Source organism: Canis lupus, chromosome 30 (assembly GCF_003254725.2).
Source record: "Canis lupus dingo isolate Sandy chromosome 30, ASM325472v2, whole genome shotgun sequence".
Taxonomy (NCBI): Eukaryota; Metazoa; Chordata; class Mammalia; order Carnivora; family Canidae; genus Canis; species Canis lupus.
Genome location: NC_064272.1, coordinates 609,222 through 681,310, shown reverse-complemented (window position 1 = coordinate 681,310; position 72,089 = coordinate 609,222). Strand labels below are relative to the sequence as shown.

The 72,089-nt window shown below is 37.6% G+C and overlaps 2 protein-coding genes, 1 long non-coding RNA gene and 1 pseudogene across 3 annotated transcripts; 3 read left to right on the top strand and 1 right to left on the bottom strand.

Annotated features, from left to right (window-relative positions):
• Nucleotides 1-26,248: 26,248 nt before the first annotated feature.
• LOC112675426 (olfactory receptor 4K15-like) lies at nucleotides 26,249-27,173 on the top strand. Its single transcript, XM_025472032.1, is given in 2 exon segments — nucleotides 26,249-26,955; nucleotides 26,957-27,173. Coding segments are annotated over 2 exon segments (924 nt in total).
• A 7,788-nt stretch (nucleotides 27,174-34,961) lies between these two features.
• On the bottom strand, nucleotides 34,962-39,887 carry LOC118352890 (uncharacterized). The gene is made up of 3 exons (XR_004810795.1): nucleotides 39,840-39,887; nucleotides 37,621-37,730; nucleotides 34,962-35,208 (listed from the first exon to the last, which is right to left on the bottom strand). It is a non-coding gene; the product is annotated as an uncharacterized LOC118352890 (long non-coding RNA).
• A 2,071-nt stretch (nucleotides 39,888-41,958) lies between these two features.
• On the top strand, nucleotides 41,959-42,894 carry LOC112675427 (olfactory receptor 4F21-like). The gene has a single exon (XM_025472033.3). The coding sequence runs from the start codon at nucleotides 41,959-41,961 to the stop codon at nucleotides 42,892-42,894; it is 936 nt and encodes a 311-aa protein (XP_025327818.1).
• Nucleotides 42,895-55,120: 12,226 nt separating this feature from the next.
• LOC112675428 (olfactory receptor 4F15-like) lies at nucleotides 55,121-57,553 on the top strand (annotated as a pseudogene).
• Nucleotides 57,554-72,089: the final 14,536 nt, after the last annotated feature.

Genomic DNA, 72,089 nt, shown 5'->3' with positions numbered 1-72,089 from the left:
TTCCATGTAAACTAGAAAAGTACATGTATTCTGTTATTGTTGGATGAAGTGGTCTATAAAATGTTAATTAGATCAAGCTGACTGTTCTTTTGAGAACAACTACTTGCTTACTAAATTTCCTTCTGGACATATTGGTTATTGAAAACAGAAAGTGAAGTCTCCAACTATAATGTGGATTTGTCTATTCTTCCTTGAACTTTAAAAACATTTTTTTAAAGATTTTATTTGTTTATTCATGAGGGACAGAGAGAGAGAGGGGCAGAGACATAGGCAGAGGGAGAAACAGGATCCATGCAGGGAGCCCGACATGGGACTCGATCCTCGGTCCCCAGGATCACTCCCTGGGCTGAAGGCAGAGCTAAACCACTGAGCCACCCAGGCTGCCCTCCTCGTTGGACTTATATCAGATTTTTCCTCATGTATTTTCATGCTTTATTAATAGGTGCATGCACACTAAGGAATGCTATGTCTTTTTGAAGAACTGATGCTCTCTCTCAGTTTTTTTCCTCTGAGAAAGGTTTTCTCCCCTTACATTTTTAGAGGATAATTTTGCTGAACCTTTAAGTCTAGGTTAGTTTTTTTTTTTCTGACATGGCAAATATTTCATTTCACTCTTTTTAACTCCATGGGTTATGACAAGAAGTCTGATATAATTTTTATCTTTGTTCCACTATAAATAATGCGTTTACCCTTCTTTGGATTCCTTCAAGATTTTCTCTTTTGTTTTCTATAGTTTGATTATACCTATGTATGGACTCTTTCCTCTTTCTTTTTTTCATATTGGCCATTACTTTTGGAAAATTCTCAAGCCATTACTATTACAGATATTTTTTCTGCTCCCCTTTCTCTTTCCTTTCCTCTGGAATCCCAATTACACATATCCTCTTCTATTATTGTCCCCCATTCTTGAATATTCTGTGTGATTATTATTTTTTGTCATTCTTAGTTTCTATCTCTCTGTTTACATTAACAATCTATTCTTGTATGTAGTCTACTTTTACCATTATAACCCTTTATGTGTTAATTATAGCTATTTTAAATTCCTTACCCAATATTTATAAAATATGCAATATCTGCCTCAGGTTCTGATCATTCCTTTGTTTCAAGGATGCATTTTCTCTTACTTTCTATTGTGCCTTGAAATAAAACTGATTTTAAAATATTCTTATTTCCTTGCCATCTCTAATATGTGTTTAATGAAAGTTCCTTTTGAAATTGTATCCAACTTTGTTAACCATACTTAGCAGGAAGAGATTTCTCCTAAAATGCCTTAGTTGGATATTTTTGCAAATACGTATCTATTCTATTTTAATGTTTTCTCACTAACCCTGTTCTGGAGCTATAATCTCATTTTCACATTAACAGGAAACCAACCTGGCTGGGTAAAACATAATATGCTACATGTTCTTCAAGTGATAATTTAACATTTATATATCTCTAGTTGACTAAAATCAGCACTTCAGAACTGATAAATATCAACTATTTCTTTTTCACTCTATAATATTTCACAAATATTTCATGTTTACACATATTCAGTCCTGTCTTGCTTGCCATTAAATTATATTAAATGATCTGTTTTAATGATTGTTAGAACTCTATGTTAGTCAGCTCAAGTTGCAATAAAAAAGTAACACAAACTAAAACATATATCAAATTATCTTGAGGATGTTCCTGAAGTCTACTTCACCCCTCAACATCCCAAATTAAGAAATATTGACAAAACCCATCAAATATACTGCATATACTTGATAAGCTGTGATTACCCAAGATATATTGCATAATCATTATGTTTATTAACTTCACAGATATTGATTACACATTGTACATTACTTTTTATTGTATAGGTAACTGGAGGTAAGTTAGAGAGCAAAATAAATACTAATGTCTTTGAGGATCTAGTAGAGAAAGACAGAAAATACTCAATATGCAAACTGAGTGGGAAAAAATTAAAGGCAAAGAACCCATGAGAGACTCCTAACTCTGGGAAGTGAACAAAGGGAGGAGAGTGGGAGGATGGGGTGACTGGGTGACAGGAACAAAGGAGGGCACTTGATGGGATGAACCCTAGGTGTTATACTATATGTTGGCAAACTGAATTTAAATAAAATATTTTAAAAAGCATAATAAATAACCATATATTTATGTTAGAAGCTAATCAGTGTAGGGGGCGTCAAAAAGGAAGTAGAACAGAGTACGAGTGAAAATGACTACCAGGGTCAGGATGATTGCAGTATTAACTTGAATGGTCAGCATAGGAAAGGCATCTTTGAGAGGATAATATATAAACAAAGACATAAAGAAATTGGAGGATTTATACATAAGGACAACTAAGAGACTCATGCATCAATTAGAAGGGCAACTACTGCAAAAGCCATAAAGTTAAAAAAAAAGGCATGATTAACATGTACTAGAAATAGCAAGGAATTTAAGGGAGATAGAGTAAATGAGGAATAGAATAGTAGGAAATCAATCCAAGGAATAAACAAGCACCTTGTAGAAATGTATGAGGACTTTGACTTTAAATGGATCTGTTACAGGTATCCTCAAACAGAATTTTTCAGTTTTCACTATAGTTGTTCATTGCATGAGCAGAACAAAGGCCAGTAAGAAATTATCAATGGCTCTTCTAGCATAATCCCTCACAATATTCTTGGTTTCACTGGTGTTTTCTGCCATTTTTTAACTTCATTCTTCACAGTATAGTGTCTAAGAGCACAGGTTCTCTGAGTCAGACTTCCTCAGTTTGAATTCTAGGTCTACCACTTAATAGCTTTGTGATCTTAAGCAAACTATTTACATTCATCCAAAAAATAAAAATAAAATAACTTTATATGATAAATAACATGTGAATACACAAAGACTATGTATATTAGTTACCTTCCTCTAAAATTATAGTTGTTTTCCATCTTTATGTGCTTAAGGAATATCTTGGATCTCACTTGCTATGTAGGCTTCTATCAATTGCAAATCCAAATTATTTCCTATTTTACCTAAAGAAACTGGAAAAATAAGAACAAAGTCCATGAAGTGCAAAAGAAAGAAAACAAAGGGATCCCTGGGTGGCGCAGCGGTTTGGCGCCTGCCTTTGGCCCAGGGCGCAATCCTGGAGACCCGGGATCAAATCCCACATCAGGCTCCCGGTGCATGGAGCCTGCTTCTCCCTCTGCCTGCATCTCTGCCTCTCTCTCTCTCCTCTCTGTGCATTCTCATGAATAAATAAATAAAATCTTTAAAAAAAATAAAAAAAATAAAAAAAGAAAGAAAACAAAGACAAGAGGTGAAATAAATGACATAGACACACACTTAAAAAAAGAAGAACAAGAAAAAAATTAGTGAAACCAAGAGCTGTTCTTTGAAAAGATGAACAAAATTGATGTCATTAACCAAATTCATCACAAAAATGACCCAAATAAACAAAACCAGATGTGAAAGTAAAGTAACAGCTGACACCACAGAAATACAAAGGATTATAAAATTAATATGCCAACAAACTAGACAATCTAGAAGAAGTGGATAAATTCCTAGAAACAATTTTCCAAAACTGAACCAGAAAGAAATAGAAAATATGAACAGAGCAATTATAAGTAACGAAATTAAATCAGAAAAAAAAACTACCCAAAAATAAAATTCCAGGACCATATGGATTCACAGATGAATTCTATCTAACATTTAAAGAAGAGTTAATACCTATTTTCCTTGAACTATTCCAAAAAAATTGAAGAGGAAGGAAAGCTTCCAAATATATTTGAGGCCAGAATTACCTTGATACCAAAACCAGAAAAAGATACCATAAAAAGAAAATTATAGGCAAATATCCCTGATGAATAAATCTTCAACAAAATATTAGCAAATTGCATGCAGCAATACATTAAAAGGTCATTGACCACAATCAAGTGGGATTTAATCAAGTGTGGTTCAATATTTATATACCAATCAATGTCATATACCACACCAACAACAAAAAGGATAAAAATCATATGACCACTGCAATAGATGCAAAAATAAAGTGTTTGACAAAATTTAACATCCATTCATGATAAAAACTCTCAACAAAATGAGGTTAGAGGAAACATACCTCAACATAATAAAGGCCATATATAAAAACTCATAGCTAACATCATATTCTTGTAAAAGATGGAGAGCTTTTCCTGTAAGATCAGGAACAAGACAAGTATGTCCTCTCTCACTACTTTCATTCCATATAGTACTGAAAGTCCTAGCCACAGCAATTAAACAAGAAAAAAATAAGAAGCATCCATATGGGTAAAGAAATAAACTGCCACTATTTGCAGAAGACATGACACTATACATAGAAAATCTTAAAGACGCCACCAAAAAACTACAACAAGTAATAACTGAATTCACTAAAGTGGCAGGATACAAAATTTATGTCCAGAAATTAGTAGTGTTTCTATACACCAATAATGAAGGAGAAAGAGAAATTTAAAAAAACACCACCATTTATAATTGCACCAAAAAGAATAAATTACCTAGGAATAAACTTAACCAAGGAGGTAAAAGACCTATACTTCAAAAACTATAAAACTGATTAAATAAGTTGAATATGACACAAATAAACGGGAAGATATTCCATGCTCAGGGATTAAGAATTAATATCTTAAAAATATTCATATTACCCAAGGAAATCTACAGATTCAATGCAATCGCTATCAAAATACCATCAGAAAGGGAGACAGAACATAAAGACTCCTAACTCTGGGAAATGAATTAGGGGTGGTGGAAGGGGAGGAGGGCAGGGGCTGGGGGTGAATGGGTGACGGGCACTGAGGGGGGTACTTGACGGGATGAGCACTGGGTGTTATTCTGTATGTTGGAAAATTGAACACCAATAAAAAATAAATTTATTATTAAAAGACAAAAAACCACTAGGACAAATAATACAAAAATTTTATAGATCACAGAAGACCCTGAATAGATAAGCAATACTGAGAAAGCTGGAAGTATCATAATCCCAGATTTCAAAATATACTACAAAGCTAAGTAATCAAAACAGTATGATATTGGCACAAAAACAGACACATTGATCAGTAGAACAGAACAAAGAGCCCAGAACAAACCCACACTCACATGGCCAAGTACTCTATGACAAAGAATACAAAGTAGGGAAAAGATAGTCTCTTCAATAAATCATGTTGGGAAAACCAGATGCTGTATGTAAAAAATAAGACTGAGGACCACTTTTTTACACCTTACACAAAAATAAACTCAACATGAATTAAAGACCTAAATATGAGACCTGAAACCATAACATTCTAGAGCACAGGCAATAATTTCTCTGACATCAGCCATAGCAACATTTTTCTAGATATGTCTCCTTAGGCAAGAAAAACAAAAGAAAAAAATACACTACTGGGACTACACCAAAATAAAAAAAACTTTTGCATAGTGGAAGAAATCATCAGCAAAAGAAGACAATCTACTGAATAGGAGAAGATAGTTACAAAGGATATATTCAGTGAGGTTTTAATATCCAAAATATATAAAGAACTCATAAAACTCAATACCAAAAAACCCCCAAATAATTCAATTTAAAAATGGACAATCTGAATAGATATTGTTCCAAAAAAGACATACAGATAGCCAAAAAACACATGAAAAGATGCTCCACAGGGGATCCCTGAGTGGCTCAGCGGATTTGGCGCCTGCCTTCAGCCCGGGGCGTGGTCCTGGAGTCCTGGGATCAAGTCCCACATCGGGCTCCCTGCATGGAGCCTACTTTTCCCTCTGCCTGTGTCTCTGCCTCTCACTCTCTCTCTGTGTCTCTCATAAATGGATAAATAAAATCTTAAAAAAGAAAAGATGCTCCACATCATCAATCATCAGGGAAATGCCAACCAAAACCACAATGAGATAGTATCTCATACCTATTGGAATAGCTAAAATAAAAAAGACTCTAAATAACAAGTGTTGGCAATGATATAGAGAAAAAGGAACCCTTGTACACTGTTGGTAGGAATGTAAATTGGCACAGCCACTGGGAAGGTTCCTCAAAAAATTAAAAATAGAAATATCATATGATTAAATAATTCCACTATTGGGCATTTATCACCCCAAAATGTAAACACCTAATCAAAAAAAAAAAAAAGAAATAGGCACTCCTAAATTTATTGCAGCAGTATTTTATAATAGCCAAGATATGGGAGTAACCTAAATGTTCATCAGTAGACAGATGGATAAGATATATACACACATTTACATACAATGGACTATTACTCAGCCATAAAAAAGAATGGAAATTTGCATTTATGACACCTTTGATGGACCTAGAGGGAATTATGCTATGTGAAATAAGCCTGACTGAGAAAGACAAATACCATATGATCTCACTTACAGGTGAAATCTGAAATAAAAAACAAACAAACAAAAACCAATATAAGCCTATAAATAAAGAGAACAAACTCATACTTACTAGGGAGGAGCAAAATGGTGAAGGGGAGTGGGAGATAGAGTCTTCCAGGTATGGAATGGATGTCGTGGGAATAAAAGTCAGAGCATAGGAAATGTAATCAATGATATTGTAATGATGTCGTGCTGTGACAGATGGTAGCTACACTTGTGATGAGTGTAAGATAATATAAAGAGAAATTGAATCACTATGTTGTACATATGAAACTAATGTAACAGTGTGTGTCAACTACACTCAAATAAAAAAAGTTTATTTTTTTAAAGATTTTATTTATTTTTTCACAAGAGACACACACAGAGAGAGGCAGAGACACAGGCAGAGGGAGAAGCAGGCTCCATGCAGGGAGCCTGATGTGGGACTCAATCCCGGGTCTCCAGGATCATGCCTTAGGCCAAAGGCAGATGCTTAACTGCTGAGCCACTCAGGCATCCCTAAAAAATTTTTTTAATAAAAAATCATTCCCTCGTTAACCTTCTGGCACATTGTGGGCACACTACATAACATTTGCTCTCCTCAGTGACCTCAAAAATGGACACTTATGTTGGCTTTCCCTCCCTCCCAGTCCCATCTCCTTGTTCTGTTACTCCTACCTCTAGAAATCCCCTTCTCACGTAGACTAGTTATAAGTCTTTTATTCAAGCTCTTCTTTGGGAGAAGGAAACTTAAACTAAGACAGAGTCCAGAGGTGGGAAGCCAAAGGTGAAGTGTTGGGAGGAGACAAAACAAGTCTTATCATGCATGAGAGAGACACACTCCTGCACAAGCAATCATATTGGGCCCTTGGTTGTGGGGCAGAAGCAAAGACAATCACTGTCATGGATACGTCAGCTAAGAAGCAAGGAAGGCAAAAGTGAAATACCTGCTGTGATGTATAAGCTAAATCTGTGCAAATATCACTATTTTACATATTGTGCACTTCTTTGATTACTTGAGCTACTTTGTATCTAGAAATACACACACACACACAATATTATGCTGATACAAGAATCTCATTTTAGATACAAAAATATGAACCTCAAAATTTGTAACTTGACTGAATTCCCATAGATCATAAGAGATAGAGCCCGGTTTCAGACTACGCTTGCCTGTCTTCAGAGCCTGGGGTCCCTGGTTTAGACTATCCACTATCCTCTCTCATGCACTGTTAATAGGATCCCCACTATTTGAAATTACATTCCTTACTCCCAATATCTTTGGAGAATCTGTATAACATTCAGTCAAATTTGGCATATTCCATAGTACATTTACCAACCTTTGCAGCCCTTGTTGATTTTTTAATCCTTTGAAATTTGTGGCCTTTAATTATATACTACTTTCTGCAGTTCAATGTTTCATTTATTACTCTTATGTTTATTATTCTAATAATACATTCTTTAAAGTAAAGGATCTGTGTTATATGTACTTACAGCCAGCAGTTTTTCTAAGACATAGTCTTAAGTTAGTCTCTTCCTTGGGTAGATTGCTAGAAGATGATGGGCTAGAAAATGTAGGCACCCAGCAGGTAGTATTCCACCAAAGAAAATTTTGCTTTGAAGACAGCAGGTTAAAGAAATCATAGCCTCATATGTCCCAGACTTCCAGAAGTGGAAGTTAGAGATAAGATAATTCTTAGCAACACAGAAAGTGTCCTCTCTAAAGGGCCTATGGCAAGATCATCAAACTAGGACTATTAAAAATTTGGGAAGTGGAACCCATCCATAACTACATCACTTAATTCTTCCCTCCTCATTACCCTTGCACAATTCTTGGATCATAGAGGTCTTGACCTGGTTTATAATTATAGTAAGCAGGTTGGGGTTTTCAGTATTTTCTCATTATAATTGAACAGGAGCCTCATTGCCTAGAAGCTGGAGAAATAAACAAGTACAAATTTAAAACCATTGAAATTCTTAATCTAGTTGGCTATCCAAACTACTTGAGATCAAAAATAAAAAACAAACAAACAAAAGATAGTATTTTTCCAATTTTGGTGAGAAAAACAACCTAGGCTCAGTTTTAGTTGCCTTAATAATTTCTAGTTTTCTTCCAAACAAGCAGTTGATATAAAATGCAATAAAGCCAGATAAAAGAACAAAGTTTTTCATTGCTTCCCTGTTACTTCATAGAGGCCCATCTGAATTTAGGTGTTCAGCACAAACAGATTTATGAGCAATCTGCTAATCAGGGACCCCGGTGCCACTACCCTATTGCTCTTCAGAGGCCAGAATTCAAGAAGTCTACCTACTATTATGTAAGTAAATTACTTTTTGTGCAATAATTACCTAAGTCCAAATTATATTTCTTGTGTCAGTGGTCTTAGAACACCCTTTTCTAACATAATCTAGCATTCTGATTTAAGACATGAATGTCTATGTCTTTTTCCTAGCATCTCCTATGATATATACATGTGGATGCCTTTTTAAGTTAGCAACAACTCATTTCCATATTATTTAAACTTCACCTCCTTCCTCCAACTTGAACATTAATGAAAAATATAAATCCAGTGGGCATTGTTTAAGTTTTTAATCTTTTTGAGTTGTGTGAATATACTTTTAAATCTCATACCAGAGCTTATGCTGTTATGGTTACTTGGCTTGCTCCCATTCAACTTTTCATCATTACTTTCATGCAGTGTGGCTGGTCCACTGGCCAAGAAGCATTTCAGCACCTCTCCAGCCAGCTGTGGATGTGACATGTGTCTCAGGATCATGATGTACTATTATAACATTGCCCTCAAAGTAGCTTTCTCATCTCCAGCATGAGCAGAATGATTATTCAGTTCCAATAAAAATATTTTGAGACATCTTTGGTAGTTGATTAAAATCCCTGTTAGAGGGGCATCTGCGTGGCTCAGTTGGCTAAGCGTCTGCCTTTGGCTCTGGTCATGATCTTAGAGTCCTGAGATCGAGTTGCAAATCGGACTCCCTGTTCAGCAGGGAGCCTGCTTCTCCTTCTCCCTTTGTGATCTCTCTCACTCAATGGCTCACGGTCTCAAATAAATAAACAAATAAATAAATAAATAAATAAATAATTTAAAAAATCCCTGTTACATGAACTTATTAATATGACCAAGAGGTATTACTCTCATCTTCTATCAAATTACATTTTGGTGAGTCCTTTGAAATTACTTTGATCTGACTGACTGGACTCAATTCAGCTAGATGATATATCCATGTATCCTTTTCTACATAAATGCCTATCTTCCAAGGTGAAAATCTCTGATACTTTCTAGTCTTTTAGCTTTACCTAGGGATAGGTGAGCAAGATCTAATGAAGTAACTAATCTCTTCTCCCTCAAAGAATAGCAATATGAAAACCTCTCTCAGTTGAACAGATTGACGCCCTCCTCTACTGTCGTCTCTTCTTACTTGGTGGAGCTGAAACACAAGATTCATTTACTCTCTAGGATACCTACATAGAATGCTCCAGATACAGGGACAGTGACTATGAAGTCTATACTTGGCAAATGCTTGGAACCTGTGTAGAGTCTCCCACTACTTAGGACTAATGAAATATCTAATCTAGCCAAAGTTCTCTATCCATTAGAAGAAAAGGAAATAAACAATAGGTATGCTATGTCATAGCTACCCTTGATGAGCTTGCGTGAGGTTGATGTGAAGGTATATGACTCATCTCCACTCCATATTTGCAGTTATTTAAGTGCAGTTGCCATCATTTTAAATGTTTATATTTTCCAGATTGTATAATGTTCTCACATTGCAACCTAAACACTCTATTTACTGGTTTATCTATGATTTCCATTCCTTAAACACAGCCAACTATATTTCAATGTAGAGATGTTTCTAGGCTATGTCTCAAGACATCACCTTCCTTTATTTGATCTTTATCCAAGTTGACCAGTGGATTCACATCACTGACACTATCCACATAGTTAATGTCAAGCCAATAATCCTACTTTGTGCCTCACTGTTTTTCTACATTTGTTTTCCAAACCCCAAGTATCCATCCTTAAACTATGAAGAGAATACTTTAAAAAACTATCCTTACTTTTGAACAAATGAGGCACCTGTTAATTTTTTTCTTAATTTCTCTTTATTTTTCTAGAAGCAATCATTACCATTGAATGAAAGATATCTAAACATAAATTGATTTTAAATAAATTTGAAGTTAATGAGCATTTCTGTATCTTATATATTCAAAAACAAGACAGACTCCTATTATATATGGATATATATACATATAATTATCTAATTGCATGAAAAGGACACTGAAACAACCCCCAACAAAATGTGAACAGATATTTTTGTACGTGGTTAAAAAGAGTAATAAGAAAACATAGATAGAGACAGACTATCATATTTCCTTCTCAAACCTCTAAAGTGTTGGATTCTTGATCAATAACGTGAATTTACATAATACTTTATAAATGAAAATAAAAAGGTAGGCTTCCATTATTGTCTTGTTATTTAAAAGAACATTATTGATGCTGACATTCACTCAGCGTTAAACTTAGAACATTGCTCATGTGACCACAAAAATTCTAGAGACTTCAAAATGTTTTATGCTCTCCAATAAAACCCCACAGAACCAGGAATTCAAGGCCAGCTGTTCTGTTACAGGTGCACAATTGGTGCACATCAGTAATCAGCTTGTTTCCCTTTGCTGATCTTCTCTGACCACTCACCCTAATCATCAGTCTTCTAAAGGGACTAGAAATGACAACTTAGTTCTAAAATAATAGTTTTATTTAAAAAAAAAAGGGTAGCCAAAGAAAAGTTTAAAACCATATTTAGATCTTCAGAGAGGCGGGGCAAGGTGGCGGAAGAGCAGGGTCCCCAAGTCACCTGTCCCCACCAACTTACCTAGATAACTTTCAAATCATCCTAAAAATCTATGAATTTGGCCTGAGATTTAAATACAGAACAGCTAAAATGCTACAGAGAGAAGAGTTCTCACTTCTATCAAGGTAGGAAGACGGAAAGAAAATAAAGAAATAAAAAAGCATCCGAGGGGGAGGGGCCCCCCAGGACCGGAAAGCCCAGGCGGGGAGAAGCAGGAACTCTACCAATCTTCTCGGATGGAAAGGCGCTCGCAGGGAACTCAGGCAGGATCCCAGGAGGGGCAGGGATGCTCTCAGGCTCCCAGAAGCACTAACAGAGGAACTGCACCCCAGGGAGAGGCCCCACACCCCGCAGGTGGAGCTCCCTAAAGGGCTGGAGCGCAGGACCGGAGGGGCCTCGGAGCAGCTCGGGCTGCAGCTTAGGCCCCGCTCCACCCGGAGGCTCCGGGGGGCTCCTGGAGCACGATTCTAGTGGCGCAGGCCCGCGAGCCCACGGTGCTGGGGGACACAGCCCAGGATCCAGCAATCCCCTTGGGACAGGCGGAGGCCAGGAGGACACAGGACAGCGAGGATGCTCCTGCCACCGGGAGCCCCCAGCTGTGCAGATCGGCGCCCCCCGCCCCTGAAGCAACCAGGACCCTGTGGACTGGGAGACTGTGGTAGTTATGCTCGAGCTGACTCCAGGGCTAGAGAGCAGCTGCCGCCACTGTTATTGTTCCTCCTGGTGTCACCTTGTGCCTGCGACTGAGTGGGGCCACCAAGGAGCAGGGGCCTCACAGGATAAACAGGTCCCACTGAGCCATGCACCTAGCAGCTCCCCCAGGTGCACACACCTGAGAATCAGCACAGCAGGCGCCTCCCCCAAAAGACCAGCTGGAAGGACAGAGGAAGAACAAGCTCTTCGCCAAGCACTGCTGGAAAGTTCCAGGGGAAGTCGAGGGACTTACAGTATATAGAATCAGAGGATACCCCTCCTTGTTTTTTGTTTTTGTTTGTTAGTTTCCCCCACATACCTTTTTTTCCTGCCTTTTTCTTCCTTTTTCCAGTACAACTTGTTTTTAGCCACTCTGCACTGAGAAAAATGACTAGAAGGAAGAACTCACCACAAAAGAAAGAATCAGAAAGAGTACTCTCTCCCACAAACTTTCGGAATTTGGATTACAATTTGAAGTCAGAAAGCCAATTCAGAAGCACAATTATAAAGCTACTGGTGGCTCTGGAAAAAAGCATAAAGGAATCAAGAGACTTCATGACTGCAGAATTTAGATATCATCAGGCTGAAATTAAAAACCAATTAAATGAGATGCAATCCAAACAGGAGGTCCTAACGATAAGGGTTAATGAGGTAGAAGAACGAGTGAGTGACATAGAAGACAAGTTGATGGCAAGAAAGGAAGCTGAGGAAAAAGAGAGAAACAAAGATCATGAGGAAAGGTTAAGGGAAATAAATGACAGCCTTGGAAGGAAAAATCTACATTTAATCGGGGTTCCCGAGAGTGCTGAAAGGGACAGAGGACAGAGGGACACTGTTCAAAGTGTATTGAACAAATCATAGCTGAGAACTAACCTAACTTGGGAAGGGAAACAGGAATTCAGATCCAGGAGATAGAGAAATCCCCCGCTAAAATCAATAAAAATTGCTCAACACCTCGACATTTAATAGTGAAACTTGCAAATTCCAAAGATAAAGAGAAGATCCTTAAAGCAGCAAGAGACAGGAAATCCCTAACCTTTATGGGGAGAAGTATTAGGTTAACAGCAGACCTCTCTACAGAGACCTGGCAGACCAGAAAGGGCTGGCAGGATATATTCAGGGTCCTAAGTGAGAAGAACATGCAGCCAAGAATACTTTATCCAGCAAGGCTCTCATTCAGAATAGAAGGAGAGATGCACTATTGGGACTTCATCAAGATAAAAAGCTTCTGCACAGCAAAAGAAACAGTCAACAAAACTAAAAGACAACCTACAGAATGGGAGAAGAGATTTGCAAATGACACATCAGATAAAGGGCTAGTATCCAAGATCTATAAAGAACTTATTAAACTCAACACCCAAGAAACAAACAATCCAATCATGAAATTGGCAAAAGACATGAACAGAAATTTCACCAAAGAAGACATACATATGGCCAACAAGCACATGAGAAAATGCTCCGCATCACTTGCCATCAGGGAAATACAAATCCAAACCACAATGAGATACCACCTCACACCAGTGAGAATGGGGAAAATTAACTAGACAGGAAACAACAAATGTTGGAGAGGATGTGGAGAAAGGGGAACCCTCTTGCACTGTTGGTGGGAATGTGAACTATTATAGCCACTCTGGAAAACTGTAGAGCTTCCTTAAAGAGTTAAAAATAGAGCTACCCTATGACCCAGCAATTGCACTGCTGGGGATTTACCCTAAAGATGGAGATGCAGTGAAATGCTGGAACACCTGCACCCCGATGTTCATAGCAGCAATGTCCACAATAGCCAAACTGTGGAAGGAGCCTCAGTGTCCAACAAAAGATGAATGGATAAAGAAGTTGTGGTCTATATATACAATGCAATATTATTCAGCCATTAGAAATGACGAATACCCACCATCTGCTTCGAAGTGGATGGAACTGGAGGGTATTATGTTGTGTGAAATAAGCCAATCAGAGAAGGACAATCATCACATGGTTTCATTCATATGGGGAATATAAGAAATCGTGAAAGGGATTATAGGGGGAAGGAAAGGAACTGAGTGGGAAAAATTAGAGAGGGAGACAAACCATGAGAGACTCCTAACTCTGGGAAATGAAGAAGGGGCAGTGGAAGAGGAGGTTGGTGGGGAATGGGGTGACTGGGTGATGGGCACTGAGGAGGGTACTTGATGGGATAAGCACTCAGTGTTATACTATATGTTGGCAAATCGAACTCCAATAAAAAATATACGAAAAATTTCACAATATTTCATTTATACTTATTTGGTTGTGTTATAAGTTAAAGAGGTATAAAATTTATTCTGAGCAATCTTTTATCCACAATCTAAAGGCCCTGTTGACTTCTCTTATTATTATAATATAGATTACTTAAAAATTTTTTTCGCATTTTTGCATTTACATAAAAATTTTTTTACTGATTCCATTTAATCTCCTCTCTTATCATATAAATTATACTTAAAAAATTCTTTAGCAGTTGCCCTAGACCTACTATATATTTGTAACTAATCTAAATGCACTTTCAAGTACTACTATACTGCTTCGCATGTACTACAGGTGCCCTATAGCCATTTTCTAGTTCTTCCCTTCGCTCATTTGTGATACTGCTATCATTCATTCACATGCATGTTATAACCAACCCCAATAAATTATTATAACTATTGCTTCAAACAACAGGTTATCTTTAAATCAGTTAACAAAGAGAAACACTTTATTCCGTCATTTATTCCTTCTCCAGTGCCCCTAGTTCATTATATAAATCAAGTTTCTGATATTTCCTACGCAATTCTTCTCCCTTCCGTTCTATTCCCTTTCACTATTATTTCAGAAAGGGAGACAGAACATAAAGACTCCTAACTCTGGGAAACGAACTAGGGGTGGTGGAAGGGGAGGAGGGCGGGGGGTGGGGGTGAATGGGTGACGGCACTGAGGGGGGCACTTGACGGGATGAGCACTGAGTGTTATTCTGTATGTTGGTAAATTGAACACCAATAAAAAATAAATTTATTATTAAAAAAAAAGTTGGCCTAGGAAAACCTTTCTTAACCAGCAGGGAAAGTTAAAATTGTGCTCTAACAAGGTCCTTTCACTTGCCCTTCATTATAGAAAAGACTCTGAGTAACTTCACAATGTTTACTTTGCCCTACCCATTCATAACCATGAGAAAAAGATCCTTCTTGAATCTTTATAGTGAGAACCTGGTAGGATTCTTGGATGTAAAGATCCCAAAAGTGTGCCACCACAAAAAGTGGCCCCCAAAAGTTCTCATGCTAGTCCATACTGAAGCCTACAACAAATCGACAAAATTATCAATCAAGTGTCCCTATGACTTCATAGTTCCAGTGACTTCTTCTCCAGATAATCAGACATCATTTTGGACTCTGTATATGCATCTGTCAAAAAGGTTTCAAAGGGGCAGTTTGCATTATGACATCAGTTATTACAGGGGTTAAAAAAAAAAAAAGCTGAGATATCCTGGGTGGCTCAGCAGTTGAGCATCTGCCTTTGGTCCAGGGTGTGATCCTGGAGTCCCAGGACCGAGTCCCACATCAGGCTCCCTGCTTCTCCCTCTGCCTGTGTCTCTGCCTCCTCTCTCTCTCTCTGTCTGTCTGTCTCAAATAAATAAATAAATAAATAAATAAATAAATAAATAAAGCCATGATTTTAGGTGTCTAGCCTTTTCTTGTATAAATGCAAAGAAAAACTTACAAGTCTTTACCTGTCAGAGAGAAACCAGAAGTCTCCTATACTGTGTTTTTATTGTATTTTTCAAATATGTCTGATGACTAATTACAAGGTAATTAATTCCTACTGCTTCATGACCTTGCAGTTCTTGACAAATCTCATATTGACACCCTTCTGACTGCTATTCATCCGGGAATGTGCCCATTAAGTGTGAGCCAAAACAAAAACAAAAACAAAAACAAAAACAAACAAAAAAGTAAGTGTGAACCAAATAGTGGCAGAAATGGTAGAAAGGGAAGAGCAGGAAAAGTAGGAAGCTAAGGAAACCATAAGAGCACAGCTATATGAGAATCCAAAAACAAAAACAGCCAAGCAAAAAACAGCCAGGAAAGTAAATACAAGACCAAGAGCTCAGTAACAGTATGATATTGCATTACTAAGTTTTCCTCTTTTTAAGTTTCAGGCAAGGCATGCACTTCCTCAAACTCTTCTCTAAACCAGCGACCTTAGCCAGAGGGTACCTCTCAATTATCACTTAACAACTGTAAGGCTTGGGAAAGTCATTTAGCCACTTTTTGCCTGAATCTGCTATGAAAATTGATCTACATGTTACCATGATTGCACGAGCTGGTGCCTGAAAAGTGTGTTGTAGCCTGCAAGCAGTGAATAAGCATTGAATCTATGTTCTCACGTTGAGACGGTTATGGACTCTAGAACTCAGGGCACAAATGGTTCACGGAATGAAGAAATTAAATGTTTTGATCTAGACATGAAATAAATTGAATAAAACTCTGAAAGGGAGAAAATGAGACAGCAAAGAGGACACAGAGGAGCAGGGACCAGTGAAGGAATAAGAGAAAAATAAAGAAAGAAACAGATAATATTATTAATAGCCTTTCACATCAAACTTATTTAAAATCAAAATTGCAAAAAACACACAAAAAAAGATAAAATATGAGATTCTCTAAGGACGTATGGTGACACATACACTCATCATCATTGATGGTAACAGTGACAAAAGGATGCACTACAAGATTGGGAGTTGCTACCTCCCAGAGTGGATAAGACTGGGAGAGGACAGATGAAGAGGACTTTCGTATTTGCTCCAAACACATCTATTACTCAGAGTTTAAATCGTATTAAGTTAGATTGCATTCATTTATTATTTCTTTAATAAAAGTGTATTTAAAAATATCCCTTCATTATCTTTCCATCATTTAGAGAAATGTCTCTCATATGGTTTACATTAAAATTGTTAATATTCATGACCCAGCTCAGGGAAGGACGGTGAACACTGAGATCTAATAGGCCTTTGAAATCCCAGGAGTGAGGTTCAAGCAGGCCCTTCTATCATGAGCAGAGTTGCCACATACCAAAGATGAGCTGGCTGACACCTGCCCTCCTCCATAACTCATCTGACTTCTGGTGAAACTGGAACTGACAGCTTTGTCCAATTTGTGACATGGTAGATACACAGCAAAAGAGAGATAGTTACATCCTCCTGATGTGCAAAGTAATTAAACATTTTGAACTTCCTTCTCTTATCCTTTTACTTGTATTTAACAAGGCTACCTTGGATCTAGCTTTGAAATGGTGCATTATTGCATGATGCCCTCAATACCCAGCTTTCCCTCAGGGAAAGTTCCCCAAGAATGTGATAGGGAAAGCCTTTCCAAATGCTTGGCTCTACTTAAAACACAGATATGGGAAGCCTCCAGGCTCAGAGACTACTCATTATAGCATATACCTGGCACACTGGGGAGGACACAACACTCTCATACTACATATGGCACAAAATTAACTGGACTTTATCTCTTCTAAGGAAAACTCTAGAGTAAGCCTCTCAGCAAGCAAAGATCCGGTTTCAGAGGTCATCTGTGTAGGGTAAGTATATCCTAGGGAACTGATGTTTGACCCACACTTTTATGCCTTCCTCCTGTTTTAAGACTAAAATCTTTCTTTTCCCCTGAAGCATTATTTCCCATAACCAATCTATAGGGTTTAGACTTCTGAGAATGTCTGAATGGTAAATATTATGGGTTTACTCTCCCAACTAATCTCCGAGACTTTTGAATGCCTAATAGCATTTTACACACTAAAAAATGAACTAAATTTCTATAGTCTTGGATGCTCCCAGATGTCCAGACTGGAGAAAATTGATTCTCAAAAACCCTCCAACTTATCCTGATATTTTCTTATCCCTTTTGGATTTTACTTGTTTTACCTTTGATCAAAAGAGGAAAGAGAGAAATGCCTCAGTCAAAAATTAATAGGGCAAAATACTGAAAAATTTAAAAGAATGAAAGTGCAGTGATTTTATTTTTTTATATTAATACCCTTTATTTTTTTACTGTTAATAAAATAATTTTTATTGGTGTTCAATTTACCAACATACAGAATAACACCCAGTGCTCATCACGTCAAGTGTCCCCCTCAGTGCCCGTCACCCACTCATCCCCACCCCCCACCCTCCTCCCTTTCCACCACCCCCAGTTCGTTTCCTAGAGTTAGGAGTCTTTATGTTCTGTCTCCCTTTCTGATATTTCCCACACATTTCTTCTCCCTTCCCTTATATTCCCTTTCACTATTATTTATATTCCCCAAATGAATGAGAACATACACTGTTTGTCCTTCTCTGATTGACTTACTTCACTCAGCATAATACCCTCCAGTTCCATCCACGTCGAAGCAAATGGTGGGTATTTGTCGTTTCTAATGGCTGAGGAATATTCCTTTGTATACATAAACCACATCTTCTTTATCCATTCATCTTTCGATGGACACCGAGGCTCCTTCCACAGTTTGGCTATTGTGGACATTGCTGCTATAAACATTGGGGTGCAGGTGTCCCGGCGTTTCATTGCATCGGAATCTTTGGGGTAAATCCTCAACAGTGCAATTGCTGGGTCGTAGGGCAGGTCTATTTTTAAGTCTTTGAGGAATCTCCACACAGTTTTCCAGAGTGGCTGCACCAGTTCACATTCCCACCAACAGTGTAAGAGGGTTCCCCTTTCTCTGCATCCTCTCCAACATTTGTGGTTTCCTGCCTTGTTAATTTTCCCCATTCTCACTGGTGTGAGGTGGGATCTCATTGTGGTTTTGATTTGTATTTCCCTGATGGCAAATGATGCAGAGCATTTTCTCATGTGCATGTTGGTCATGTCTATGTCTTCCTCTGTGAGATTTCTCTTCATGTCTTTTGCCCATTTCATGATTGGATTGTTTGTTTCTTTGCTGTTGAGTTTAAGAAGTTCTTTATAGATCTTGGAAACTAGCCCTTTATCTGATACGTCATTTGCAAATCTCTTCTCCCATTCTGTAGGTTGTCTTTTAAGCTTGTTGACTGTATCCTTTGCTGTGCAAAAGCTTCTTATCTTGATGAAGTCCCAATAGTTCATTATTGCTTTTTTTTCTTTTGCCTTCGTGGATGTATCTTGCAAGAAGTTACTGTGGCCGAGTTCAAAAAGGGTGTTGCCTGTGTTCTCCTCTAGGATTTTGATGGAATCTTGTCTCACATTTAGATCTTTCATCCATTTTGAATTTATCTTTGTGTATGGTGAAAGAGAGTGGTCTAGTTTCATTCTTCTGCATGTGGATGTCCAATTTTCCCAGCACCATTTATTGAAGAGACTGCCTTTCTTCCAATGGATAGTCTTTCCTCCTTTATCGAATATTAGTTGGCCAGAAAGTTCAGGGTCCACTTCTGGGTTCTCTATTCTGTTCCATTTATCTATGTGTCTGTATTTGTGCCAGTACCACACTGTCTTGATGACCACAGCTTTGTAGTACAACCTGAAATCTGGCACTGTAATGCCCCCAGATATGGTTTTCTTTTTTAAAATTCCCCTGGCTATTCGGGGTCTTTTCTGATTCCACACAAATCTTAAAATAATTTGTTCTAACTCTCTGAAGAAAGTCCATGGTATTTTGATAGGGATTGCATTAAACATGTAAATTGCCCTGGGTAACATTGACATTTTCACAATATTAATTCTGCCAATCCATGAGCATGGAATATTTTTCCATCTCTTTGTGTCTTCCTCAATTTCTTTCAGAAGTGTTCTATAGTTTTTAGGGTATAGATCCTTTACCTCTTTGGTGAGGTTTATTCCTAGGTATCTTATGCTTTTGGGTGCAATTGTAAATGGGATTGACTCCTTAATTTCTCTTTCTTCAGTCTCATTGTTAGTGTATAGAAATGCCACTGATTTCTGGGCATTGATTTGTATCCTGCCACACTACCAAATTGCTGTATGAGTTCTAGCAATCTTGGTGTGGAGGCTTTTGGGTTTTCTATGTAGAGTATCATGTCATTGGCAAAGAGGGAGAGTTTGACTTCTTCTTTGCCAATTTGAATGCCCTTAATGCCTTTTTGTTGTCTGATTGCTGAGGCTAGGACTTCCAGTACTATGTTGAATAGCAGTGGTGAGAGTGGACATCCCTGTCTTGTTCCTGATTTTAGGGGAAAGGCTCCCAGTGCTTCCCCATTGAGAATGATATTTGCTGTGGGCTTTTCGTAGATGGCTTTTAAGATGTCGAGGAATGTTCCCTCTAACCCTATACTCTGAAGAGTTTTGATCAGGAATGGATGCTGTATTTTGTCAAATGCTTTCTCTGCATCTAATGAGAGGACCATATGGTTCTTGGTTTTTCTCTTGCTGATATGATGAATCACATTGCTTGTTTTATGAGTGTTGAACCAGCCTTGTGTCCCGGGAATAAATCCTACTTGGTCATGGTGAATAATTTTCTTAATGTGCTGTTGGATCCTATTGGCTAGTATCTTGTTGAGAATTTTTGCATCCATGTTCATCAGGGATATTGGTCTGTAATTCTCCTTTTTGGTGGGGTCTTTGTCTGGTTTTGGAATTAAGGTGATGCTGGCCTCATAGAACGAATTTGGAAGTACTCCATCTCTTTCTATCTTTCCAAACAGCTTTAGGAGAATAGGTATGGTTTCTTCTTTAAACGTTTGATAAAATTCCCCTGGGAAGCCATCTGGCCCTGGACTTTTGTTTCTTGGGAGGTTTTTGATGACTGCTTCAATTTCCTCCCTGGTTATTCGCCTGTTCAGGTTTTCTATTGCTTCCTGTTCCAGTTTTGGTAGTTTGTGGCTTTCCAGGAATGTGTCCATTTCTTCTAGATTGCCTAATTTATTGGCGTATAGCTGTTCATAATATGTTTTTAAAATCATTTGTATTTCCTTGGTGTCGGTAGTGATCTCTCCTTTCTCATTCATGATTTTATTAATTTGAGTCTCTTCTCTCTTCTTGTTAATAAGGCTGGCTAATGGTTTATCTATCTTATTAATTCCTTCAAAGAACCAACTCCTGGTTCTGTTGATCTGTTCCACAGTTCTTCTGGTCTCGATTTCGTTGAGTTCTGCTCGAATCTTAATTAATTCTCTTCTTCTGCTGGGTGTGGGGTCCACCTGCTGTCTTTTCTCTAGCTCCTTTATGTGTAAGGTTAGCTTTTGTATTTGAGTTCTTTCCAGTTTTTGAATGGATGCTTGTATTGTGATGTATTTCCCCCTTATGACTGCTTTTGCTGCGTCTGAAAGATTTTGAACGGTTGTATCTTCATTCTCATTAGTTTCCATGAATCTTTTTAATTCTTCCTTAATTTTCTGATTGACCCTTTCATCTTTTAGCAGGATGGTCCTTAACCTCCACATGTTTGAGGTCCTTCCAAACGTCTTGTTGTGATTTTAGTTCTAATTTCAAGGCATTATGGTCTGAGAAAATGCAGGGGAGGATCCCAATCTTTTGGTATCAGTTCAGACCCGATTTGTGACCCAGTATCTGGTCTATTCTGGAGAAAGTTCCATGTGCACTTGAGAAGAATGTGTATTCAGTTGAGTTTGGATGTAAAGTTCTCTAGATATCTGTGAAATCCATCTGGTCCAGTGTATCATTTAAAGCTCTCGTTTCTTTGGAGATGTTGTGCTTAGAAGACCTATCGAGGGTAGAAAGAGCTAGATTGAAGTCACCAAGTATAAGTGTATTATTATCTAAGTATTTCTTCACTTTGGTTATTAATTGGTTATTTGGCAGCTCTCACATTCGGGGCATATATATTGAGGATTGTTAAGTCCTCTTGTTGGATAGATTCTTTAAGTATGATATAGTGTCCCTCTTCATCTCTCACTACAGTCTTCGGGGTAAATTTTAGTTTATCTGATATAAGGATGGCTACCCCTGCTTTCTTTTGACTACCATTTGAATGGTAAATGGTTCTGCAACCTTTTATTTTCAGGCTGTAGGTGTCCTTCTGTCTAAAATGAGTCTCTTGTAGACAGCAAATAGATGGGTCCTGCTTTTTTATCCAGTCTGAATCCCTGCGCCTTTTGATGGGGTCATTAAGCCCGTTCACGTTCAGAGTTACTATTGACAGATATGAGTTTAGCGTCATCATGATATCTATTCAGTCCTTGTTTTTGTGGATTGTTGCAGTGAACTCCTTCTTAAAGGGGAATTTTAAGAGTCCCCCTTAATATTTCTTGCAGAGCTGGTTTGGAGGTCACATATTCTTTCAGTTCTTGCCTATCTTGGAAGCTCTTTATCTCTCCTTCCATTTTGAATGAGAGCCTTGCTGGATAAAGTATTCTTGGTTGCATGTTCTTATCACTTAGGACCCTGAATATACCTTCCAGCCCTTTCTGGCCTGCCAGGTCTCTGTGGAGAGGTCTGCTATTACCCTAATATTCCTCCCCATAAAAGTCAGGGATTTCTTGTCTCTTGCTGCTTTAAGGATCTTCTCTTTGCCTTTGGAATTTGCAAGCTTCACTATTAAATGTCGAGGTGTTGAACGGTTTTTATTGATTTTAGGGAGGGATCTCTCTATTTCCTGGATCTGAATGCCTGTTTCCCTTCCCAGATTAGGAAAGTTTTCAGCTATGATTTGTTCAAATACATACTCTGGCCCTCTGTCTCTTTCAGCACCCTCGGGAACCCCAATTAAACATAGGTTTTTCTTCCTCACGCCGTCGTTTATTTCCCTTAATCTGTCTTCATGGTCCTTTGTCTGTCTCTTTTTTCCTCAGTTTCCCTCTTTGCCATCAACTTGTCTTCTATGTCACTCATCCGTTCTTCCACCTCATTAACCCTGGTCGTTAGGACTTCTAGTTTGGATTGCATCTCATTCAATTGATTTTTAATTTCTGCCTGATTGGATCTAAATTCTGCAGTCATGAAGTCTCTTGAGTCCTTTATGCTTTTTTCTAGAGCCACCAGTAGCTGTATAATAGTGCTTCTGAATTGGCTTTCTGATATTGAATTGTAATCCAGATTTTGTAACTCTGTGGGAGAGAGGACTGTTTCTGATTCTTTCTTTTGAGGTGAGGTTTTCCTTCTAGTCATTTTGCTCACTGCAGAGTGGCCAAAAACAAGTTGTATTAGGAAAAGGAGAAAAAGAGAGAGAGAGAAGGAAAGAAAAGAGAAAAAGAAAAAAGAAGAAAGAAAGGAAAAAAGAGAAGAAAAAGAGAAAGAAAAAGAAAGAAAGGTGAAAAAAAGGGTGGGGGAAGCAATCAGAAATAAAAAAAACACGGGGGAGTATCTTCTGATTCTGTATACTATAAGTCCCTTGTCTTCCCCTGGAACTGGTCCGTCTAGCTGGTCTTCTGGGGGAGGGGCCTGTTGTGCTATTTTCAGGTGTTAGCACTTGGGGTTGCTGCTCTGCCCCTGCCTGGTGCAGGGCTCAGGTGGGGTTGTTCACCCCGTGAGGCCCCAGGAGGAACAACCGCAGTGGCGGGGCCAACTCTGCAGCCCTGGAGTCAGCCCCCGCAGTCACCACGGAGCTCTCGGTCTGCAGGGCCTGGAGCCTCCGGGGCGGGGCCGCTGATCTGCTCAGCTCGGGGCAGGAGCGTCCTCGCTGTCCTGGGCCCTCCCGGCCTCTGTCTGTCCCGGGGGGGAGGCCGGATCCTGGGCTGTGTCCCGGCGCCCTGTGCTCCGGGGCCTGCGCTGGTGGATTCGCGCTCCCGCCCCGCAGCCCCCTCCGCAGAGCCTCTTCCTCTGCCCGAGCCCCCCGAGCTGCTCCCGCCCCGCAGCCCCCTCCGCGGAGCCTCCCCCGAGCCCCCCGAGCTGCTCCGGGTCCCGCCGTGCGCGCTGCAGCCCTTAGGGAGCTCGGCGCATCTCCCGGGGCGCAGGTGTCTGTTAGTGTCCCCGGGAGCCCGAGGGCATCCCCGCCCTCCTGGGTCCTGCTCCACCTCCCCGCGAGCCCCTTTCCCCCGGGAAGGTTGGTGCAGCTCCTGTGTCTCCGGGACGGGGCTCTCCTGTCCTGGGGACACTCGCCCCGGCCTCAGCCTGGCTCCTCGCGGGCCCCTCCCCCTTGGAGGCCTTTGTTTCTTTATTTCTTTTTCCCCGTCTTCCTACCTTGATAGAAGCGCGAACTCTTCTCACTGTAGCATTCCAGCTGTTTTCTCTTTAAATCTCAGGCCGAATTCGTAGATTTTCAGGACGAGTTGAAGGTTATCTAGGTAATTTGGTGGGGACAGGTGATTTGGGGACCCTACTCTTCCGCCGTCTTGCCCCTCCTCCAAGTGCAGTGATTGTAATGGGAACCTGTATATCTCATTCTTGTCCTAATTAGCCGTTTGCATTAATTCATATCTCTGTCATATCATAGAACAAGATGATTTACTTCAGAAATGTTATTTATTTTCTTAGTCATCAAAACCAAGTTTTTTACCACAAGCTATCTTCTAGTAGAGAAATTTTGGAAGCTTTGGAGTCAGACAGACTTCAGTTTAAAATATAGTTTTATTATTTGTTACTTTATAACTTGGAAAGTAGGTGATTTCTGTATTTATATAGTTTGTGAGGTTTATGTTAACTATTCTTACCAAACAAAATACATAATATAAAATAATCGGAATCAGTAGTGAAAAAATAGTCACAGGATATCACATCTACATGTTGCTTTTGTTAAAAAAACAAAACAAAAAAGTCTTGCTTTGACTTTCAGGGCCAAAAAAAACAAAAAAAAACAAACAAAAAAAAACTTAGAAGGAGAAAGAGCAAAACCCAAAAGGAAAAATATATGAAAAAAAGTAGATATGCAATTCAAATGAAAGGCAATTAATTCTTAAAAATGGGAAACCTGGTCAATCTCAGAATAAGAAATTAAGATTACCTTTAGGAGGCCCCTGGGTGGCTCAGCCAGCTAAGGATCAGAATCTTAGATTCAGCTCAGGTCCTGAACCCAGGGCCCTGAGATCTAGACTGGCATCTGGCTCAGTGCTCAGAGGAAAGTGGGCCCGGGATCTCTCTACTACTCGCTCTGCTGCTACCCCCATGGATCACAGGTGCATGCACTCTCTCTCAAATAAAAAAAAATAAATCATTAAAAAAACTCCATACAAGGGTATTTCTCACCACTGTATACAATAACATCGCATTGGAGACACTGGAATAAAACACATAATCTATGCATTACTGGTGTAGGTTCAAAATGCTTTAAACTCTATGAAACAAATACAAACAGACAAAAAGCAAAAACAGATAAATGCTTGTAAGGTGCTTAACGTAACGGTGCATAATTAGAGCTACTTAGGTAACTTTATAATAAGCTTTACTGGAAAAAATTAGGATACCAGAAAGGTAGTGAAATGACGAGAAACGAAAGAAAGAATGGTAAAAGAAAAGGAATGAAGAAGAAAAGGATTTGGCTTCCTGGCTTCTATTAAATAGTAAATACATGTATTTCTACAGAGGTCAATTTAAAGGGTATAAGTAAGAGTTTATATATAAATGAACTTAGAATTTATATTTTCTCCCATAAAGAGCAGTCAGAAGTAAAAATAGCTTTTGTATGTCATCATTTAGTCCAATCTCAAGAAGAAATCCCTGTTACCAATGAGAACCAAGGACCAGCCTATGCATGTTAGTAAATGATGGTACTCAGGCCATGGAACACATGAGTTTTTGGAAATATCAATTCATGGGGAGATTACAAATGGAGGGAAATATTGGATATTAGAAATGGATAGTCAGCGTCTGGGGTCTTTTTTGAAACACAAATATCTCTTTTCAAGTCATCTGATGACTCAGAGATTGTGAAGGAATTTGGCTCAGTTCAGTGGGCTAACACATATCCACTTCACAATAGATTTGCTTCTGAGACTCATATATGCATGAGAAACGTAGCATTCCATTATTGTCCTGGAGCCTGGGAAAGAGCTTCTGAATGTATTTCAAAGCTATGTATTCTCTCTCCAGAAGAGGCAGATTCAAGCCTTGGAGAAGTTATCTATGGACTACGTCACTGAGGGGGGCACTTGAGGGGATGAGCACTGGGTGTTATTCTACATGTTGGCAAATTGAACACCAATAAAAAATAAATTTATATTAAAAAAAAGAATTTGTCACATTGACATTTTCTGTCAGAATATTCATTTTTTTCATTCCCATAACTAGACCTCTTATAGGTAAGGTTTTGGACCTACCCTTCTATAATTAGTTCGCCACCTTGGTCATAGGACTAGCCTACCTGTAAATTAAGGAACATTTCTTTTCAATCTTCAGCTTCATACAATGCTAAGATTTGAATTTTGCACAACAGTCATACTTATCTATTCCCAAACATCTGAGCATTCATGAGGTTCTTCTTTCCATTATAGAAGTTCTTAGTTCATGTCTTTCTTTGGTCTGCATTAGAACACAATTACTAAATGGATGATGCAAATCAGTCTGTGGTGTCCGAGTTCATTTTTCATGGACTTTGTGATTCAAGGGAGCTCCAGACCTTCCTCCTACTGACCTCCTCTATGCTCTATCTGATGACTGTGGTGGGCAACCTCATCGTAGTGATCTTATTCATCACGGACCCTCATCTCCATTTCCAAATGTACTTCTTAGCCAATCTCTCATTTGTGGACTTCTGCCTTACCTCAGTAACTACCCCCAAACTGACCACAGACTTCCTAAAGCGTCATAAAACCATCTATTTTGGTAGATGCACGAGCCAGATCCTCTGTGTGCATTTATTTGCAGGAATTGAGATGGTGCTTCTTGTGACAGTGGCCCATGATTGTTACATGGCCATCTGCAAGCCACTCCGTTACTCCAGCATCATGGACAGACAAAAGTACATCTGGCTAGTTTTGATATCATGCATCATTGGTTTTGTGCATGCCATGAGCCGACTGGCTATGATTTTAGATCTGCCCTTCTGTGGACCCAGAAGAGTGGGTCACAGTTTTTTCTGTGACATTCCTTTGGTGAGCAAACTGGCCTGCACGGACACACATACTCTGAAAATGTTGATAAATTCTGACAGTGGGGTCTTGGCAACAACTTGCTTCCTTCTCTTACTGGCCTCCTACATCTACATCCTAGTAACAGTCTGTCTTCACTCTGAGGATGGAACATCCAAGGTGCTCTACATGCACCTCCCACATTACAGTGATGCTTCTCTTCTTTGTACCCTGCATGTTCATCTATCTGTGGCTACTTAGCATCACTTGGGTGGACAAGTTGCTTGCTGTGTTTTACACAGTAATCACATCTCTCCTGAATCCAGCCACTTATACTCTGAGAAATAAAGAGATTAGGAATGCCATCAAGAGACTGATAAGTAGGTTTACAAATCCATAGAACAATTTTTAGTTTTCTCATGTATTCAGCAAATGCACTGTTTACATCCCAATTTGGCCACATTTTGACCTGTAAACTAAACTGGAAACATGACCCTTCATATCTGTAAGCATGGAGTATTCCCAGATGTATGGTTTGTATTTATTCCATGACAAAGATATGTTCAAAAATCCAACACTAGGGATGTCTGGCTGGCTCAGTCAGTTAAGCATCTGACTCTTGATTTCAGCTTAGGTCTCAATCTCAGAGTCCTAGGATCCAGTATTCCATGCTCAGCATGAAGTCTGCTTGAGGATTTTCTCTCCCTCCACCTCTCTCTGCTCAATTTCTCTCTCTCTCTCTCTAATGAATAAATCAAATTTTAAATAACCCCAATACTTAAATTCTTACCACTTGGAGTAGATAATAACTGATAATAATAATTTGCATAAATATGCCTTTGTATTTACTAAAAAATTACCAGATGATAACAACGATAAAACTAATGGTTGTATCATTAATTAATACCACTAATGCCCCCAACACCATGCTAAGCATTTTATGTAGCTTATGTATTACTACAAAACCACTTTGAGTTAATTATACATTATTCTCATTTCTAAAAATACATGATTTACTCACCCTGACCATTGCTTAGCTAGACAGGATACTAAAGATATCTGAGTGGTCGACATCTACTTAGGAAGAAAATGAATTGAACTGAAATCGTTTTGCCCTTGTACTCCACAGCATTACCCCTATAGGTCAAGTTTTCAAGTCTTCATTGTTGATTTAAAGGTGGAGTTTCTCTTGACCCTTTTTGTTAAGTAACCAGGAAGAATCATTCATAATAACTTGAAAACTTATTGCCTTATATTAATAAGTGATTTTATGATTATAATTTTACCTTATGTTAAAGAAATAAGAAAACACAACTGGGAGGATGAGAAAGGATAATGTGTTGCTTCAAAGCACAAGAAACTTAGAGTGATGAGAAGAAAGTCACAAAGAAACCATCATGAAAACAACACAATATACAAAAATCTGAGTACTTCCTAGAAATTAATAAAACAGGTACCCCAAAAGGAGCAAAAGCTTTGAGCGGGTATTTATTTCTCAAAAGAAATACCATGGGAGAGGCGGGGCAAGATGGCAGAAGAGTAGGGTCCCCAAGTTACTTGTCCCCACCAACTTACCTAGATAACTTTCAAATCATCCTGAAAACCTACGAATTCGGCCTGAGATTTAAAGAGAGAACAACTAGAATGCTACAGTGAGAGGAGTTCGCGCTTCTATCAAGGTAGGAAGATGGAAAAAAAATAAAGAAATAAGAAAGTATCCAAGGGGGAGGGGCCCCGGGAGGAGCGGGGCTAAGGCTAGGCTGCGGGAGCACCCGGGACAGGAAAGCAAGGTCCGCAGAAGCAGGAACTCTACCAATCTTTCCAGACGGAAAGGCGCTCTCAGGGAACTCGGGCAAGATCCCAGGAGGGGCAGGGATGCCCTCAGGCTCCCAAGGGCACTAACAGAGGAACTTGGCCTAGGGGAGAGCACACCGCACACCGCACACCGCGGACTGAGTTCCCTAAAGGGCTAGAGCGCTTGCCCGGGGGGGCCACGAGAGCAGCTCAGGCAGCGGCTCAGGCAGCAGTCCACACCGAGGGGGCTGCACGGCCCCTGGAGCAGCTCAGGGGGCGACTCAGGCTGCGGCTCGACGCGGTGGGGCTGTGGGGCCCCAGAGCGCGATCCCAACAGCCCAGGCCCCGGAGCCCAAGGCATGGGGGGATCACAGCCCAAGATCTGGCACTCCCCCAGGGACAGGCAGAGGCCAGGAGGACAGAGGGGAGCAAGGACGCTTCTGCTGCCGGGTGGCCCCGAGCTGTGCAGATCAGCGTCCCCCGCCCCCTGGAGCATCCAGGCCCCTGCACACTGGGAGCTGCGGTAGTTACTGTGGGAGCTGACTCCAGGGCTGAAGAGCTGGCCCCACCACTGTTGTTCTTCCTCCTGATGTCACCTTGTACCTGGGACTGAGCAGGGTCTCTGGGAGCAGGGGCCTAACAAGATAAACAGCTCCCACTGAGCCGTGCACCTGGCAGGGGGCTGGGCAGCTCCCCAAGGTGCACACACCTGATAATCAGCACAGCAGTCCCCTCACCCAGAAAACCAGCTGGAAGGACAATGGAAATGCAAGTTATTTACCAAGCACAGCAGGCCCCTCACCCAGAAAACCAGCTGGAAGGACAATGGAAATGCAAGTTATTTACCAACTTTTCCAATGCTGGAAAGTTCCAGGGGAAGTCGAGGTATTTACAGTATACAGAATCAGAGGATACTCCCCCTTGTTTTTTTGTTTTCTATTTGTTTCCCCAACCTTTTTAAATTCTCTCTTTTTCTCCTTTTTCCAGTACGACTTGTTTTTGGCTACTCTGCACTGAGCAAAATGACTAGAAGGAAAAACTCACCACACCACAAAAGAAAGAATCAGAAACAGGCCTCTCTCCCACAGAGTTACAAAATTTGGATTACAATTCAATGTCAGAAAGCCAATTCAGAAGCACAATTATAAAGCTACTGGTGGCTCTGGAAAAAAGCATAAAGGATTCAAGAGACTTCATGACTGCAGAATTTAGATCTAATCAGGCCAAAATAAAAAATCAATTAAATGAGATGCAATCCAAACTGGAGGTCCTAACGACAAGGGTTAACGAGGTAGAAGAACGAGTGAGTGACATAGAAGACAAGTTGATGGCAAGGAAGGAAGCTGAGGAAAAAGAGAAAAACAATTAAAGATCATGAGAAAAGGTTAAGGGAAATAAATAACAGCCTCAGAAGGAAAAATCTATGTTTAATTGGGGTTCCAGAAAAGGCCAAAAGAGACAGAGGACCAGAAAGTGTATTTGAACAAATCATAGCTGAGAACTTCCCTAACTTGGGAAGGAAAACAGGCATTCAGATCCAGGAGATAGAGAGATCCCCCACTAAAATCAATAAAAACCATTCACACCCCGACATTTAATAGTGAAACTTGCAAATTCCAGATATAAAGAGAAGATCCTTAGAGCAGCAAGAGACAAGAGATCTGTAACCTTTATGGGGAGAAGTATTAGGTTAACAGCAGACCTCTCCACAGAGATTTGGCAGGCCAGAAAGGGCTGGCAGGATATATTCAGGGTCCTAAATGAAAAGAACCTGCAGCCAAGAATACTTTATCCAGCAAGGCTCTCATTCAGAATAGAAGGAGAGTTAAAGAGCTTCCAAGATAGGCAGAAACTGAAAGAATATATGACCACCAAACCAGCTCTGCAAGAAATGTTAAGGGGGACTCTGTAAAAGAAAGAGGAAGTCCAAGGAAACAATCCACAAAAACAGGATTCTGAATAGAGACTGAATAGGTATCATGATGACACTAAATTCATATCTTTCAATAGTAACTCTGAACGTGAATGGGCTTAATGACCCCATCAAAAGGCTCAGGGTTTCATACTGGATAAAAAAGCAAGACCCATCTATTTGCTGTCTACAAGAGACTCATTTTATGTGGGAAATATCAGAAAGGGAGACAGAACATAAAGACTCCAAACTCTGGGAAATGAACTAGGGGTGGTGGAAGTGAGGGGGGCGGGGTGTGGGGGAGAATGGGTGATGGGCACTGAGGGGGGCACTTGACGGGATGAGCACTGGGTGTTATTCTGTATGTTGGCAAATTGAACACCATAAAAAATAAATTTATTATTAAAAAAATAATAATAAAAGACCTAAGGACACCTACAGCCTGAAAATGAAAGGTTGGAGAACCATTAACCATTCAAATGGTCCTCAAAACAAAGCAGGAGTAGCCATCCTCATATCAGATAAATTAATATTTACCCCAAGGACTGTAGTAAGAGATGAAGAGAGACACTATATCATACATAAAGGATCCATCCAACAGGAGGACCTCACAATCATGAATATTTATGCCCCGAATGTGGGAGCTGCCAAGTATATCAATCAATTAATAACCAAAGTAAAGACACACTTAGATAATAATACACTTATACTTGCTGACTAGAACACAGCGCTTTCTACAATCGACAGATCTTCTAAGCACAACATCTCCAAAGAAACAAGAGCTTTAAATGATACACTGGACCAGATGGATTTCACAGATATTTACAGAACTTTACGTGGAAATGCAACTGAATACACATTTTTCTCAAGTGCATATGGAACTTTCTCCAGAATAGACCACCTACTGGGTCACAAATCAGGTCTTAACCAATTCCAAATATTGGGATTGTCCCCTGCATATTTTCAGACCATAATTCTTTGAAACTAGAACTAAACCACAAGAAGATATTTGGAAGGGTTTCAAACACATGGAGATTAAGGACCATTCTGCTAAAAGATGAAAGGGTCAACCAGAAAATTAGAGAAGAATTAAAAAGATTCATGGATACTAATGAAGATACAACAGTTAAAAATCTTTGGGATACAGCAAAAGCAGTCCTAAGAGGGAAATACATCGCAATACAATCATCCATCCAAAAACTGGAAAAAATTCAAATACACAAACTAACCTTGCACCTAAAGCAGCTGGAGAAAAACAGCAAATAGATCCTACACCCAGAAAAAGAAGAAAATTAATAAAGATTTGAGCAGAACCCAATGAAATAGAGACCAGAAGAACTGTGGAACATTCAACAAACCAGGAGTTGGTCCTTTGAAAGAATCATTAAGATGGATAAACCATTAGCCAGCCTTACAAACAGAGAGAGAAAAGACTCAAATTAATAAAATCATGAATGAGAAAGGAGAGATCACCACCAATACCAAGGAAATACAAACTATTTTAAAAACTTATTATAAGCAGCTATACGCCAATAAATTAGGCAATCTAGAAGAAATGGACGCATTTCTGGAAAACCACAAACTACCAAAACTGCAACAGAAGAAATAGAAAACCTGAACAGGCTGATAACCAGGGGGGAAATTGAAGCAGTCATCAAAAACCTCCCAAGACACAAAAGTCCAGGGCCAAATGGCTTCCCAGGGGAATTCTATCAAACGTTTAAAGAAGAAACCATACCTATTCTATTAAAGCTGTTTGGAAAAATAGAAAAAGATGGAGTACTTCTAAACTCGTTCCACAAGGCCAGCATCACCTTAATTCCAACACCAGACAAAGACCCCACAAAAAGGAGAATTATAGACCAGTATCCCTGATGAACACAGATGAAAAAATTCTCAACAAGATACTAGCCAATAGGATCCAACGATACATTAAGAAGATTATTCACCATGACCAAGTGGGATTTATCCCTGGGATGCAAGGCTGGTTCAACACTCATAAAACAATCAATGTGATTCATCATATCAGCAAGAGAGAAAACAAGAACCATATGATCCTTTCAAGAGATGCAGAGAAAGCATTTGACGAAATACAGCATCCATTTCTGATCAAAACTATTCAGAATATAGGGATAGAGGGAACATTCCTCAACCTCTTAAAAGCCATCTACTAAAAAGCCCACAGCAAATATCATTCTCAATGGGGAGACACTGGGAGCCTTTCCCCTAAGATCAGGAACAAGACAGGGATGTCCACTCTCACCACTGCTATTCAACATAGTATGAGAATCCTAGCCACAGCAGACAACAAAAGGAAATAAAAGGCATTCAAATTGGCAAAGAAGTCAAACTCTCCATCTTCACAGATGACACGATACTGTACATAGAAAACCCAAAAGACTCCACCTCAAGATTGCTATAACTCATACAGCAATTTGGCAGCGTGGCAGGATACAAAATCAATGCGCAGAAATCAGTGGCATTTCTGTACACTCACAATGAAAGTGAAGAAAGAGAAATTAAGGAGTCAATCCCATTTACAATTTTACCCAAAAGTGTAAGATACCTAGGAATAAACCTAACCAAAGAAGTAAAGGATCTATACTCTGAAAACTACAGAACACTTCTGAAAGAAATTGAGGAAGACACAAAGAGATGGAAAAATGTTCCATGCTCAAGGATTGGAAGAATTAATATTGTGAAAATATCCATGCTACCCAGGGCAGTTTACACATTTAATGCAATCCCTAACAAAATACCATGGACTTTCTTCAGAGACTTGGAACAAATTATCTTAAGATTTGTGTGGAATCAGAAAAGACCCTGAATAGCCTGGGGAATATTAAAAAAGAAAACCATAGCTGGGGGCATCATAATGCCAGATTTCAGGTTGTACTACAAAGCTGTGGTCATTAAGATATGTGGTACTGGCATAAAAACAGGTACATAGATCAATGGAACAAAATAGAGAACCCAGAAATGGGCTTTCTTTTTATGGTTAACTAATATTCGACAAGGAGGAAAGACTATCCACTGGAAAAAACACAGTCTCTACATTAAATGGTGCTGGGAAAATTGGACATCCACATGCAGAAGAATGAAACTAGACCATTCTCTTACACCATACACAAAGATAAACTAAAAAGGGATGAAAGATCTAAATTTGAGACAAGAATCCATCAAAATCCTAGAGGAGAAAACAGGCAACATGCTTTTTGAACTTAGCCACAGCAACTTCTTGCAAGATACATCCATGAAGGCAAGAGAAACAAAAGCAAAAATGAACTATTGGGACTTCATCAAGATAAAAAGATTTGCATAGCAAAAGAAAGAGTCAACAAAACTAAAAGACAATGTACAGAATGAGAGAAGATATCTCCAAATGACCTATCAGATAAAGGGCCAGTATCCAAGATCTATAAAGAACTTATTAAACTCAACAGCAAAGAAACAAACAATCCAGTCATGAAATGGGCAAAATACATGAACAGAGGTCTCACAGAGGAAGACATAGACATGGCCAACAAGCACATGAGAAAATGCTCCACATCACTTGCCATCAGGGAAATACAAATCAAAACCACAATGAGATACCACCTCACACCAGTGAGAATGGGGAAAACTAACAAGACAGGAATCAACAAATGTTGGAGAGGATGTAGGCAAAGGGGAAACCTCTTGCACTGTTGGTGGTAATGTGAACTGGTGCAGTCACTCTGGAAAATGTGTGGAGGTTCCTCTAAGAGTTAAAAATAGATCTGCCCTATGACCCAGCAATTGCACTGCGAAGATGCAGATGCCTTGAAATGCTGGGACACCTGCACCTCAATGTTTATAGCAGCAATATCCACAATAGCCAAACTGTGGAAGGAGCCTCGGTGTCCATCGAAAGATGAATGGACAGAGAAGATGTGGTTTATGTATACAATGGAATATTACTCAGCCATTAGAAACGACAAATACCCACCATTTGCTTCGACATGGATGGAGGGTATTATGCTGAGTGAAATAAGTCAATCAGAAAAGGGAAAACATTATATGGTCTCATTCATTTGGGGAATATAAAAACTAGTGAAAAGGAAGAAAGAGAAAGGAGAGAAAATGAGTGAAAATATCAGTAATGTTGATAGAACATAAGAGACACCTAACTCTGGGAAATGAACAAGGGGTAGTGGAAGGGAAGGTGGGTGGGGTGTTGGGGTAACTGGGTGATGGGCAATGAGGGGGGCACTTGGCGGGATGAGGACTGGGTGTTATGCTATATGTTGGCAAATTGAACTCCATTAAAAATAATTTAAAAAATAAAAATAATTAAAAAAAATAAAAAAAAGAAATACTATGGGACACTAGATACTCAACCTCAACCTAATTAGTAATGGAGAAACTGCAACCGAAGATCATAATGAAATACCACCTTACATCTGTAAACGGGCAAGAGAATCAAATCTGACAGTAACGTTTATTGTTGAGAACATGTACTGATGTGTATTAATGGAAATATTATGCCCTGCTAGTGTGTGAAAATAGACTTAACCCCTGAAAACCAAGGGATCACTTCTCCTTCTGACTTTCATCAATCAGTGCAGATAACATATGATGCCTATGTATAGTCACATCATCTCACCTTTCCTTGGAGTTTATATTGCTGAGACGAGGAGGACAATAAGTAGTCGAGAGACTGCATCTTCTTCAATGTTGGACCTACTGCCTTCCCACTCTTTAATCAGACCTGTCCAAAAATAAGAAATATTTATGGGTTCAACTGCAGAGAAAAGATCCTCAGGCTTTTGCAAGTTGTTTCTACCCTGTTACCTCATCTTGATCCTTCCTCATCCACAGAATTCACACTTCAGCACTACACTGTATTCTTATTATTCTCAGACTCATTATATTCTCTTTATTTGGTTATTCACTATTTTTCTAGCTCCATGTATACAGACTTGGCCAATATATTGGCCCTAAAAAGCTTTGCCATTTTCGCTAAAAAGGACCAGTGTTCTGGAGCTAATCCCTCCAGAAAATAGATTCACCTTAATTAAATAGCTTCTGGGTTTCCTTTAAACAGAAAAATCATTTCTTCACAAAAGTGATCTCGAGTAACAGCTGTACAGATGAGACTCCAAGCAATCTTGCAGTGAAGCCTAGGTAGGATACTCTGTTTGCTTATTAAATGGCCTGTGATGACTGTAAAACAACATTAAGGTATATTTAACCCATAAACATACTTCTTTTTTTCCAAAAACAAAAATTCCTTTGTCTCTAGATCTCCATATAGAATAATTTTAGGTATTAAAACTCCAAGTGACACTGTTCAGCTTATGGTCACTGTATCCTTTGAGCTTTCATACTTTTCAAATGCCAACTTATTAGTTCTCAAAATTCTTAGCAGAATTAGCAGTTAAGTGTGTGTAGTGGTATTTCGCCTTTTATGAGATATTGATGCCAAACAGATAAAACCAGTGACTCATAGTTCTGATAAATCTCAACAGTTCTATAAGTCATAAAACATCTGTAATGTATAGCACCTCTAATCTCAAATTTGAAAAAATACTGTCAAAACCACATAATTACTACTCATCGCACAGACTGTTCAATTTCTCTGTTACTCTGTTTTGCATCTCATGGAATTGACCCTTGGGGAAAAAGCCAAGGTTCACAAAAGTCCTAATTTCTATCAACAGCCAATAATGGAATAGATATTAGTTATTAACACTCAATCTCATAATTGGTTTCATTCCTAATGGTAAGAACTATTTATAGCTCTGTGTCTTAATTAATAACAGTGCATCTAAAAGGGAGTGAATCTCTCTGTGCTTCTCAAACCCTTGAAGCTGCTGAGGATGAACCCAGAGCCTTGCAGGTAGGTGAAAAGCCCATTCTTAATTCTCCAGCATCTGGGTCCATCATTATCTACTTTCATGTTCCCCACAATTTACTTCTCTTCCCAAAACCCCTTTCCTTTGTTAACTCACTTCAGTGGAATGATTTCCATTCATGTTGTTTTACATCCTCCTTCTCAGAGATAAAACTGTATGAAAGATGAATATAAAATATTCTTCAAAGCTCTAGAATCTTTTTGAAAATAGTACATGAATTACATCTTGTCTTCCAACTCCTCTTACTCTGAATCTTAGAATTATAAAAATAAAAAGAAACATCTATGTCTTTGCTATTCTATTCCCACTGAAATAACATGAAAAAAGCATGCTAGCTTTTTCTGTCTGCCAGATTTATTCAACCACTGTTTCCAGTCTGAAAACTCTAGGCCTGTTGCTTGAAAACTATCAAAATTATTACAAGAGATAACACTTATTTAGCACTTTAGTGTCGAAGCACTTTCTGATGTTTTCTTATTTCAACTCATTTATTCCTCAAAACCACTTTAGGAGATAGTGACTCTTAGTATCTGCCTTTAACACATGAAGAAATGGACACATCTGGCAGCTCAGTGCCTCACATAGAGCACACAGCAGGTGAATGGGATCTGGGAAGGCAAACAGTTTGGCCCTTGTGTCTGTACCCTAAATACTGCATTTTACTGTATGTATTGGAAATGCTTCCTATATAAATGTATCCATCCCCTCATATTACTGTGACACTCTTGTTTTCCAATTAAAAAAAATAAATAATACAAATCAAGTTGGGGATAAAGAAACAAGCATAAAATTATTTACAATCCCGCCACCTGTATGACAATAGATGATAGCTGCATTTGTGGTGAACACAGAGTAGCATATAGAGATACTGCATCACTATATTGTACACCTGAAACTAGGTAACATCTTGTGTTAACACTAGTCAAATCTTGAAATTGTTTTTAATCCCACCACCCCATTTTTTGCAGTAATATGGGGCAAATTCTAAACCTTTACTCATTCTTGTCGTGCGTACTCCCATCCCTCAGTATAAATATTTTCCACTGTAGTCTTCTGGACTTATTGATATCTTTCCATGATAATTAATATATACCTAATGACCTTTTAAAACCTGAATATATCCACATAATCAGTCCCTTATCATCAAACATTTCAAATTATAAGAAACATTAAAGTAAAATAACATTATACATTTTATCCATTTGTCTATTTTTCAACTAATTCCAAGACATAGGATTACTAAATTACAAATAAATATTTTTTACCTTTATGACTCAACTGTCTTCTGGGTTGACAGTACTACTTCACATTTCTCTTCAGCTGAGAACGAGAAGCACTGATTTCCCAATTCTATACCAGCAACCATTCATTCCTTCTGTTGAGGAGAAAATACGAAACTGGAATCTGCTTTCTGAATTTGAGGTCAATGTAGAAAGACCTCTTCAATCTCAAATTTTAGAAAGTAACTCATAATTCAACTTAACAATCTTTACAGTTTTATTTTTTCACTTAAGCCTTCTAACCATCTAGAACATGCTTTGCTCTAATATCCATGGTAAGATACAAAAGTTTTCGTTTTCCAATGTTGAGCTACATGTTTAATAACTATTGAATACTCTGAATTTAGTAGATAACCCTTCATTATTCTATTAAATTGTATTGCATTCTTTATCATATATTACACTCCCTAATTTGTGTCACATTCTTAACTGCATTTTGCTATATTTATCTGTTCAATGTCAGTAAAATTAATCATTGTTTAATTGACATGAGTTTACAATATATCCCAATAGTTTTCCAGAAAGCATTCTCTTTTCTCCCCTTGTCACCCTCTTCTTATTTTTTTCAAAATCCCTGGGCTTTGAAATGGACATTTAGATCTCTTTTTAAAGCTCCAAAACATAGCTGTTGGGCTTTTAATGGACACTGCAGCTATTGCTTAGAATAGTCACAAGAGAATGGAGATCTTTACAATTTTGAGTCTTTTTTTTTTTCCATTGGTATGGTTTCATTTCCTATTTCAATCCACATTACAAATGTTTCAGAAAAGTTGGTTTTTAAAGATTTTATTTATTTATTCATGAGAGACACAGAGTGAAAGAGAGAGAGGCACAGACACAGGCAGAGGGAGAAGCAGGCTCCATTCCATAAAGGGAGCCTGACACAGACTCGATCCTGGGTCTCCAGGACCACATCCTGGGCTAAAGGCGGCACTAAACCACTGAGCCATCCGGGCTGCCCTGTTTTTCAATAGAATGCTTACATTGCACATTTGTGTCACTTAGAAATGAGATTTTTTTAAATCAAATTTTAATAAGTTGTTTACAATTTATTATTTATTATATTTATTAAAATAATCTTCTAGATTTATTTTTTCATTTACTTGTAAGTATTTGAGATGGACAATTTTATTATTTCTGAATGATTATGCCTTTGATGCTGTTCTTTCAAGAATATTATTTGGTTTAATCCATCTACTAGGGTAAAAATGATTAAAATATAGTGATGTGGGCTTTGTTATGTTCTTGATTTTAATGTTCCATCTATAATCAGACATTGACTATTGGTTTAAGCATTTTATTAAAATCATCATAGTAAAATGTTTCTTGGTCCTTCCCAATTTACCAAGAGTTTTTATCAGGGATTAATTCTGAAATTTATCCAGTAACTGGTTAGTACATTCAGTCCCCAAAATTCTTGTGGAAATATCCTCTGAAATCAAATACTGCTCAACTCTTTTCATGACCTTATGTGATATGCTGTGGTACCAAAAATTTTTCTCATCATAGACCCACCAAAGGCTTTAAATAGGAAAGCCATGTGGTCATATTTGATCTCTAGGTAGATACATAGGGAAACATTCTGTAGAATGGACTGGGTATGAGGAAGAGTGGAACAGGGAGATCATTTAGGAGCCTCTTCAAATGTCAAGATGGGAAAATAGGTAAAAGACAAAATGACCAGAGAAATGAGGAAGGAACTGAAATGAGAAATAGCTGAGAGGAAAAGTTGTACAAGTGGAGCTGGAAATGCAGGGACAGAGTGCTACTCAGGTGTCTATACTGGGCATTGAGGAGAATGGTAATGACATTGATTAAAGCATTGGAGTAATTTAAATTATAAACTCAGTTTTTACATATTAACTCAAAGATGGAGGTGGAACTTCTATTTGTGTACACCACATATGGCTTTGGGTCTATTACTCTGGAGTAAGGGGAAAAGCTACAGATTTAGAATTCAACATGTAGGTACTAGTTAAAATGAGTACACTGATATTGAATAAAGTTTTTCCTGTCTGAGCTACAAGAATCCCTACAAAGTTTTGAGAAACATACAGGTGGAGATATATGATATAGGATTCACATTTTTAAATCTTTTTCCTCATCTGACCAAGGTAAACTGGCATATATATAAGATTCTGTAGAGTGAATGGTTATAAGAGTTGTTTCCAACATACTTTAAAAAAAGAAGAACGAATACTTACCACAGACTCTGAGTCAAGCCAGAGATTAAGGTCCAGCAGAGGACAGTGATTGCTGTGTTAGTGAAAGGTATAGAGAAGTCAGAAAGGCAAAAGAATAATTAGAAAAGGTCTATCATAAATATGGTCCTATTGTATTCTACCAATTAACAGAAAATCTGGCTTAGACTTGGTCAAAGAAGTTCCAGTTTATTTTTCTCCTGTTAAAAGAATAAATCTGAAGAGAGACTATTGCAGGCTTTAGTTAAGTGATTCAACATGCCTTTTTGTTTCTGGGTCCTCTCTAAATTTTCACTGTATTATGTGGGCTTTACAACTTTGTGGTTGCTGTACCTTTAGGCATATCATTGGCATTAACTGCATACACACACACACACACACACACACACACACACACAAGTCATGAAAAGAACCTTCTCTACATAAAGTTCTGTCTTTTCATTTGGAAGAAAAGCTCTCCAAATAACACTGGATTACAACTCATTGAACATTCCTGGGTCACATGCCCTATCTTAGAGTGATTCATGGCCAAGAAAAATGGGATTAAGCATAACTGGTTTAGAAAAATCATATATCATCCTATCAACCTGGGATAGAGCTACTGTCTTCTAAAATCCAGAGATTTCAGCCAAACACTAGAATAAGTGGAGCTTCCATTGGCAAGAAGTGAGAGAGGATTGGCTTTATGAAAGCCAAGGATCCAAGGGCACAGGGAGTTACAGAACTGAGGGCATGATAAGCAATATCAAATACGACAGAGAGATAAAGGAAAATGATGATTAAAAACTGATTATTGTGTTAAATATTCATAATCCAAGATATCTTTCTATGCACAAGGAATTTTGAAAACTCAATTGTTTTGGCCCATTCGTGAACAAAAAGTGAGGATTGCCAATGAGGAGTTAAGGAGAAAAAGAAAATTAGGAGATGCAAGATTCAGAGATTTGATTTTTTAAAAAAAGAACTTAATTATGTAGAGGCACCTGAGTGTCTTGGTAGTTTAAGAATCCACATTCATCTCATTCCTGGGATTGAGTCCTCATCCATCGGGCTCCCTGCTGAGACTAATCCCTCTCCCTCTGCCCCTACCCACACTCTGACATGTGTCTACTCTATGTCTCAGATAAATAAAATCTTAAAAAAAAGAAACAACTTAACTATGTAAATAGGTAAAAGGAAGCAAAAAGGTGAAGAAAGCTTAACTGATAGATCCTTAGGGAAGATCCAGTGTATACTGGAAGGGGCCAGCCTTGAAGAGCACAGTGCTATGGTTAGAAGAATGGGTATGGTGTCCTACAGCTCTGGATACATGTCCTGGCTCTGACACTTGATCCCTCGAAGACTGACTTTCTTCATTAGTCAAATGAATCTAAAAAAAGTACTTCCATATGGAATTATGTAGGGTTTAAATGAGACAATGTGCTTAGTACAAACTTTTGTATAAATGTCATCTATTAAACTTTTAATTGTCTAATTAATGCTTTTTGCTTACAAGTGTTCAGTCTTTGTATCCAACATTTTAATTGAATGTAGAGGGATGTACTACGACAGTAGTTACGAATCAAAATTACAAATAATCACAATCTAAGAGTTGACGTCTATGGTAAATTACACATAATAAAAACAAAAACAAATCACATATATAAGGTGAAACAAGGTTAAAGGCATTAGGCAATTTGGGCCTAAAAATCTCTATTTGACTATTGAAATAAATTCAGTTAAGGAAAATTAGCAAAGTAGTGTGAGAATATTACTGTGAAGTTGACAGTAGTAGCTGAAATTATTCACATCTCAGTAAGTGATCAGGGGAAATGTCCCGAAATCCTTGAGTCACAAAATAAAAAGATCTGAAAATGGAATAGAAGGGAAGTAATACCATTCATTTCCAGCTAAACTATTAATAATTTTCTTCTCTTTTGTATAGTCATTCTCTTGATCACCTTAATGTTTCCATATCTGTAATATTTCTCCATATCCAATTAAATGCTTTCTAATTTAAGATAAGTATCCCAAAGAACAAACTAGCAATAAATAGGAAATTTACATTTATATCACTGACTGTGACTTTTTAATCATCTTCTATCCTCAGATGATTTGAGAATCAACTCTTCTGCCCATGTCAATGGATGGACTAAATAATTCTGTGGTTTCTGAGTTTGTGTTGCTGGGACTCTCTACTTCTTGGGAAACTAAAGTTTTTCTCATGTTGACATTTTCCTTGATCTATTTAGGGATAATCCTGGGAAATCTCTTCATTTTCTTTTTGGTAATTTTTGATTCTCACCTACATTCTCCCATGTACTTCCTCCTGGCCAATCTGTCCTTCATTGACATGGGGGTTGCCTCTACAACAGTCCCAAAGATGATTGGGGACCTTTTAAATGAATACAAGATAATTTCCTTCCAAGGTTGTATGACACAGATGTGCTTCATTCACATCATGGGAGGAGTGGAGATGGTGCTGCTCATAGCCATGGCATTTGACAGGTACATCGCAATTTGTAAGCCTCTTCACTATCTGAACATCATGAACCCTAAAATATGTGTTTCGTTTGTAATCACTGGCTGGGTGATTGGAGTGATCCATGCTATGTCTCAGTTTGCTTTCATTATAAACTTGCCTTTTTGTGGTCCTAATGAGGTAGACAGCTTTTACTGTGACTTTCCCAGGATCATAAAGCTTGCGTGCACTGATGGAGTTAAATTTGAGTTTATTATTGCTGCTAACAGTGGCTTCATGAGCATGGGCACCTTCTTCCTGCTAATCCTTTCCTATGTCTTCATTTTGGTCACTGTCTGGAAACGTGCTTCAGGAGATTTATCCAAAGCATTTGTCACACTGTCATCTCACATCACTGTGGTGGTTCTATTTTTCACTCCATGCATGTTTCTCTATGTCTGGCCTTTCCCCACATCATCAATTGACAAATACCTGTTCATTGCTGACTTTGCTATCACCCCCATTTTAAATCCCATAATATATACATTAAGGAACAAAGACATAAAGGTATCTGTAAAGCGACTGAGCAAATGGGGACATTATGGCAGACGTTGCTAACTGGCTCTATCTCTGGAGCTCTAAAACTATACATCCATCTGCTCTTTGGATATCTCTACTGAGGAATCTGACAGCTAAAATAGGTAGAACTATATATATTATCTACTTCACTGAATAAAATTCTACTACTTCTGTAGAGCATTTATTCACTACTTTGGCTACCATGGGAAATGTGAATCTACCATATAAGGGTATTATTTTATTATTTCAGCAGGCAGCAGTAATATCTACTACATAATATTTGATGACTGAAATTGTACTCATTTGATAATAACAATATGAGGAAATCTCTTTTGATTCCCATAAGTACAACTCTAGAGAATTTCAGGAACCATCACATCAAGTGGTTATTTATAGAAGGGTAGTAGCTCTTGTTAGTTACTTAGGTTGGTTTCCGTCAGAAGATCCAAAGACAAAATTTTATTGCATGTAGTTTATTTGGAAGCTAATTTTTGGGTGTATCAGTAAGGGAATAGGGAAGAGGTATTGTGAAAGGAAAGATGCTTATGTTGGTAACATAATGGGAGTGCAAGCAAACTGTAATCCTCCAGGAAACTGTACTGATTCTGTGATTTAGAATTATCTCACTTGAAGGGCAGGTGTCTGACGTGTTTCTTCATTTGCAGAGGGTTCATGAACTCCTAGGCATGCCCCACATTTCCCACAACAAATATTATGCATCATGTCAAGAGGCCAGAGACAAGCAATGAGACAGACTCTTTGGTGCTGACAGGAAAGGACCATCTCGAATAAAAGTCATCTTCAAAGCAGCCTCCAAATATTGCTCTGTAACTTAAGGGTTAATGAAACATTTTCCTCCAATGGACACCAACTGGTAATCACCCATTTTACTCCAAATACCCAAACTGGTACTTGAGCACAGACAATTCTGTGATATAAACTATTTCTCTGCTTTTCACAAGTCTCAGAAAACCAAACTAGCAGGTCACAGTAGGCCATTCAGCCATGAGCATACTTCTGCAAGTCATGACCAGTCTATGCGATCACATCCCACAACTGGCGATCACGGGCTACCCACAAAACCTCCTCAGTTCCTCAAAAACAGGAAAGGAAATCTTGGTTCCAATATAAAAACTGTGGACGTAGGGCAGCCCTGGTGGCTTAGTGGTTTAGCGCCACCTTCAGCCCAGGACGTGATCCTGGAGACCCGGGATTGAGTCCCATGTCAGGCTCCCTGCATGGAGCCTGCTTCTCCCTCTGCCTGTGTCTCTGCCTCTCTCTCCTTCTGTATCTCTCATGAATAAATAAATAATTTTTTTAAACTGTAGACATAGATCAAAATAGAGTTAGATTTTTTTCTGCCTACAAAACATTCAAATGAACTGAAGGATATTTTATATCCAACTCTAGAATTGTTATAAATAAATTCACTTTGAACTTTTGATTCTGAATTTCTGAAAAGGCACACTAACAGATGATGCTCTCAATTTAGTGGCACTTACTGAGAGATCCCAATAGACCCATCACAGATACTCTGTCTATAAGCCTTTCTCTATTCCATGACACAGAACTCTAGTGTTTCCCACTCAAGGAGTCACTTTACACAATAAATACATCCACTTCTGAGGATAACACTATCTGACAAAACTTGCCCAAACAACATGAATTCCTGTTTTATCACGTTCTGACTGTATTTAGACCCTGAAAAATTTTGGACTCAGCTTTATATCTGTGAAGAGAAATTTGATGTTTCCAAACATAAAACATCTTATACTCTATAATAAACTCTCAACTTCTCTCTTAATTCTCTTCCTTTCTAGCATTTAAACAAACTTTCACAGTATTTCAAAACCAACTTTCTATGTATACCAACCAACTTGGATTTTTCTGGAACTTTTACAAAGTTTCATTTCTGGAACTTTGTAAAAGTTCCAGAAATATCAAGAGTTTCTTCTCAGGTAATTCATGTGATGTCTGGACTTTAAAGCAAAGACTTTCCTGGACCAGAAGAGATGCCTTCTCTACAGTCTTAGGACTCCCTGGATATTGACAATCTGGAAGGACTGTTCTCATTTCCTGATTCACAACTCTGCTATATGAAGAGATGGCCAAGGACAGAGATTCACAATCTCAGTTACCAGAAATTTCCAAACAAAATATTGGCTTCTAACAGTATTGTTTGCAAACAGTTTATGTCAGAAAGAATTTGAATGAATCATGGAGGGAAGTGTTTAAGAATGCTATGAGAACCAGTTATTTTCTATGGAAACATATTAAGCTTTTAGAACATAACAGAATAAGAAAGGCACCTTAGAAGCAAGGGTCAGAGGTCCTAATATGTGCACCGAGGCATGCTTCTTCCCAATTATGTGACTTATTGCAAGATATGCCAAGATACATTTCAACATAACATCCATAATTTCATAGATTCTTTACAAATTAGGTATTATGATGAGAACAGAAGCTCCGCACAGGTGGAGTGTATTCAGGTTCTCTTTTGCTGACCTTTCCATTTGATCTTCACATATATTCATCCCGTCTTTTTTCCTTTTACCAGTTTTTTTGTATATTTTTAATTGGAGTTAGATTTGCAAACATATAGTGTAACACCCAGTGCTCATCCTGTCCAGTGCCTTCCTCAGTGCCCGTCACCCAGTCACCCCATTCCCCCTGCCCACCTCCCCTTCCAATACCCCTTGTTCATTTCCAGAGTTGGGTGTCTCTCATGTACCGTCACCCTCTCTGATATTACCCACTCATTTTCTCTCCTTTCCCCTATAATCCCTTTCACTATTTCTTACATTCCCTGTATGAATGAAACTATATAATAATGTCCTCTGATTGACTTACTTCACTCAGCATAATACCCTCCAGTTCCATCCACATTGAAGCAAATGGTAGGTATTGGTAGCCATATGTCTAATGGCTGAGTAATATTCCATTGTATATATAGAACACATCTTCTTTATCCATTCATCTTTTGATGTACATCAAGCCTCCTTCCACAGTTTGGCTATTGTGGACATTGCTGCTATAAACATCGGGGTGCAGGTGTCTCAGTCTTTCACTGCATCTGTATCTTTGGGGTAAATCCACAGCAGTGCAATTGCTGGGTTGTAGGGTAGCTCTACTTTTAACTCTTTGAGGAACCACCACACGGTTCTCCAGAATGGCTGTACTAGTTCATATTCCCACCAACAGTGCAAGAGGGTTCCCTTTCTCCACATCCTCTCCAACATTTGTTGTTTCCTGTCTTGTTAATATTCACCATTCTCATTGGTGTGAGGTGGTATCTCATTGTGGTTTTGATTTGTATTTCCCTGATGACAAGTGATGTGAAGTATTTTCTCATGTGCTTGTTGGCCATGTGTATGTTTTCTTTGGTGAAATTTCTGTTCATGTCTTTTGCCCATTTCATGATTGGATTGTTTGTTTCTTTGCTGTTGAGTTTAGTAAGTTCTTTATAGATCTTGGATACTAGCCCTTTATCTGATATGTCATTTGCAAATATCTTCTTGCATTCTGTAGGTTGTTTTTTCGTTTTGTTGATTGTTTCTTTTGCTGTGCAGAAGCTTTTTAAGCTGATTAAGTCTCAATAATAATTCACTTTTGCTTTTGATTCCCTTGCCTTCATGGATGTGTCTTGCAAGAAGTTGCTGTGGCCAAGTTCAAGAAGGGTGTTGCCTGTGCTCTCCTCTAAGATTTTGATGGATTCTTGTCTCACATTTAGATCTTTCATCCATTTTGAGTTTATCTTTGTGTATGGTGCAAGAGAGTGGTCTAGTTTCATTCTTCTGCATGTGGCTGTTCAATTTTCCCACCACCATTTATTGAAGAGACTATCCTTTTTCCAGTGGATAGTCTTTCCTACTTTGTCGAATATTAGTTGACCACAGAGCATCACCATAATTCCAAAACCTGACAAAGACCCCACAAAAAAGGAGAATTATAGTCCAATATTCCTGAGGAATACAGATGCAAAAATTTTCAAGAAGATACTAGCCAATAGGATCCAACAGTACATTTTTAAAAAGATTTTATTTATTCATTCATGAGAGAGAGAGAGAGAGAGAGAGAGGCAGAGACATAGGCAGAGGGAGAAGGAGGCTCCATACAGGGAGTCCAACATGGTACTCGATCCCAGGTCTCTAGGATCACACCCTGGGCCAAAGGCAGTGATAAAATGCTGAGCCACCCAGGCTACCCCCAACAGTACATTAAGAAGATTATTCACCATGACTACGTGGGATTTGTCCCCAGGATTCAAGGTTGGTTCAACACTGGTAAAACAATCAACGTGATAGATCACATCAACAAGAGAGAAAAAAAAGAACCATATAGTCCTCTCAATAGATGCAGAGAAAACATTTGACAAAATACAGCATCCATTCCTAATCAAACTGTTCAGAGTGTAGGGATAGAGGGAACATTCCTCAGCATCTTAAAAGCCATCTATGAAAAGCCCACAGCAAATATCATTCTCAATTGGGAAACACTGGGAGCCTTTTCCCTAAGATCAGGAATATGACAGGGATGTCCACTCTCACCACTGCTATTCAACATAGTACGAGAAGTCCTAGCTTCAGCAATGAGATGACAAAAAGAAATAAAAGGCATACATTCAAATTGGCAAAGAAGTCCAACTCTCCCTCTTCACTGATGACATGATAGAGTACATAGAAAATCCAAAAGACTGCACCCCAAATTTCTAGAACTCATATAGCAATTTGCCAATGTGGAAGGATCCAAAATCAATGCCCAGAAATCAGTGGCATTTCTATACATTCACAATGACAGTGAAGAAAGACAAATTAAGGAGTCAATCCCATTTACAATTGCACCCAAAAGCATAAGATACCTAGGAATAAACCTAGCCAAAGAGGGAAAGGATCTATAACCTAAAACTACAGAACACTTCTGAAAGAAATTGAGGAAGACACAAAGAGACAGAAAAGCATTCCATACTCATGGATTGGAAGAATTAATATTGTGAAAATGTCCATGCTACCCAGGGCAATTCACACATTTACTGCAATCACTATCAAAATACCACGGACTTCCTTCAGAGAGTTGGAACAAATCATCCTAAGATTAGTGTGGAATCAGAAAAGACCCTGAATAGGCAGGGGAATTGTGAAAAAGACAACCAGAGCCGGGGGCATCACAATGCCGGATTTCAAGTTGTACTACAAAGCTGTGATAATCAAGACAGTGTTATACTGGCACAAAAATAGATACATAGATCAATGGAATGGAATAGAGAACCCAGAAATGGGCCCCAACTCTATGGTCAACTAATATTTGACAAAGCAGGAAAGACTATCCACTGGAAAAAGGACAGTCTCACTCCCTTTTCTAGGTTGAGTTCTATCTTAAATATTTGATGGTTTGAAGAGAATCTTACCTTGAATATTTAAACTCTTGGAGCCTAAAGATTGTCTATCCAACCTTAAACATCTTGTATTTTTAAAATTTATTACTACAGTATTCTTTAGCTATTAACATAATGTTACATTATCAATACTCTGTGATTTGTAAATGAACATAAAACGGTAGTAACACCTTTCAAGGGAAGTGCTAAGGGAAGAAACCATGCATGTACTCTGGTGTCATCTGTAGCAGTTCGGTCTCTTTCACCTGAAGTGTCCAGATAGGTTATGCTCTCTGAAAATGGTCAATAAATCCTGTTGAGTTTACTAGAGAAAATCAGATCCTTCCAACTGCCATTTTGTGTGCTGACACTCATGTACACCAAAAAGTGGCTCGCAGGCCTTGCTTTACCATGCACCCACAGGAAATAGCGGTGATAAAAATCAAGCCATAAATGAAAATTTGACAGTTATATCAATGAGGGCTGGTAAATTTTGCTCCAGACACTGTAGCCATACTATTAACCCAAGTTGATAAAGCATGTTAAAGACATTTTTACAGTAAAGTTAAATTTTAACTAGGCTACAAAAAGTCACAACTAAAATAAAAATAAACTAAAAAAGTGTTTTAATATTCCTGACTATACAACAGCTAAGACCCAAACTGAGAATAGATACTCCATAATGCTTAGCCCAAACTCAAGTAATTATTATAAAAAAACTATTCACCAGAGTACTACCACCAACAGCCACATTTCAAAGAACTGGGGGTGCTTTGTATCTTTACAGGAGACTGTTGTATAATGGATAAGCCCCGATAACCCTTACATCTTGTTAATATGGTCTACCTACCATCACCTTCAGTAAATGGATTTACAGTAAGGACAAACATAAAAACATTAAAATGTTAGGTCAAGCCATAGCTTACAAGATAGGAAATGGGCTACATTTTCCATTCTAAAAACATCAAAATTTATATTAAAGTCATTATGAAATTAAAAACTAAAAGTGAATTTAGTAATAAATTGAGATGAGAGAACTTAAATGAATTAAGCCATGAGGCACATACACATCACCCTCCTCAATCATCAAAACCTACATATAACCTACTAATAATTATATCATTATTAACCTATATTAACCTACTAATAATTATATCCACATCCTGGAAAGTGTGTTTGGACTGATCAAACTGTACCTTAAGTAAAGCACCCAGGTTACACATAGCAGATTTCATTTAATATGAGCACTTTAACAAAGCTAGTCCAAACTTACCAAACTCAAGCTTTTTTAAAAAAGATTGATTTGAGAGACAGTGTGTGAGAGTGAGAACATGAGCATGAGAGGGGGAGGTGCAAAAGGAGAGGAAGAAGCAGACTCCCTGCTGTGCAGGGAGTCCCACAGAGGGCTAGATCCCAGGACCCCGAGATCATGACCTCAGACACTTAACTGAGCCTCCCCAGTGCCCTAACAAACCCAATTATTATAAATGAACTTAAAAAACATGTATGTAAAATTAAAAGTTTAAGAGATGAAAATTTTAGTTGAGGCCATAGAAAAAGTACAATAAGAGAACGATAATCAAAATACTAAAAGCACTAAATACCTGCACCCCAATGTTTCTAGCAGCAATGTCCACAATAGCCAAACTGTGGAAGGAGCCTCAGTGTCTATCGAAAGATGAATGGATAAAGAAGATGTGGTTTATGTATACAATGGAATATTACTCAATCATTAGAAATGACAAATACCCACCATTTGCTTCAACGTGGATGGAACTGGAGGGTATTATGCTGAGTGAAGTAAGTCAATCGGAAGAAGGACAAACATTATATGGTCTCATTCATTTGTGGAATATAAATAATAGTGAAAGGGAATAGAAGGGAAGGGAGAAGAAATGGGTAGGAAATATCAGAAAGGGAAACAGACCATGAGAGACTCCTAACTCTGGGAAACGAACTAGGGGTGGTGGAAAGGGAGGAGGGTAGGGGGTGGGGGTGAATGGGTGACGGGCACTGAGGGGGGCACTTGATGGGATGAGCACTGGGTGTTATTCTGTATGTTGGCAAATTGAACACCAATAAAAAATAAATTTATTATAAAAAAATGGCAAAGCTTACCCTCTTTCATTTTTGCCTAATGATTTACCCAGAAAATTAATGAGAACTTAACTGCCCTGAAACCAGATGAGCTACCTATATACAGTTTAAAGAACAAACCCGTTTATGAAGCACAATAGCGAGGTTTATAGGTAAACATGAAAAGCCTATCAAGCCAGGTGACAGTTGTTATCCAGAACTTTACTTTTTGATTCAACTTTAAACTTACCTTAAAAAATAATAACTTCAACATAAATTTTAATACTAATATAGAAAGGTAGAGCCTTTAAATACAGGACACAACCTTCCTTGGAGAGTAATATAAACCACACCATAGCTAGCCTAAACTAGCCGCCAATTAAAATATTTAAGTTCAACAATATATTCCCCTTTATTCTAATATTAAAGACCAACTCCTACAACCACCAGCAAGGAAATTGAAGCAATCATCAAACACCTCCCAAGACACAAAAGTCCAGGGCCAGATGGCTTCCGAGGGAATTCTACCAAATATTTAAAGAAGAAATAAGACTGATTCTACTAAAGCTGTTTCAAAAGAATAGAAATGGAAAGAATACTTCCAAACTCATTCTGAGGCCAGCATTACCTTGATCCCAAACAAGACAAAGACCTCACCAAAAAGAATTACAGACCAATATCCCTGATGAACACAGATGCAAAAATTCTCAACAAGATACTAGCCAATAGGATCCAACAGTACATTAAGATTATTCACCATGACCAAGTGGGATTTATCCCCGGGATGTAAAGTTCATACAACACTCATAAAACAATCAACGTGATAGATCATATCAACAAGAGAAAATACAAGAACCATATGATCCTCTGCATTTGACAAAATACAGCATCCATTCCTGATCAAAACTCTTCAGAGTGTAGGGATAAAGGGAACATTCCTCAGCATCTTAAAAGCCATCTATGAAAAGCCCACAGCGAATATCCTTCTCGATGGGGAAACACTGGGAGCCTTTCCACTAAGATCAGGAACATGATAGGATGTCCACTCTCACCACTGCTATTCAACATAGTACTAGAAGTCCTAGTCTCAGCAATCAGACAACAAAAAGAATTAAAAGGCATTCAAATTGGCAAAGAAGAAGTCAAACTCTTCCTCTTCACTGATGACATGATACTGATATATAGAAAACCCAAAAGACTCCACCCCAAGATTGCTAGAACTCCTACAGCAATTCAGCAGTGTGGCAGGATACAAAATCAATGCCCAGAAGTCAGTAGCATTTCTATCCACTAACAATGAGACTGAAGAAAGAGAAATTAAGGAGCCCATCCCATTTACAATTGCACCCCAAAACATAAGATAGCTAAGAATAAACCTAACCAAAGAGGAAAAGAATCTATACCCTAAAAACTATAGAACAATCATGAAAGAAATCAAAGAATACACAAAGAGACAGAAAAGCATTCCATACTCATGGATTGGAAGAATCAATATTGTGAAAATGTCTCTGCTACCCAGGGCAATTTAGACAAACCATGGGAGACTCCTAATTCTGGGAAACAAACAAAGGGTTGCAGAGGTGGGTGGGGGGTAGGTAATGGGGTGATGAGTAGTAAACAGGGCACAGGAGGAGATGAGCACTGGTTGTTATGCTTTATGTTGGCAAATTGAATTTAAATAAAATATAAAAAATTCAAACACTAAAGACAAACTCCTAACCTAATACTCAATTAATCTATCCATTAATAAATAGAGGAATTACTGTTCCTCTGGGAAACATGAATTATTTCTCCTTGCATAAGCTTGTATTAGAAGGGATAATCACCGATAGTTAACAATAAGATAAATTTAACCAAATAATTCATTACTTATTAACCTAATTGTTAACCCACACAGGTATGCATCTAAGGGAAGATTTTTAAAAGTTAAAGGAACTCCGCAAACACAAGTCTTACCTGTTTACCAAACACTTTACGAAAGGGCCTTCACACTAATAGAGGAGGTAATACTAATCCAACCGATTTATATCTCACTCTGCCCAAGAACAGGGCATGTCAGTGTGGCACAGCCTGGTAACTCCTAAAACTTAGACTTTTACTGCCAGAGGTTCAATTCCTCTTCCTACTGGCACGTTAATAATTAATCTGTCGGTGATTATACCTGTGTGACTTGCTGTAACATTCCTCACACTAATCGAGTGAAAAGTATCAGCCTTTCTGCAACTTCAGAGAAGAACACACATTGTGGGCCCCATGGTGCACTCTGATCCATCTCTGATGCTCTCGGGCTCTTCGTTAAGGAACCAATACACTGACTCACAACATCGATACCCACATTTATTGAGGCACCAACCCTAGCCCTCACTTTAGCCCTAAGAAGGTGGATTCCAACTACTCATACCATACCCATTGATTATTACAAACCTAGGAGTATTATTTATAAACTCATATCTAGCTTAGCTATTTATTCCATTTTCAGGTCAGGGTTGGGCTGACATGCACATTCAAAACTCTCACTACTGGAGCCCTGTCAGCAGTGGCACAAACAGTTTCCTACAAAGTAGTAGCAGTTATCCCACCGCCAGTCCTGTTAATATGTAGATTGTTTATACTCTCAACACTAATTATTACCCAGAATATCTAGGACTAATTTTTGCACCTTGATCACGAGCTGTCATGTGACTTATCTCAACCCCAGCAGAGACCAACAGTCAACTGGGACCAATGGAAGGACAATTGGAACTCAGTTCTAGTTTCTACACTCAATGTGCAGCAGTTCCATTAGCGCCATTCTTCTAGGAGAAATGCTATTATAAATAATATTTTTACAACAGTTGTGCTTTTAGGAGCATTCCACAACCCCTCCATACCAGATTGTATACAATTAACTTTATTATCAAAACCCTTTTCTATCTCTTTTGCATGAGCTTGAGCATCTTACCCATGATTCCAATAGGTCAACTCATGCATCTCTCTCTTTTATTTTTTTTAGACCTTTATTTATTCATGAGAGAGACATACAGTGAGAAAAAAAAACAGAGCCGGGGGCATCACAATGCCAGATGTTAGGTTGTACCACAAAGCTGTGCTCATTAAGACGGTGTGGTACTGGCACAAAAACAGACACATAGATCAATGGAACAGAATAGAGAATCCAGAAATGGGCCCTCAACTCTATGGTCAACTATATTTGACAAAGCAGGAAAGACTATCTGCTGGAAAAAAGACAGTCTCTTCAATTAATGGTGCTGGGTAAATTGGACAGCCACATGCAGAATGAAACTAGACCATTCTTTTACACCATACACTTAGATAAACTCAAAATGGATGAAAGATCTAAATGTGAGACAAGAATCCACCAAAATCCTAGAGGAGAACACAGGCAATACTCTTTTTGAACTTGGCCACAGCAACCTCTTGCAAGATACATCCATGAAGGCAAAAGAAACAAAAGCAAAACTGAATTATTGGGACTTCATCAAGATAAGAAGCTTCTGCACAGCAGAAGAAACAGTCAACAAAACTAAAAGACAACCTACAGAATGGGAGAAGATATTTGCAAATGACGTATCAGATAAAGGGCTAGTATCCAAGATCTATAAAGAACTTACTAAACTCAACAGCAAAGAAACAAACAACCCAATCATAAAATGGGCCAAAGACATGAACAGAAATCTCACAGAGGAAGACATAGACATGGCCAACAAGCACATGAGAAAATGCTCCGCATCACTTGCCATCAGGGAAATACAAATCAAAACCACAATGAGATACCACCTCACACCAGTGAGAATGGGGAAAACTAACAAGGCAGGAAATAACAAATGTTAGAGAGGATGCAGAGAAAAGGGAACCCTCTTACACTGTTGGTGGGAATGTGAACTGGTGCAGCCACTCTGGAAAACTGTGTGGAGGTTCCTCAAAGAGTTAAAAATAGACCTGCCCTATGACCCAGCAATTGCACTGCTGGGGATTTACCCCAAAGATAAAGATGCAGTGAAATGCTAGAACACCTGCACCCCGATGTTTATAGCAGCAATGTCCACAATAGTCAAGCTGTGGGAGGAGCCTCGGTGTCCATCGAAAGATGAATGGATAAAGATGTGGTTTATGTATACAATGGAATATTACTCAGCCACTAGAAACGACAAATACCCACTATTTGCTTCAACGTGGATGGAACTGGAGGGTATATTATGCTGAGTGAAATAAGTCAATCGGAGAAGGACAAACATTATATGGTCTCGTTCATTTGGGGAATATAAAAAACAGTGAAATAGAATAAGAGGGAAAGGAGAGAAAATGAGTGGGAAATATCAGTGAGGGTGACAGAACATGAGAGACACCTAACTCTAGTAAACGAACAAGGGGTAATGGAATGGAAGAAGTGCGGGGGCATGGAGTGACCGGGTGACACACACTGAGGGGGGCACTTGACAGTATGAACACTAGGTGTTGTGGTATATGTTGGCAAATTGAACTCCAGTAAATAAATAAATAAATAAATAAATAAATAAATAAATAAATAAATAAAAATAAATGCAGGAAAACCATGTGCACATGAAGATATGTCCTTTTATTTAGGGAGAAAACCCTCCACAGATGACACTGATTTACCACTCACTGAACAGTTCTGGGGCACATAACCCTTCTTACACCATTCTCTGGCCAAAAAATGTAATTATAGTAACTGATTTAGAAAAATCATATAAAACACTTTCAAGGTAGGATAGTGTGTTATACTCCCTCCTAATTTAAGCGATTTCAGCTAACTACCTAAATAAACAGAATTTCTATTAGCAAGACGTGGGAAGGGGAATGGCTTTAAAAAAGATAAGGAGCCAAAGGCAGAAAGAATTACAGAAACAAAGGAGTGATAAACAGTATCAAATCCTGCAGAGAGATCAAGGTAAGTAGTGACTGAAAAGTGATTATTACATGAGGTATCCAGAATCCAAAGCTTCTTTCTAACAAATGAGAAATCCGTGGACACCATCTTTAGCTTATGAATGAACAAAAAGTGTGGGCCAGCTTACCAATGAGGAGTTGGAGAGAGAAAACATTAGAAAATAACACAAGATACAGAGATTTGATCTTTTCAAAAGAGAGTTCTTTATACTAACAATAGGTCAAAATGCTAAAGCTATGGTAGTTATAGGTCAAGGAAAATTTAAAGAAGAAAATTAATTGATGGATCTTGGGTAAGACCTGGGATATACTTAAAAGGGCCGTCCTTAAAGACCATAGTGCCATGGTTTAGATCAGGAATTCTGGTGTCCTGCAACTGTAGATACAAATTCTGCCTCTGACAATTGATCCCTCTGGAACTCAGTTTCTCCACTAATAAAATGAATCTAATAAAACAGTTACTATCTTATGGAATTTTATAAAGTAAAAATGAGATAGTATGCTTAGTACAGTGGTTTGCATGGTGAATAAATAATTATCTTTTAATATTATCTTTGCTTGATAAACATTTTCTTAATAACAGGTATTTATTTTTTCATATCCAATATTTTATTTGATATAGAGATAAATGCATGTCTTATGACAATAATGTGTCTTGAACAATGTATTATGAATAATTTCAATATGAATATATGACATGCATGATAAATTGTACAAAAAAGAAAACAATCCACAGATGAGATGAAGCAAGGTGAAATTTATTAAACAGTTTCAGCCTGATGATCTCTATTTGACCGGTGAAATAAAATATCCAGGTAACAAGAATATGTAAGTTAGTATGAGAATATTAATGTTAGAGATTATTTGGTTGTGAGAATTAAGTGGTCAGGGGAAATGCCTTGAAATCGGTAACAAGAAAAAAAATGCCTGTTAATGTAATAAGAAGGGAAATACCCCAATTAATCTCCATCTAAAGTACTCATTTTTTCTCTTTTTATATAATCACTCCCCTGATCATTATAATAATTCTATTTTCTTTATATTTTTCCAATTAAATGCTTTCTAACTCTAGAATATGAACCACAGAACAATCTAGCAACATACACAGAAAACCTGTATTTGATTTCTTGTTTTGTGGGTTTTTTAGAGAGGGTTGGGGAGAGGGGCAGAGAGAGAGAGCAAGGGAGAGAATCTCAAACAAGCTCCATGCTGAGCATGAAGTCAGATGTGGGGCTTCATCTTACAACCCTGAGATCATGACCTAAGCCAAAATCGAGGGTTGGACACTTAACTGACTGAGGCACTCAAGCGCCCCAAGAAACCTATATTTGTACCACTGATTCTCACCTTTCTTCATTTTCTATCTTTAGGTGATTTGAAAATCAGCTCTTCTGCCCAAGTCAAGGGATGCATTAAATAATTCTGTGGTTTCTGAGTTTGTGTTGCTGGGACTCTCTAGTTCTTGGGAAACTAGAGCTTTTCTCATGTTGATTGATATTTTCCTTGATCTATTTAGGGATCATCCTGAAAAATCTCTTCATTTTCTTTTTGATAATCTTTGATTCTCACCTACATTCTCCTATGTACTTCCTACGGGCCAACCTGTCCCTCATTGATGTGGGACTTTCCTCTACAACAGTCCCAAAGATGATTGGGGACCTTTTAAATGAATACAAGATAATTTCCTTCCAAGGTTGCATGACACAGATATGCTTCATCCACATCATGGGAGGAGTGGAGATGGTGCTGCTCATAGCCATGGAATTTGACAGGTACACGGTGATCTGTAAGCCTCTTCACTATCTGAACATCATGAACTCTAAAATATGTGTTTCATTTGTAATCACTGGCTGAGTGATTGGAGTGATCCATGCTATGTCTCAGTTTGATTTCATTATAAACTTGCCTTTTTGTGGTCCTAATGAAGTAGACAGCTTTTACTGTGACTTTCTCAGGATCATAAAGCTTGTGTGCACAGATGGAGCCAAGTTTGAGTTTATTATTGCTGCCAACAGTGGCTTCATGACTATGGGTGCCTTCTTCCTGCTAATCCTTTCCTATGTCTTCATTTTGGTCATTGTCTGGAAATGTGCTTCAGGAGATGTGTCCAAAGCGTTTGTCACACTGTCATCTCACATCTCTGTGGTGGTTCTATTTTTCACTCCATGCATGTTTCTCTATGTCTGGCCTTTCCCCATATCATCAATTGACAAATACTTGTTCATTGCTGACTTTGCTATCACCCCGGTCTTGAATCCTGCCATCTATACATTAAAAAACAAAGACATAAAGGTAGCCATAAAAAGACTGAGCAAATGGGGACATTATCTCAAATTTTGCTGACTGAATCTGGTTGTGAAACTCTACACCTATATATCCATCAGCCTATTCGATATTTTCACTTAGGTTTCTGATACTTAACACATCCAGATCTGGATATAACATCTTCCTCATTGGATAGATATCTAATACTTCTGTAGAGCATTTACTCCTTACCTTTACTACCATAGAAATTGTGAATCCACTACACTATGGGTTATTTTAGCAGACAGCATCACTATCTACTAAATAATATTTATAATTGACATTATGATCATTTTGATCATAGAAGGATATAATTACATCCTTCCTTTTCCCAGAGGTTTGCAAATGAACTGTAAACTTGCTTTGGATAATGTCAGAAATCATTATATCATATATGCAGAAATCATTATATCATATATGCATAGGACTAGTAATCTATCTAGTTGCTCAGGTTGCACTTTCTCAGAAGAAGATCCAAAGACAAAAACTGATTGTCAGTAATTTATGTGAAAGTTGATTTTTGGAAACATCATTAAGGAAATGGAAAGTGAGACATCAAGGATGCTTATGTTGACAAAGGTAACTGAGATTCAAGCCTATTATGGCCTGCTAGGGGACTCTATAAATTGTGGCTTAGAATTATCCTAATTGAAGGTAAAGAAAGCTGGAATACTTTTTCTTTATTTTCAAAGAGTGCATTAATTCCTTGACATGTCTAGGTTTTCCGACACAGAATACTGTGCTTTAAAGGAATCTGTCAGATAGACTTTTGGGTGCTGGCAATAAAGAATCAGTCATCTCTTTGTTTGGAAATAATAAATGCCAAGGTATATTCCACTTTTCAAGACAGTCTCTACTTAACATCACTTCATCTTGCTATAGATTTTTAAAGCAATAGCTAGATAAGATAATGCTGGGTTGAGAATCATTATTATAAAAGTCATTATGGATTTTCATTATAGACCTCATGTTAAGTGCTAACTTCAAGTATTTGGTCCCTACTGAGGCCTATCAACTAGCCAGAAATGTTTTTTCTTTTGTTTGTTTCTTTTCTTATTTCTTTCTGTTCTTTTTCTTCTCTTTTTCCTTCCTTCTTGTTTTCTTCTTTTTTCTTTTTGTTTTTAAATTCCTTTATTTAAGTATAATTACCATATAGTGTTATATTAGTTTCAGGTGTATTCAATATGATTCGACATCTCAATGTATTACTCAGTGTTCACCACGATAAGTGTAACTACCATCTGTCACCAAGAAATGTTATTACCATCTTATTGACTATATTCTAGATGCTGTACATTTCATCTCTGTGATTTATTTATTTTGTAACTAAGAATCTGTATTTCTTATTCCCTTTTATTTATTTCACCCATCCATCTACTCATCTCCCCTCTGGCAACCACCAGATTGTTATCTGTATTTAAGAGTCTGGTTTGGTTTTTTGTTTTGTTTTATTTTGCTTTGTTGTATCTCTCTTTTCTTTGTTCATTTGTTTTATTTTTTTAATAAAATAATTTTTTATTGGTGTTCAATTTACCAACATACAGAATAACATACAGAATAGCTCATCCCATCGAGTGTCCCCCTCAGTGCCCGTCACCCACTCACCCCCACCCCCTGCCCTCCTCCCCTTCCACCACCCCTAGTTCGTTTCCCAGACCTGCCCTACGACCCAGCAATTGCACTGTTGGGGATTTACCCCAAAGATTCAGGTCCACAATAGCCAAACTGTGGAAGGAGCCTCGGTGTCCATCGAAAGATGAATGGATAAAGAAGATGTGCTTTATGTTCATTTGTTTTAATTCCACGTATGAATGAAATCATGTTTTACTTTCTCTGTCTGACTTATTTCACTTAGCACTGTACCCTCTAGGCCCATCCATATTGTTGCAAATGGCAACATCTCATTCCTTTTTTATGGCTGAGTAATATTCTATTGTGTATATATATATGTATATATATATATATACATATATATATACCACATCTTTATCCATTCACCTATTGATGCACATGGGTTGCTTCCATATCTTGGTTATTATAACTAATGTCATTATAAACATAGTGGTGCATTTATCTTTTTAAATTAGTGTTACAGAAATGTTTTCTTTTTATATACATTTTTTATTGAAGTTCAATTTGTCAACATATAGTATAACACCCAGTGCTCATCCTGTCAAGTGTCCTCCTCAGTGCCCATCACCCAGTCACCCCATCTGCCTTTCACTTCCCTTGTTTCCCAGAGTTAGGAATCTCTCATTGTTTGTCTCCCTCTCTAATTTTTCCCACTCAGTTCCTATCCTTTCTCCTACAATCCCTTTCACTATTTTTTATATTCCCCATATGAGTGAAACCATATAATGATTGTCCTTCTTCGACTGACTGACTTCACTCAGCATAATACCTTCCAGATCCATCCATGTCGAAACAATGGTGGATATTCACCCTTTCTAATGGCTGAGTAATGTTTTCTTATTATACAAAAGCTGCAGATGATGGAAGAACATTGTTTTAAATCATAAATATTGATGCTGAGATTCACCTATAGGAACTAACAAATTCTCCCTATGCTATCCATATGTGTCTCAGTAAATTCAAACACCACTGCATCAACTCTAGACCACTGGCCTCCTAGAAATTATCCCAAGGGGAAAAGTCCAAGAATTGAGGGAAATATATTTCCCATTCTCTGGCATACATGTGACTTACAAAAATGTCTATACTATTTTGCTACTTTGTTCTCACCAGGTCCAACAGCATTATATCATCATGGTAATGGACCTGGATGATGTCCTACAGAATAGAAAACTGGAGAGTTGATAGAGCCCTGAGACAGAATACTGAATATATGTAGCTGCATCTGCCAGAAGATAGCAAAATGCTTCTGAAAATTTTTGCTAATAACTTCTGGGGAAGATAGTAGAGTAAGAGGACCCTAAACTCCTGAAACTAATATTATACTATATGTTAACTAACTGGAATTTAAGTAAAAATTGAAACATTAAAAAAAAAGAGAGATTGAATTAGTAATTAAAAAACTCCCAAAAAACAAAAGTGCAGGATCAGATGACTTCACGGGTGAATTCTACCAAATATTTATAGAAAAGTTAATACCTATTCTGCTAAAACTATTCCAAAAAATAGAAAAGGAAGGGAAACTCCCACATTCATTCCATGAGGCCAGCATTACGCTGATATCAAAACCAGATAAAGATATTACACACACAAAAGAGAGAACTACAGGCCAATATCTCTAATGAACATAGATGCAAAAATCCTCAACAAAATTTTAGCAAACTGAATGCAAAAATACATTACAAAAAAATCATTCACCACAATCAAGTGGGATTTATTCCCAGGATGCAAGGGTGGCTCAATATTCACAAATCAACCATGATGATATGTCACATCAATAAGAGAATAGATAAAAACCATATGATCATTTCAATAGATGCAGAGAAAGCATTTGACAAAGTACAATGTATATTCATGATAAAAATCCTCAAAAAGTCAGGATTAGAGGGAACATACCTCAACATAATAAAGACCTTAAGTGAAAAACCCACAGCTAACATCATTCTCAATAGGGAAAAACTGAGAGCTTCTTCCTAATGTCAAGAACATGACAAGGATGTCCAGGATGTCCACTCTCACCACTTTTATTCAGCATAGTACTGGAAGTTCTTGCCACAATAATCAGACAACAAAAAGAAATAAAATGCATCCAAACTGGTAAGGAAGAAGTCAAACACTCACTATTTGCAGATGACATGATACTATATAGAGAAAGCCCAGAGACTCCACTAAAAACTTCTAGTACTGATGAATTCAAAAAAGTTTCAGGATGCAAAATCAATATGCTGATATCTGTTGCAGTTCTATACACCAATAATGAAGCAACATAAAGAGAAATTAAGAAAACAATCCCATTAACAATTGCACCATAAATAATAAGACACCTAGGAATAAACCTAACAAAAAAGATGAAAGACCAAAACTCTGAAAACTGTAGAACACTGATGAAAGAAAAGATGACATAAAGAAATGGAAACACATTCCAGGCTCATATTAGAAGAATAAATATTATTTAAAATGTCTATGCTATCCAAAGCAATCTAGACATTCATTGCAATCTCTTTCAAAGTACCAACAGTATTCTCTACAGAACTAGAAAAAACAATCCCAAAATTTGTATGAAAATATAAAAGACCCCAAATAGCCAAAGCAATCTTGAAAAAGAAAAGCAAATCTGGAGGTATCACAACTCCAGTCTTCCAGCTTATTGCAAAGCTGTAGTAATCAAAATAAATGCACTGGCACAAAAACAGATAGATCAATGGAATAGATTAGAAAACCCAGAAATAAAGCCACAACTATGTAGTCAATTAATCTTCAACAAAGCAGGAAAGGATATCCAATGAGGGGGGCACCTCAGTGGCTCAGTGATTGAGCATCTGCCTTTGGCTCAGGGTGTGATCCCGGGATCCTGCGATCGAGTCTTGCATCGGGCTCCACACAAGGAGCCTGCTTCTCCCTCTGCCTATGTCTGTGTCTCTCTCATCAATCAATAAATAAAACCTTAAAAAAACAAGACTACCTAATGGGAAAAAGACAGTCTCTTCAACAATGGTGTTGGGAAAACTGGTCAGGTATGTGCAAAAGAAAGAAAGTAGACCATCTTCTCACACCATACACAAAAATAAATTCAAAATGAGTTAAAGGCTTAAAAGTGAGACTTGAAATAATAAAATTCCTAGAGGAGAAAACAGGCAACAACTTCTTCGACATTGGCTGAAGCAACATTTTTCTAGCTATGTCTCCTGAGCAAGAGAAACAAAATCAAAAATAAATTATTGAGACTACATCAAAATAAAAATCTTCTGCACAGTGAAAGAAAAAATCAAGAAAACTGAAGCTCAAAATACTAAATAGCGGAAGACTTTTGCAAATGGCATGTCTGAGAATGGGTTAGTATCCAAAAAATATAAAGAACTTACAAAACTCAGCACCCAAAAAACAAGTAACCCAATTTAAAAATGAGCAGAAGAAATGAACAGACATTTCTCCAAAGGAAACATCCAGATGGCCAGAAGACACATGCAAAAATGCTCAACATCACTCATCATCAGGGAAATGCAAAACAAAACGAAATGAGATACCACCTCACACTTTCCGGACAACACAAGAAACAAGTTTTGATGAGTATGTGGAGAAAAAGAAATGCACTGATGGTGGGAATGCAAACTGGTGCAGCCATTATGGGCAAACAGTAGGGAGGTTCCTCAAAAAGTTTAAAATAGAACTACCCTATGAACCAGCAATCACACTACTGGGTATTTACCCCCAAAATACAAAAACACTAATTCGAAGGGATACATGCACCTCTGTGTTTATTGTAGCACTACTTACAACAGCCAGATTATGGAAGCAGTCTGAATGCCCATCAATAAATGAATGGATAAAGAAGACATGGAATATATGCAATGGAAAATATTCAGCCATAAAAAAGAGTGGAATCTTGTCATTTGCTATGACATGGATGGAGATAGAGAATATAATGCTAAGAATAATAAATCAACCAGAGAAAAACAAATACCATGATTTCACTCATGAGGAATTTAAGAAACAAAATAAATGAGCAAAGGAAAGAAAAGGAGAGATAGAGAAACAAACCAAGAAACAGACTCTTAATTATATGGAACAAACTGTTATCAGAAGTGAAGTGGTAGGGGATGTGTGAAAGAGGTGATGCGGGTTAAGGAGTGCACTTGTCATGATGAGCACTGGGTAACATATGGAATTGTTGAATCACTATATTAGATACCTGAAACTAATATAACACTGTATGTTCACCATACTGGAAAAATTTTTGCTAACAAATATAGACAGTGAAATACATTTAGTAGATCAATAACTATGTAACAGGAACCAGAAGCACAGTGATTTAATACAGCAATGAATTCATATATGCAACAACAGGTATAGCTGGAGTTACCACCTAATTACGTTTAAAATAATACATTGTGGTTTTTACCTTCTCCGACTGACTTACTTCACTCAGCATAATACCCTCCAGTTCCATCCACGTTGAAGCAAATGGTGGGTATTTGTCATTTCTAATAGCTGAGTAATATTCCATTGTATACATAAACCACATCTTCTTTATCCATTCATCTTTCGTTGGACACCGAGGCTCCTTCCACAGTTTGGCTATCGTGGCCATTGCTGCTAGAAACATCGGGGTGCAGGTGTCCCGGCGTTTCATTGCATTTGTATCTTTGGGGTAAATCCCCAACAGTGCAATTGCTGGGTCGTAGGGCAGGTATATTTTTAACTGTTTGAGGAACCTCCACACAGTTTTCCATATGTTCTCATTCATTTGGGGAATATAAATAATAGTGAAAGGAAAAAGAAGGGAAGGGGGAAGAAATGTGTGGGAAATATCAGAAAGGGAGACAGAACGTAAAGACTGCTAACTCTGGGAAACGAACTAGGGGTGGTAGAAGGGGAGGAGGGCGGGGGGTGGGAGTGAATGGGTGACGGGCACTGGGTGTTATTCTGTATGTTAGTAAATTGAACACCAATAAAAAAAAAAAATAGAATGGAGTGAAAAAAAAAAAAAATAAATAAATAAATAAAATAAAACTAACATAAAAATACCAAATTAAAAAAAAAAATAATACATTGTGGTTTTTAAAGATACATCAAGACTTCCACACAGGTCAAATAGCCAAGTTGAAAGACGTTGTGGTAGGAATCAAAACTCTGCATCTTTGAGAGAGTGTTATCAACGAGATATGTGGAATAAGGAGTCCCCACCCTCATTTCCCTACAGAAACACTTATTTGATGATAACATACAGACTGAAATACCTTTTTGGGAGGCACAGAATTCAGCTGAAAAGTTGTAGTACCCGCATAAGCGAAACATCAAAAGTAGCTGTATTAAATTGAGAAAGAAAAAGAATTTCTCTTTATCTGTGCAAGCCCTTCCCCCAACTTAGTACATATAGCTCAGTGCCTAGAGAGATCACATCAGCCCTATACTTTTCCCATGGAGAAAGGAGAGAGTAGAATCCAAGATACCTGTGGTATCCAAGACCACCTGAGGGGCCAGTTTGTATGTTTCCTTCACAAGTGTTGATGAATCAACACAGGTTGGATGCCTGAGAGAAACTAAGAACATAGAAAAGGGGCAGGTGGCTTGCTACAGAAATACACTAAATACAGAAAAGGGAGAAACTACCTACATTTAAAGGGCTTTTTAAAAATATAAACATTTTTATCTGGACTTCATCTGGACCACCAAATGGGGCTCAAGTTAAAAAAGAAAGAAGAAAGAAGAAAGAAAGAAAGAGAGAGAGAGAGAGAGAGAGAGAGAGAGAGAGAAAGTGAGAGAGAGAGAAAATGAGAAAGTGAGAGAGAAATAAATAAATAAATAAAGATTTTTCAATGAAAAAATGAAACATGAAGACTGTTAATACAAATTTAAAAGATCATAGAAGTATTATAAACAATTACATGCCAACAAATTGAATATCCTTAAAGCAATGGATAAATTCCTAGAAATACGCAACCTACCAAAATCATATCATGACCAAACAGATATCTGAACAGACCAATAATGAGTAAGGAGATTGAGTCACTAATGAAAATGTCACAAAAAAGAAAAGCCCATAACCAGATGGCCTCACTGGTGAATTCTGCCAAACATTCAAACAGGAATTGACATTAATCTTTCTCAAACTCTCCCTAGAAATAAAATAGAAAAGAACATTTCCAAATTAATTTTATAAGGCCACTACTTATATGTAGAAGACTTTGATATAAAAAATAGACAAAGACATTTAGTTTTATTGTTTTCTTTGCTGTGTAGAAGCTCTTTATTTTGATGTTGTCTCAATAATTGATTTTTGTTTTTGTTTCCCTTGCCTCAGGACACATATCTAGAAAGAAGTTGCTCTGGCTTATGTCAAGAAAGTTACTGCCTGTGTTTTCACCTAGAGTTTTTATGGTTTCAGTTCTCACGGCTTACGTGTCCGACTTGTGAATGGATAAGGAAGATGTGGCATACATATCTTCCTTATCCATTCACAAGTCTAGAGAGTCTATATATATATGATGGAATATTACTCAGCCATCAGAAAGGATGAAATCTTGCCATTTGTAATGAACTCTATATCTGGATGGAGCTAGAGAGTACTATACTAAGCAAAATACATCAGTCAGAGAAAGGCATATACTATACTATTTCACTCACGTGAAACAAATAGGCAAAGAGGGAAAAAGAGAGAGAGGTGCAGACCTCTTGGTCTGTTTCTTAACATATTCTTAATTATAGAGAATAAACTGATGCTTACCAGAGGGGAGGTGGTTGGGAGGATGGGTTAAATGGGTGATAGAGATTAAGGAGTATATTTGTTGTGATGAGCACCGAGCATCATATGGAAGTGTTGAATCACTCTATTGTACACTGAAAACTAGTATTACACTATATATTAACTACTTGTAATTTAAACAGAAACTTAAAAAAAAATAGACAAAGACGCTACAAAAAAGAGAACTACAGACCAGTAGGAGAAAAAGGAACCCAGGTACACTGTTCATGGGAATGTAAATTGGTAGAAGATTTTGGAAAACATGTAAGTCAAATTATTACAAATAGAACTGCCTTATTATCTAGCAATCTCACTTCTGAGTTTATACCTAAAGGAATCAGTAAAATTTCATTTCAGAGAGAAATCTGCACTCCTACCTTCTCTGTAGCATTAGTCACAATAGCCAAGATATAGAGATAACCTGATGTATTTCAATGGATGGAGAAAGAAAATGTTTTATATACACACAAACAGAGCCTCAAAAAAGAAGGAAATCTTGTCATGTGCAACAACATAGATAAATCTAGAGAATGTTATGCTGAATGAAATCAGCCAGTCACCAAAGGACAAATGCTACATGATTTCACTTATCTAAGGTATCTAAAATAATCAAATCATAGGGGTGCCTGGTGGCTCAGTCAAGTGTCTGACTTCAGCTGAGGGTCCTAGGATCAAGCCCAGGGAGGGTTCCACACTCAATGGGGAGTCTGCTTGTTCCTCTCCCTCTCCTTCAGCTCTTGTCCCTATTCCCTCTATGCTTGCTCTCTCTCACTCAAATAAATAAATACAATCTTTTTTAAAAATTTAAAAATAAAATAATCAAATCATAAAAACAGAAAGTAGAATGATAGTTTCTATGGACTAGGGTGGAGAGGGAAATTAAGAATTGTTATGCAACAGTTATAAAGCTTTAGTTACACAAGATGAACGAGTTCTAGAGATCTACTGAACAACACTCTACCTATAGTTAACATTATATTGGACACTTAAACTTCTGTTAGGAAAGCAGATAAAGTATTCTTAGATCAAGTATCAAGCATTATTTTTTTAAATTTTATTTATAAGTAATCTCCATACACAACATGGGGTTTGAACTTACAACTGTGAGATCAAGAATTGCACACTCTACCAACAGAGTCAGACAGGTGCCCCACGTGTCAAGTATTCTTAATAAATTTGAAAAAAATCTACATTTTTAAAAAGACTTATTTGTGTTTTAGAGAGAGAAAGAGTGTAGGGTGGAGGGGAGGAGGGACAGGGAAGCTTAAGTAGACTCTACACTGAGTTTGGAGTCTGACATGGGGCACAATCCCATGACCCTAAGATTACGGCCTGAGCTAAAACTAGGAGTTTGGCACTTAACTGACTACGCCACCCAGAAATCCCAAAACTGTACATCTTTGAATTCATTGATGGTAGTACTAACCTTTACAATTCTTCTTAAAATGAAGTATTATTTGATTTATTATTTTGGTAGGTTATTTAGAACTAATTTGCTTCACTTGGCTTTTATTATCATAATAGCTTTGATTTCATGGCTTAGGTAATCAATATGGAAATCTTCCATTTGTTAGTATATCTATGCCAGTTTTTATCTCAAAGTATGGACATAACTAAAGAATGGATTTAGGAAACCTCAGAGCACACTGTGAGATGGACACAGCCAAAATTTCACTGGCCACCTGACCACCACAAACCCCTATTTCTGATTGGTCATCCACAGCCGCATTTTCTTCCTCCAGAAATTAGTGACAGTTCAAAATCAAAATCAGTGTCTAATAATCCCCCAAATTCTGATTATTATTCTTTGAAGAAGGATAGGAAAAATATAAAATAGTGCTGTGTAGAGGGTTCTTCTTCAAGAGGATACAGCCCTCCCTTCCCTCATGAAACTTTAGTTTGGTAAATTGGATTGATTCTAAAGTAAATCCCTAGATGTATTAAACAGTTACTTATCACCTGAGTCTGGGAATGGAAGCAGGGATTAACTACAAACAAATAGGCACAAGGAATATTTTGGGGTGACTGAACTACACTAAAATTGAATTATGATGATGATTATACAACTATAAACTCGAAAATTATTAAGTAGTACATTTAACTGGATAAATTTTGCAGTATACATATTAAACCCCCATAAAGTTGTTAAAATTATCAACTGAGATTTTGGCAATCTAATATTACACTACTTCTGGAACTACCCTGATCTGTTCAAATATCAATTCATTATTTCTTAAGATTCCAAGTTAGACAAACTGTTATGGGTGTAATGTGATAGTTTTTTTTTCACTTGATAATGGTACCAAACTGATACTATCAATGGTTCATATAACTTGAAATAACATAATGAACAGCTAAAGTTATTTTGGAAAAAAATATCAGAGCACAAAATCAAAGATCATCATACTAAACTGTTCAACTTTCCTGGATCTCTTTTCTGCAAGTTGCAATAATTTACCCTTGGGAAAACCAGTGTGCACAGAAGACCTAGTTTCCATTAGAAGCAATTATGGCTTCTATCCAGTCCTACCAATTGACTCCCTTCCAAATGGTATGAACTATTTATAACTTTCTGTCTTAAGACATGGTGGCAATATCAAAGGGGTGTTAACTGTCTGTGTGTCTCAATCTCTTGAAGTTCCTGCTTAAGTGAGACCTGTACCTGAGCAGGTACAAATGAAGCCTGCTCTCTAACTCCCTAGCAACTGGATATATTTTGTTCCCAGGCTTCTTTCCTCTTTACTTCAAGGTTCCTTTGACTTATGCTCTTTATTTGAATGATTTTTACTCATATAGTTTTACAGATGATCTGGTCTCATTTTCATAATTTCAATTGTATTGTGAGGTGAATTTCTCTTCAAAGTGCCCATATCTTTATTAAATTGATATGTAAAGGAGCTTCAATTTCCCATCCCTTTTTTGTCTCTGATACCAGTTTCATGAAAATAGAACATTATATCTTGGCTATTTCATTACAAATGAGTACAATCTAGCAGAGCAAGCTATCTTATGTTCAGAAAGAATTAAATGATCAAGTCTTAAGAATCATCATAATTATTTTAAAAAATGTGTTAAGTATTTATATGCCACAGGATGCTTTGCTGTTGTCCATATACCAACTTATGTAATCCTCACAAAAACACTAAAAGGTAAGTACTACTATCATCGCTATTTTCCAGATGAGCAAACTGAGGGACAGAGAAGTGAAGCAACTCATCCAAGGATACATAGCTCAAAAATCAAGGAGATGGAAATTCGAATACAGGTAGTCTGTCCCCAGAATGTTTGCTATTAATTACTACCTAATACTGCTATTTATGAAATTATTTTTATATCATTTTTCTAATTTCCTCCACTAATTTCAAATTTTCTTTAAAAATAAGTAAATCCATAAATATTACTTATAAAAATACAGAAAATAAGAGTTCATATTTAGGAAAAAATAAGATCATTCAAATTCCCAGAAACTAAAGATACTGTAGAAACTAAATATTTCTGTATATATACTTACATTATATTTAGTATTTTATTTTTTTTTTTTATTTTTTTTTTTTTTTTATATTTAGTATTTTAAAATATTTTTTTAACTTAACAAATTATATTTTTTTAGCCTAGTTTACCCAAAGTTCTAATTTATGTCATGTGCATCAAAAACTCTTCTGAATATAGATTCAAGTATATTCAAAGTTCTCTTCTTTCTTCATGTACCAAACAACTTTTCATTGGAGCCTTAAGCATGAAAAGTGTACTGCTCTTTTGAATTAATGATTTTTTTCCAAATATACAGTGATGTTTTCAGTTTAGGAATATGTCTTATAGCTTGCTTTAATACTTCACGGTAACTTGAAGTTCCAGATATTCTGTAATGACTATATACATTTTGTGTGAGGCAAGAAGTAAAGAGGAAAGTTAGTAGTTTTTCCAGTTTTACTGTATTAGATTTAGGATCTACTTGGAAATGTGGGGTTTTGAAGTCATTCTGTGAGAATGATCATGACAAGGAGGCTGCTGATTCAGATTGGTTTCCATTCTTCTTCCATCAGTGAACAGGTGCCAATGATTTCAAACCCCAAAGTCATTTGGTGAAGATTTATTCTCCACCAAATCTCCTACGGTGGCTTCTATGTCTCTGATTTTGCCTACCATATCTTCTTGAACTTTCCACTAAGAATGTTAGTGAAGACTATCGTTGGATAGTGCCCACTCTGTGCCAGAAATTGTGCTAACTACTGGGACATACAAAGTTGGTAAAATGCCTTTTTCTCAAAGAAATTGTAATTGATAATGAAGAACTAACATGCATAAGAAATTATAATGTATTTTATTACAAAGAAGGTATAAGATATCACAGTAGGTCACAGACACTACTCTGCTTAGGGTCATCAATGAATACTTCAGAGTAGCTTGCACTTAATCACATTTTGAGGGATAAAACTGAGAAGAATTAACATTTCTGCCAGATAGTTTTACCCATATGTTCTCAAATCTTCATAACATCTGGAGATGTAAGTTGGACACCTCCCATTTTATGGACAAATAAATCCCATCAGCATAACTGGCTAGCATACCCTGGTTTATACAGCTCACAAGTGGCAGAATCAGAATGGCAACCAGATCTATCAAGCCTTTTGGGTAAATATGTTTCCACTTAGTAACGACCAGGAATAACACAGATGACAGTATATGCAAGAGCAGAGAAATGTGAAAAAATAGAGTAATATATTCAGTTTATAAAATGTCTGATGTGATATGCTACTGAATTTTAACATATCCACAATGATAGAACCATAAAATGCAATTGGAAAGTTACATGACTATATTTGATATTCAGATAGACAAATCTGAAATCAAATATGTAGAACATACTAAATGTAGGTAAGATTGGAGGAAGAGTGATCAGTCATAAGGATCTATGGGTCTTTAACTGGAAAAAATATAGAGACAAGAAATAGAACTGACAGGGGAAATGAAGAGGAAGAAAAAAACACAAATATTCAGGAAGTGTAACTTTCTGTCTGGTATATAAAGTAAGAGAGGAGAAAAGGTGCCTCAAAGACTCCCGTATTAAGCATCTGAGAGAACACTCATGATATTTCCTAAGGCATTAAAAGGAGGATCAATTCATGAGTTCAGTCTTGCATATTTTAACATTGAAATGTTTTAGGAATGTCTATTTATGGACAGTACAGTCTTAGATATATTATCCTAGAATCCAGGAATAGAACTATAGATATAGAAATCTTTTGTAAGTGAGGAGTCTTTAGAATTACATGTTTGGAATGAAAAAATATTTTAAGGCTTCTGAATCATATCAATACTCAAAGATAAGTGGAGGGCGGAATCCACGCATCAATGAAAGACACAAAAAGGAAGTTAGAAATACAGGAGAAAAATCAAGAGAGATCTGATATACAAATATTAAAAATGCATTCAGCTTCAAGTAACAATGTCTTAATTACAGTCTCCTAAAGAAAGTAAGTTTTTATTTTTCTCATATTACAAGATGTCAGAAGGCAGATCTTTGTTGACATCAAAGCTTTTATACTGGATTATTTTTCTATCTGTCCATAATATCATCGTTAACATGTGGACACCCAAAGCTTATGATTGCTGCATATTTAGGTCTCATACTAATATTAAATGCAAAGTATAAAAGCTAGAAAAAGAGCCTTCTTCACATTAATCTTTACACATTAATCTGGGAAAGAAAACCTTCCACAGAAGGCATTGTTCTCCATCTCATCAAATCTAGGCCACATGCCTCTCTTATACCAATACATGGCCAAGTCACATGGACTATCATATACCATCCCAGGGCTAAGATAAGAATCTTTCCCAAAATTGAAAAATCTCCACCTAATATCTAACTAGATAGGTGTTCTCAGCATCATCTGGTATGGAAAAGGCTTTAGGATAGGCAACATATACAGCAATCAATGACAGAAGAAATTTCAGAAACAATGCATGATCAAGTACCAAATCTGGAGAACAAGTATGTAATATAAAGACTGAAAACTGTTTATTATATGTGACATTTTTACATGTAGACTATTGTGTGCTGAATCCCTGGTGACTTCTCTAAAAGGATTTTCTGGAATGCAAGCTAGCTTATCATGACTTGTTTAATAAATACAATGTATTAGTTAAAATAAACTTAACTGTAAATGGTTTTTAGAAACTAAAGGGAAAATAAGAAGGACA

Excerpts from the sequence above, each read along its gene's own strand:
- LOC112675427 (XM_025472033.3), top strand. The coding sequence starts at position 41,959 with ATGGATGGACTAAATAATTCTGTGGTTTCTGAGTTTGTGTTGCTGGGA.